Below are 72,089 nucleotides of genomic sequence, written 5' to 3' on the forward strand. Positions count from 1 at the left end.
CGGTCCATCGGTCTTCATACAGGTACCACCGAAAAGAGGTTCCCTGTCAGGGACAGGAAACCAACTGATGTGAGGGAGAGGTACCGCCCTTTTATCTGTAGGTTTCCTGTCCCTGAAGGGCGGATCCCCTCTCTCCGTAGTGCTGTCATGGGAGACCGAGAAACCTAACTGTCTTGCTTGGAGTGAACACTGTCTACAGAGAAAGCTCAGGAAAGTTAGTGCTATCACTAGTTAGGGAGGCAAAGACATGCAAAACCAGTGGGCAGAACAATGCACTGAGCTTCTGGGCAACACCTGACCAGAGCTTGACAGATTCATGTTGTTCTATGCAGCGATCACCCTCAGGTCCAGAGAGCAACTGGCCAGTCTGTGCACTGCATTCCCATTTATACGGCCATTTGACTGCCCTAAAAGGTATGATTCTTCTACGGGCAACATTCCCTACAAGGCCATAGTCATAGGCCATAGATCTAGTCCGGTTTTCCAACCGACAGCTTACCGAGTACACAGCCTCCAAAGTTTACAAGCCAATTACCGTACTTAAAATTGTAGATAATCACTATACTGGCTAAAAGTGTTCAGGTATGAAAGCTAGGTACTAGATTACTGATTCATAACTATGAGGGGTAGCCTAATCAGTCACTATCCAAATGTGCTCAACATTCTCACGGCAACATGCCGTTACATTACAAGGCACTGTCATATGAACAGATGTGTAGAGTAAGTGCAATTAGCATACCTAAAAGGTATGATTCTTCTACGGGCAACATTCCCTACAAGGCCATAGTCTTAACTTATACCAGTGTTCCCCAAGTCCGGTCCTCAAGAGCCACCAACAGGTCATGTTTTCAGGATTTCCTTAGTATTGCCCAGGTGATAATTGCATCACTTTGACAGGCAAGCATTTAATGACCTGTGCAATACTAAAGAAATCCTCAAAACATGACCTGTTGGTGGCTCTTGCGGACCGGAGTTGGGGAACACTGACTTATACTATCAATTTGGGTCCACAGACTCCATTTAAGCCCTTGGCACCACATCTACTTTTGCCCTTTGTGATGGAACTTTTTGTTTTCTATTGTTTCATACAAGTATCCATAGCTTTCTTTTTGTTTGTTTTCAGCAAACTAGTCCTAAGTTGCGTTTGTCAGTGGCATCATTTTCAGGAAAATATTACTTATTAACTAACTTTTGTTAACTTTTTATAGGAAGAAATAAAACACCACATTAATTCTGCCACAGTTTATTTGCACAGTGTGACGAATAGCACAAAATTTAAAACGTAGAAAAATATTAAACTTTATTCTTTGGGTCAGTATGAATATGGCAGTACCAACTACTCATTCAGTGTGACAAATATGCAAGAAAAATCAAGTACAAAAGTGAGTAAATCATTTAATTACAATAGAAAATAAATAAAGCATCATTGAAGACAAAATATAAAAGAGGTCTAGGAATTTGATTACAAAAAAGTAAATCTGTAAACCAATTCAAATGAAAGAAAAGCAATTGCCACTTATTCTTTCCGACTGTTAATGTCCAAAAGATTAAAGTGTGTCCATCTATCACACAAGGCTGCATCCACATAAACCAGTTTGCATCAGAAAAATTGTTTTCTTTTCCGCTAAATAGATCTAGTCCGGTTTTCCAACCGACAGCTTACCGAGTACACAGCCTCCAAAGTTTACAAGCCAATTACCGTACTTAAAATTGTAGATAATCACTATACTGGCTAAAAGTGTTCAGGTATGAAAGCTAGGTACTAGATTACTGATTCATAACTATGAGGGGTAGCCTAATCAGTCACTATCCAAATGTGCTCAACATTCTCACGGCAACATGCCGTTACATTACAAGGCACTGTCATATGAACAGATGTGTAGAGTAAGTGCAATTAGCAATAAAAGATAGAAAATATAAACTGGTTGTATAGTGCAATTCACATTTGGTCTGAAATTCTGACAGCCTAAACCAGATTAATGCATATATGATACGTACAGTAGGTGGCTCCAGTCAAAAACCAGATCCTGCTTAGAAGGCAGGGCCCTCAAGCATTTTAGACTTAATCACCTGACAGATGAAAAGAGAACCCCTAGATATGAAGACACCAACATTATAAAAACTCACAGAAGTGTGAAGTGCCAACCCTGACCTATTCAACATATCCTCAGATCAGCACATACAGCAAGATCTTCACCAATGGGACAATTTCATCAAATTGAATGAAATTAACTTTAAAACAGATATTTTTTTTCTTGGCCCTTTCTCCAACTTCTTATCGACTTTAGTTTACACCTTCTAATTTCAGACTCCAGCCATATTCCACAGGGAAGACTCCAGGAGGGATGGTTGGTAGCTGCACAAGTAGACCAAGTTCTGGATCATTTTTCCAGGGCAGTGTCCCAGTGAGACCTAACATTGTCACCTGCAGGCGGAGAAATCTATCAATATATTACATTTAAAAAAAAAAAAAAAATAGGGCCACACACACATGAAAGGTAACTTGTCACATTATTGTGCACATGAAATCTACAGACAGTGTCAGGTTAGTGCTATGAGGTTATGTGCCCACATTGCGGAAATGTCCGCAGCATTTCCGCAAATCCCTGCCGCATGTAAAACACATGCGGAATTCGTATGCATTTTCCCGCAAAACACAAGCGTTTTTAGCTTGCAGAATGCTTGCGCTTTACAAGCGATTTGAAGCATCGCTTGGAAAAGTGATTGACAGGTTGGTCACACTTGTTAAAAATAATTAAAATAATAAAAAATATGGTTATTCTCACCTTCCGATGGCCCCCGATCTTCTCAGCGGCGCTCCCGGTTCGTTCCGTTCTCAGGGATGCTTTGGGCGCAGGACCTTTGAGACGTTGCGTGACCCCCACATCATCTCAGGTGATTCGCGCAATGCATCCCTGGGAACGGAAGCCGCCATGTGCACCGCTGAGGAGATCGGGGGCAGTCGGAAGTCAGAATAACCATATTTTTAATTTTTTTTTTTACAAGAATATTGTACCCAGGACCTGGAGGAAAGTCTCCTCTCGTCCAGATCCTGGGTACCAACTGCACATGAAGCGCTCACTTTACGCAAGGTGGGCATAGCCACATGCGTAAAGTGAGCGTTTCAATGCAATCCTATGACCGTGGAATCGCTGCGATTCCGCAGAAATAATGAATATGCTGCAAATTTTACCGCTACACGATTCTGCAGCGGGACAATCCGCAGCATGGGCGTAGCAACTGCGGAATCCCATAGGATTGCATGGGAATACGGTTTTAAGCGCTTTTTAAGCATTTCCGCTGAGGCAAAAAACACAGCGGAAACACATAAAAACCACAACTTGGGCACACAGCTTGATACGCATTAAAATGATACCTTGGTTGATGAAATCCGTCTTGTGGTTGTTTAATCTTTATTTTCAGTTTTGAGTTAATGATATGTTTGTGCTTTGGGACGGGCTTGCGGGGGGTGAGGGGGTCTTCATGTGGTGCTCTGATTTGGTATTCATCAGTATGGCTCCTGACAGGTCACTAATCCCACAATGACCTGCCCTCTATTTTGCATAATGAACTAATTATATATATATATATATATATATATATATATATATATATATATATATATATATATATATATATATATATATATATATATATATACACATATATATATATACACATACATACTGGAGCAACGACGCCTTCCTGAAGAACGTGATTTTTTTGTTTCCCCAATGCATTATAATTCTATATAATTCATTAAGTAAACTAGGGGGCAGCAGATCACTGAGGGATCAGTGACCTGTCAGAAGCCATACACATGAATACATAAGCAGGGCACCACATGAAGACCCCCCACACACACACAGGCCACCCCGAAGCAAGAGCATAGCATTATCTCAAACCGGAAAATAAAGATTAAAACAACCACAAGACATGATTTTATTCAGTATAACGGCTCCAACCTGACATTGTCTGTAGGTTACTGTGCACAATTCTGCTGACAGGTTCCCTTTAAGTATTAAACTAATGTACAGGTACACAAATACATTATGTGACCAATATACAAACATGGGGATGCCAGCGCTGATTGGGCACCAACGTCACAACACCGCAAGAGAGCCCCGAGGAGAGCAACTGCCAACAACACGGGAACGGAACTATCATAGGAGGAGAGTACAGGATTTATTATTTTATGGGATCTAAGTGTGATGTTTGACAAGAAGTTGGCTAAGTAGTGGAAAACTTCTTTAACCCCTTCATGACCAGGGGATTTTTCGTTTTTCCGTGTTCGTTTTTCGCTCCCCTCCTTCCCAGAGCCATAACTTTTTTATTTTTCCGTCAATTTGGCCATGTGAGGGCTTATTTTTTGCGGGACGAGTTGTACTTTTGAACGACATCATTGGTTTTAGCATGTCGTGTACTAGAAAACGGGAAAAAAATTCCAAGTGCGGTGAAATTGCAAAAAAAGTGCAATCCCACATTGGTTTTTTGTTTGGCTTTTTTGCTAGGTTCACTAAATGCTAAAAATGACCTGCCATTATGATTCTCCAGGTCATTACGAGTTCATAGACACCAAACATGACTAGGTTATTTTTTATCTAAGTGGTGAAAAAAAATTCCAAACTTTGCTAAAAAAAAAAAAAAAAAAATTGCGCCATTTTCCGATACTCGTAGCGTCTCCATTTTTCGTGATCTGGGGTCGGTTGAGGGCTTATTTTTTGCGTGCCGAGATGACGTTTTTAATGATAGCATTTCGGTGCAGATACGTTCTTTTGATCGCCCGTTATTGCATTTTAATGCAATGTCGCGGCGACCAAAAAAACGTAATTCTGGCGTTTCGAGTTTTTTTCCCGCTACGCTGTTTAGCGATCAGGTTAATACTTTTTTTTATTTGATAGATCGGGCAATTCTGAGCGCGGCGATACCAAATATGCGTAGATTTGATATTTTTTTTATTGATTTATTTTGATTGGGGCGAAAGGGGGGTGATTTAAACTTTTATGTTTTTTTTATTTTTTTCACATTTTTTTAAACTTTTTTTTTTAACTTTTGCCATGCTTCAATAGCCTCCATGGGAGGCTAGAAGCAGGGACAGCACGATCGGCTCTGCTACATAGCAGCGATCTGCTGATTGCTGCTATGTAGCAGAATTGCACGTGTGCTGTGAGCGCCGACCACAGGGTGGCGCTCACAGCGACGGGCAATCAGTAACCATAGAGGTCTCAAGGACCTCTATGGCTACAATGGAGACGCATCGCCGACCCCCGGACATGTGACGGGGGTCGGCGATGACGTCATTTCCGGCCGCCCGGCCGGAAGCGGTAGTTAAATGCCGCTGTCTGCGTTTGACAGCGGCATTTAACTAGTTAATAGGTGCGGGCAGATCGCGATTCTGCCCGCGCCTATTACGGGCACATGTCAGCTGTTCAAAACAGCTGACATGTCCCGGCTTTGGTGCGGGCTCACCGCGGAGCCCTGCATCAAAGCAGGGGAGCCGGCATCGGACGGTATAGTACGTCCGATGCCGGTAAGGGGTTAAATAATTGTTCTCAGTTGTGCATCTTACTGTGTAAAACAGAACTCGCACTGCTGAGAAGCATGGCAGCCCATGGGCACTGAGCGGTCTACTACAGATCGCTCAGTGCAAATCGTTTACTTTATATGTAAAGACTATTAAATGACTGCTGATCGGTAAAGGTTTACCGACTGGCATCTTTTAGAGCTGTGAGTTGATCTTTGTAAACGATCATTTAGGCCCTATTTACATCATATTAAAGGGGTTGTCTGGTCCAAATCGATGTCTGCAGTCACACAGAGGGACTGAAGACTTCTGAATCCCTCCACTACACACATTTACACGGTTTCTAACCCGGCACCAGTGGATATGTATGAGTTATACATACCAACGGGCAGAGGGTGCGGCCTCACTTCACACACTTGAATTGAGCGAGGTTGTGCTTCGACTAGTGTCGCATCCGACCAGTGGGTGCGGCAGACTAGAGGGCGCAGCCTCGCCCCTTACAACGGTAACTTATACACACAGACTCAGAAACCGGCGAATGTCCACAGCGCATTCGGTTCATAAGTCTGCAGTCACACAGTGACTGCAGACGTATCAATTTGGACTGGACAACCCTTTTAATGCCAGAAACACTTCAAAAGGTATAACATGTCTGTTAGGACTCTATTGCCAGACAGAGCAATGTATGTAATTATACTGAAAACAAAAAAAAATATATAATAATAAAAAAAAGGTTAACAAATAGCCAGAGCTGATTCTAGCTTTTCTGCTGTCTGAAGGGAAAATTAAACTGAAATAGGACCCTCTATATTTATCTCTATGTCTGATTAACACTCACATCTAATGCCATTCAGATTTTGTCTACAAAATAGTTGGAAAGATTGGTGCTATAGGATTTTATCAATATTTCAAATTTCCTTTTAAAAGATACTCACATTAGTACTTGGGGTGGATTTAGGAGACTGTAGTTTTAGAATATTACTCTCAGGCCATTTTAAGAAAGTGGCATAAACAAATGACTCTTTAGCAGTAAACCTGAAAAGAACAGGAACAATAAGTGTTACATATATGTCACGTTTGGAATCACGCACTCACAATCCTCTTCTTCTACTTTTAAGAATGACAGAACTTACCAGACATTGGAAGTAATGTTTTCTTTCTGCACTCTCCAGGGTTTAGTAGCATAAATTGCCTCTCCATTGATGCTCAGCCATTTCCCAACATTTCGAAGTCTCTCTTGGAAAATTGGCATGATCAAGCCCTCTTTGCTGGGTCCCACATTTAAAAGATAATTTCCTCCAAAGCTCACAGTCTCCACTAATTCCTGAAGGATATTTAAAAGAAACAGCAGACAAATAAAGAGCCATCACTGATATTAGAAATCAATGATGTCAGTTTTTACAACAGGGTCAGATTTCAATTACAGTCATGTCACTTCAGAGTCACATTTACTAAAATGCCAAACAGAAACAAATCCAGAACACCGGACCAGAGTTTTCTCTTTTACAATAACTCCATGGTACAAATTCCACAAACTAGCCTACTCATTGTGAAAGGCTATGTTCACATGTCCATGTCAGTTAGAACGGATCCTGCAGCAATGGATCCAGTAAGCAAAAATGGGATCCGTTACAAATGAACATATATATCCGTTATATATGTATATATATATACAGCAGAGATCAGTTATTTAAAAACACACTACAAAGTTGTATCTGCCAACAGATTACTGCTGGATTCGTCCTAAGTGATCACTGCTAGACGTGGGAACATACCGTAAGAGGGATTTAATTGGTGAACAACAGACATAAGGACAGTGTCACAAATTTTGACCAGTGACGTAGTTTAGTCACAAAATTAGTGTCCCTCCACCCTTCTTCAGACGCCCCGTGAAGTGTGGACGAAACGCACGTCGGGGGTGGAGGGACACGGCACCAGCCCCACACATTGTAAGTATAATTGGGATCGTTTAGTCTACATATCTATATTTAGAAAGTTCTAATTTTGCAGTGGCATGTGAGGATTATGAGCACTTTGATACTTTAGCATGAGAAACTATGGATATTGCCAGGTCATGCACATCGGTATTGGTTAGTTGTTAAATACTCCTCTATTTTTGCCAGGTCACTTTTTTTGTCTCCCATATTGGGCTGCCGTCACACTAGCAGTATTTTGTCAGTATTTTACTTCAGTATTTGTAAGCCAAAACCAGGAGTGGAACAATTAGAGGGAAAGTATAATAGAAACATATGCACCACTTCTGTATTTATCACCCACTGCTGGTTTTAGCTTACAAATACTGATGTAAAATACTGACCAAATACTGATAGTGTGAACGTGGCCTTAGTGTTTGTAGACTATTCCCAGTAACTTTGATAATTTGTTAATAGTGTGTCTAAACAGGCTTGTAGCCCATTGTGTCCCTCACATCTGAGGTTATTTGGTTTAAGGTGTTCTTGTAATTTATCAATTATTTTGGTGTTTTAGAGAATTTAATAAAATACAATTTTATGATAGTTTTGGAATTGTGTATTTCTGTTTCACTATCTTTTGGCTAGCACAGTGTAAACGGACGGATTTTGGCGTTTCCTATATTGTAGAATAAAGTCACAATCTGCGAATTTGAGCAGCATGATGTGGACCTGTCCTGACCTACAGAGGTTTTGGGATGTATGTACTGTAAATATTCCCATCACGCCATTAGAGTGTAGTCTGGGGTATGTGGAGGACTTAGAAATGAACGAACCGTGAAAGACTGCAGTGACAAGGATGCTTTCTATGGCAAGAAAGCGGTTCGCACAACACTGGATAGAGGAGAAGGGTCTGACCATACAAGAATTTAGTAATAAGAAACCGGAGATTAACTCTGGAGAAGGGAGTGTGTGCTATATTGGTGCCATTGCAAAATTCTAGAAACTGTGTGCTTTATGGATTGAGGCATCCAGTATGGCTTTCAGAGAGTTAGTTAGGTTCTGAATGGGATTGTTGTAGCTGATGGACAGGGATAGCTGGTCCGCTGATAGCACATGTTGACCTCCCACTCAGGGGAGGAAGCTAAAAGGCACTATACTGTCCTCTGTCCCTTTAGGGGTTTATTCAATTTGTTCTGTATTCTAGGGGGTGGTGTAGCTTTGCTACAGGTGTATTATTTGACTCATTGCTCTCCCTGGTTAGCATTACACAATCTTCTTTCTGCTTCATGTATGACTATTTCCACTGCAGCGGCGCACTTTAAGAAATCTATTCCAGATGTGGCGATTTTTTTTTTCTTTTACAGAGTGGTAGGGGTTTATGTTGTCTATTTTTATAAAATGTTTTGAAGAGACTTTCAAGGGGTTGTCCCATGAACACAGTACATATTAATAGATATTCCCGCAAAAACATGTATTGTACAAAAAAAAAAAATGTTCCTGTGCCGAGATAATCTTATAAATGTGCCCTGCTGTGTACTGTGTAATGGCCATGTCTGACCGTGCAGGAACATGGTCTGATCATATCACATCTCCTGGGCAGAGGAGGAACCAAGTGAAGTATAGGCCTACTGATTGCAGCAGGGTGTCTGCTATAATATACAGCAGACAGCCACTGCTAATAGTATCTATTCTTCTTCAAAGATGGCTTATGTAATGGCAAACTAATTTCCTGGTGTGCCGTAAATGTATTGTGGCCGTCAGGATGGAGTTAAAGGAAATCTGTCATCAGGTTTTTCCCATATAAAAAATGGCCAGCAACTGCAAGCCCTTATATACAGCATTCTAGTCCACAATACTTTCTGCACAACACAAAAAAATAGCTTTTACTATACTCACTTACGGTGCAGTAGAGTCCGAGGCCATCACTGAACTTGTTCTGGCACTTCCTGTCTTCTTACAGTGCTGTCCTCCTTCCCAAGGGCAGAGAAAAAGGAGCACGATGGGGGACACTGTGTGGATGACGGTAGGATGTATCATCCACATGAAGCAAGAAGGAGGACGGCACTTATAAGAAAAGCGGAGGCTCAAAGTCAAGATCAGCAACACTCATCAGACTGGACCATGGCGTAGAAGAGTATAGAAAATCACCAACTCATTATTTGTGTAGGTGGTTAAATTATCACCTGTGCAGTACAAGGAAATCCTGAAAACATGGCCTGTTTGCAGCCCTCGAGGAATGCAGTTTGACACCCCTGATGCAGAGTGCATTGGGGACTTGTATACAGTATTCTAGAATGCTATATATAAGGGTGTACAGGTGCTGGCTGTAGTTTAAATGGGAAAAACCTGCTGGCAGTTTCCCTAGAATTAAATCTTCAGACTTTAGAAACAGCAAAGTAACTCTATTGTTCACAAAACTTGCTAAAGCAAGCCATCTAGAAAAATGTGTCTTTAATGTTGTGAACAATCGACCCCCTTCCCGAACCCCCGATATGCTGCTGGGTACGGCTCCTTCTCTCGTCTGTAAGGAAAAGTAAACATCATTTCCATCACATTTTATAAATCTGCCTTGTGCAATTAATCACAATTATCAACAGAGCACCTTCACAGTCACAGTGTAAGATCAGTAAGAAGTGCCCCAGACACTTGTTTTCACTCACCGAAATTATATTTCCTTCATCCATCAGTTGATTCAATTGCATATTGCGTCTGTAGCCCCAAGAGTTGTGATCTACGGAAGTACATTTCTCCCACTTATGGTCTGGTAGCGTAGAAGGAGTGTATTTATCAGCACAGTTATAGTAACCGCCATGACGACAAGAACAGTCACTTCCCCAACGATCATTGACCAAAACCTTGTCCTAAAATTAATTTTAAACAAAATGTATTAAAAAAATTATTTGCTCTGATCTCTACTAACAGATGACAAAATAAAAAAATCAAGCAATGTTATTTGGGGTTTGTAAGATGAACAAGGCAAAACAAAGGGGTTTCCCACTACTAGGACAACCTCTTCTTGATCTAAATGTTTAGCCCAGATATGAATAAAAAAGCCTATACTCGCCTTCCATGCAGACGGCATTCCAGCGGTGTCGGCACACGCTCTCGCGGAGCTACCGTGCAGTTGTTACAATCAGGACTAACATCTCTGGCCCTGCCTTGGACAAATTTAACAAAGAGGAAGTCAGATCAGCTGCCGCCCTGATTTCCTCTTCATGTTCAATTCATCCAAATGAGGGAACAGTGACGCCTGCGCTGATTGGGCATCGGGTTTAAATGTCACAACAACTGCATGAGAGCAATGGGAACGCGAGTGTCGATACCACTGGAATGGCGCCGGCACGGGAGGGGAGTATAAGCATTTTTATTTTATCGGGGTCAAACATTTTAGATCAAGAAGGGGTTGTCCTAGTAGTGGACAACCCCCTTAAAAATTGTTATTTCCATCTTCATTGATGGGCATAATTGGATTATGCTTATGAAAACAAGCACCTTTTCTTTTGCTCTCATTGCTGAAGATGAGACAATCCTTTTAAATGCGTTTTCCCATTTTAGACATCTATTGCATATTTCAGAACTTGTATTTATCTTATTTTTATTTTCAGCCAGTGGCTGCATAATCCCTTGCACTTTGTTTTTTTTTACCTCTTTACTGTTTCCTCCTTTTCTTGTTCTGGCATAACACCCCATTTTATATATTCTATTACATTATCAATAATTCTATTATGGGATACTCTTGGGGAGGCGATATATGGTCTGTTTTGCAAGCCCATCTATATATATAATTGCCTAAGGGTTTTTCCGTCTGTCTGTCTTTCTGTCTGTCTTTCTGTCCTGGAAATCTCGGCTCTCTGATTGGTCGAGGCCGCCAGGCCTCGACCAATCAGCAACGGGCACAGCGACGATGATGTCATAAAGGACGTAGAAATCCTGTGTCTGATTGGTCGAGACCGCCAGGCCTCGACCAATCAGCAACGGGCACAGCGACGATGATGTCATAATGGTTGCCATGGCGACGTTGATGTCATAAAGGTTGCCTCGACCAATCAGCGACGGGCACAGTCTGCCGCGAATTCTGGAATCATCAGTGTCCATATACTACGGGGACATGCATATTCTAGAATACCCGATGCGTTAGAATCGGGCCACAATCTAGTCTCTCTTATATGTCTCCATCTCCTCGGTTTGTCACCGCAGTACACCTTGTCCTCTTTTATATAGCCTTTGATTGCTTCCTTGGATTCTCCTATCTGGTCAGAGAAGCCACCTACAGTTGAGTGCATGTGCGCCAGACAGGTCCCTTCTGACTTACAGGAGTGCAAAATCAGGTGATCGCGATGTGTTCCAGCCGCGGTTCACCGCGTACTATCCCGGAAGTCCCTTTTGCTTCAAGAAACAGAGCAAGAGCACTATGCGCCACTGATAACGAAGGTATGGCTAACTGAGAAGAAAATGTCCAGCTTCACCGAATCCGTGAAAAAAGTTTTCTATATTCACAAACTTAAACATGGAGGATACAAACTTCAGCACAAACCATATGGTTAAGAATCATGGTCATGATTAAGGGAGCTTAGTCTCCAGAAACGCGTTGAGATTCTTACCCATATGGTTCGTGCTGAAGTTTGTATCCTCAATGTTTAAGTTTGTGAATAAAGAAAACTTTTTTCACGGATTCGGTGAAGCTGAACATTTTCTTCTCTTGGATTCTACATGTCTGGACACAGCGGGTCCGTGCTCCCGAAACTCAGCTTATGCATCATGGGTGAGCTGGTTTATATTCCTTCTCTTCATGGCTAATCACTGCATGACATGGTGGTACGCTATTGGTGACTTGATGGTATACGTGTCATATAGAAACGCCCCCGGATGAAGCAGTGGTAAAACTGCGTTGAGTGTGGAGAGGACACAGCATTCATTCCATCACGGCATCTAAGATTAGGTATTATACCTGCTATCTTTAATCCATTGCTATGTTCCACAGGTGGTCTCTTTCATCCAGGGCATAATTTTCTTTAGGTATTAAAGGGAACCTGTCACCCCAAAATCGAAGATGAGCTAAGCCCACCAGCATCAGGGACCTTATCTACAACATTCTGTAATGCTGTAGATAAGCCCCCGATGTATCCTGAATAATGAGAGAAAGAGGTTAGAGTATACTCACCTGGGGGGGGGACGGTCCAATCCGATGGGCGTCGCGGTCCGGTCCTGGGCCTCCCATCTTCATAGGATGACATACTCTTCTTGTCTTCACGCTGCGGGTCCGGCGCAAGCATGCTTTGTCTACCCTGTTGAGGGCAGAGCAAAGTACTGCAGTTCGCAGACCTTGGGCCTCTGACTTTTCCCGGCGCCTGCGCACTGCAGTACTTTGCTGTGTCAACAGGGCAGCCAAAATACGTCTGCGCCGGAGCCGCAGCGTGAAGACAAGAGGACCCCATCCTATGAAGATGGGAGGCCCCGGACCGGAGCGCGACGCCCATCGTACCGGACCGCAGCGGGACCGCCCCTGTCTAACCTCTTTTTCTCATCATTCAGGATACATCGGGGGCTTATCTACAGAATTCCAGAATGCTGTAGATAAGCCCCTGATGATTGTGCTTAACTCATCTTCGATTTTGGGGGTGACAGGTTCCCTTTAAGCATGTGCCCATTCTTATTACAACTAAGTTAATTAGCTAAGCGGAGATGGCACCTTAACCCCTTGGTGGCTGAGCCAATTTTGACCAGACCAAATTTTAAAATTCTGACCAGCGTAATTTTACATATGGTAATAACTATGGAACGCTTCAACGGCTCCCACTGATTCTGAGATGTTTTTTTGTCACATATTGCACTTCATGTTCATGGTAAAATTTATTCAATATGACTTGTGTTTATATATGAAAAAAAAAAAAAAATTGGTAAAAATTTAGAAAATTTAGCAATTTTCAAACTTTTATTTTTTCTGCCCTTAAATCATGTCACACAAAATAGTTAATAAATTACATTTTACACATTTCGACCTTATATTAGTTCAATTTTGGAAACAATTTTTTTTTTCGTTAGGAAATTAGAAGAGTTAAAAGTTGATCCTCAATTATAATTTTTTTCAACAAAATTTACAAACCTTTTTTTCTTTCTTTTTTAGGGACCACAACACATTTGAACTGACTTTGAGGGGCCTACATAGCAGGAAATACCCAACATTTACAGCATTCTAAAAACTGCACCCTTCAAGGTGCTTAAAATTACATTCAAGAAGTTTATAAACCCTTACTGTGTGTCACAGGAACTAAGCAATCTGGAAAGAAAAAAAAAAAATGAACATTGAACTTTTTTCACAAAAGTTTCACTTTAGCTCCAAATTTGTAATTTTCACAAGGGTAACAGGAGAAAATGGACCCCAAAGTTTGTTGTGCAATTTCTCTCGAGTATGCCGATACCCCATATGTGGGGAAAAACTACTGTTTGTGTGCACGGCAGGGCTCGGAAAGGAAGAAGTGACGTTTTGGAAAGCAGACTTTGATGGAATTGTCTGTGGGCGTCATGTTGCGTTCGGAGAGCCCCTTATGTCCCTAAACAATGAAAACCCCCCCCACAAGTTACCCCATTTTGGAGACTACAACCCTCAAGGATTTTATCCAGGGATATAGTGAGAATTTTGAGCCCAGAGCTACTAAACAGAATTTGATATTAGATCGTCATATTAAACATCTTCATTTTTTTCACATAAAATGTTGTTTTAGCCACAAATTTGTAATTTTCATAATAGATAATTTGGGAAAAAGGACCCATAATTGGCTGTGCAATTTGTCCCGAGTGCAACTATACCCCATATGTTGTCAAAACCTTCTGCTTGGGCACATGACAGAGGTAGGAAAGAATGCCATTTGCCTCGGATAGATTGTGAATGCCATCTCGCATTTGAAGAGCCCCTGACATGTGAAAACAGCAGAAACCTCCTACAAGTGACCCCATTTTGGAAAATAGATCCCCCAAGGAAGTCATCTATGGGTATAGTGATTATATTGAACCTACAGGTGCCTCACAGAATTTTATAACATTGAGACGTGAAAATATGACATTTTAGTGGTAAAATGTAATTTTTGTTTTGTGCAAATTTGTCAAGTACACAAGAGTTAGTAGGTGAAACTGAACCCCACAATTTAATGCGCAATTTCTCCTGAACGCAGTTCTGCCCCATATGTTGTCAGAAATTACTGTTAGGCCATACGTTAGGGCCTAGCAGTAAAAAAAAAAAAAATGGAAAGAGGGTAGAGCGCAGATTCTAAGTGCAGCAGCTAGATTCGAATGTATGTTAAACAAGTGCTATTTTGCACTCATCTTTTTTGACGTCTTTATAAACTTGAATATAATTCCACTGTGTGTTTCAATAGGAAGCCGCATATGTAGTTTTTCTCCAGGTGGTGTGCTATTATATATACCCGAAGAAGCCTCATAAGAGTGGAAACTTGGTTGCCCCTAAGGTGCCAGAATATTGTAGCACTCCCCCAATACACTGCCTAGCTTGTGCTTCTGGTGATATGCACCCATAAATTAAGTACCTTCTCTCCATAATGCAAAACATGCAGCTGCTTACTGTGGTTTAGGCATAGAGAGGCTCAGAAGGAGAGGGGTGACATTTGGATTTGGGAGTGCAAAATTCACAGTAATTTATTTTTGGGGGTGCGGGAGAAATGTCGCTTTTCCAGAATCTGTTCTAGGAGTAACGTGGGAACCCCTATAGAGCCAGTGACAAATGACAGACCTGAGTGGGGGCTGGTGTTGTGCAGGATAAATTAAAGTTTTATTGGTAACATTTTGGGATACATTATGTTTTTCAATCACTTTCAGAATAAGGCTGGGATCACTGGGATCACATTTTTGTGTTCAACGCTGAGCACTTACCTCGGGGTTTCCTTGTAAATCTCACAAAAAATGCGATTCAGATGAAACCCCCAACAGAACCATCCACCATAATGAGGCAGATAGAGACCCTTCGTACTCAATTTGGAGTCTGCTCCTGTGGTATTCTCTTTTTAGACGTGCACAAATCTGTGCTCTAAAAAGACACCTAAAATGATGGGACACAGCTGGAACACAGGCCAGTCCAAAATGACTCCATCTGCCTCATCAGCGAGTGGCTCCGTCCAGGGTTTGTCGGCATTGCAGTTTGGGGGAAATTTACAAGTAAATGCTCAGCAGAGAACGCAACTTAAAATGTGAGCCAAGCCTTATTCCGATTTTTGGGAGGTTGAAGGAACAAATAGACAGCAGTACAAGAATAGTTCTTATTTTTATTTCTGCACAGTTCACAGTGTGGTATAACTGATATATTCTTCGGGTTGGTGTGAGTACAGCCATACCAGATTTATATAGGTTTTTTTTTCTCTCCATTATTTTTTTAGTCCTGCTGCTATCACACAGTAAAAATGCTTTTTTATAAAAAAAAAAAAAAAAAAAAGTGGATTTTTTGTCATTTTAAGAGCTGAAACTTTTTTTGTGGGCAAGCAGAGCTGTAGGAGGGCTTATGTTTTGCAGGACGAGTTGCAGATCTTTTGGTACCATTTTGGGAGACAATTTTTTTTAAAAATTGCATTTTATTCAGATTTTTCAGACATAAAATGAACACAACCCAGCAGCAATTCAGTTATTGTTTTTATTTAATTTTTTTATGCAGTTCACTGCGGTAAAAGTGAGACGACCGTTTTATCGGGTCAGTACGATTACAGTAATATCAGATTTATATTGTTTTCGAATCTTTGTTCTTTTTACACTAAACAATATTTTTTAAAAATGAATTTGTTTTTGCATTGTAAGTTTCTGAGAGCTGAAACTTATTTTTTTTCCTGAATGAGCCATATTAGGGCTTGTTTTTTGTAGGACGGTTTGGCGTTTTCATTTCTAGCATTTTTTTTTTTTTTTTTTACATATGACTTTTTGATCATTTTTATTCACTTTTTTGTGAGTCAGTAGGATGTAAAAAAAAAAAAAATTAGTCTTACCAGTAATTTGGTTTCCAGGAACCTTCCATGACAGCAAAGGAGGTTGTCTCCACACCCTAATGGAGGACAGGAATCAAAAAGAGGTTAAAAGCCCCTCCCACCTCCTAATTGCCAGTGACTTGCAACTAACACCGGTCACCTTTAGGATTCCCAGGAATTATCCAAGGAACATAGGGAGGGAAATAATGCTGTCGTGGAAGGTTCCTAGAAACCAAATTACCGGTAAGGCACTCTATTTTCTCTAGTCACCTTCCACGACAGCATAACAGGAATACCAACCAGTTCTCCACTAGGGGGTGGGGGGGGGGGTTGGTTGGGCTTACAACGGCCTGAAGAACTTTCCAGCTGAAGGTTAAATCCCCATTGGACAGCAAGTCCAATCTATAGTGTTTGACAAAAGTATGAAGTGAAGACCATGTAGCGGCCCTGCAAATTTGCTCGGCGAATGCACCTGCTCTTTCAGCCCTGGAGGCTGAGGTAGACCTTGTAAAATGAGCCCTGACCCCGGAGGGGGGGGGGGAGGGGTAGGGATTTGTCATATTCTGGGCTAGATATGCTTCAGATATGGCCCTCTTTATCCAATTTGCAATGGTATTCTCCGCGCCACCTTCTTTCCTTTAATTTGACCCGATGAACGAACAAATAAATTCTGGTAACCCCTCCATAATTTGGTTTGCTGTAAGTAGTGCAAAATCATGCGTCGAATGTCAAGAGTATGGAATTCCTCCTCCTTTGCATTTGTTGGATTTCTGGCAAAAAGAGGGGAGGACGATGTCTTGTGAACGGTGGAAATCGGACACCACATTGGGCAGAAAAGACGGATCAAGATGAAGAACTATACTATCATCTCTGATTATTAAGTAAGGTTCTTTTATAGACAATGCCTGTAATTCCCCTATTTGTCTTGCCATAGTTATAGCGACTAGGAAGGCTGCTTTGAATGAAAGAAGCTGAGGGGTATAGGAGGATAGAGGTTCAAATGGAGGTTGTGTGAGGCCTTTGAGGACTAAATTTAGATCCCAAGAGGGGATAACTGTTTGAATCCTGGGACGCAGTCTGACGCCGACACCATGAACCTTTTAATCCAACAATGGTTGGCTAGGTCCTGATTGAATACAGCGCTCAGGGCCGAGATCTGAACCTTCAAGGTACTAGGCTTGAGGCCTAACTAATCCTTTGTGTAAGAAGTCCAATAATTGCAAAATATTAGGGTGGAACGGATCTGATATATTAGGAATGCACCAGGATGAAAATTTTTTCCATACTTTGCTATAAATGGCATTGGTGACTGGTTTCCTGGACTTTTGTAAGGTGGAAATTACTTGGTCCGAAAGGCCCTTTGTACTCAATACCTGGGCTTCAATAACCAAGCAGCTAATTTCAGCTTTTGAGGATCCGGATGATGCAGAGGTCCCTGCGAGAGAAGGTCGGTTCCCAGTGATAACTGAACTGGACCATCTATGATAAGGTTGAACCAGCTCCTTCTTGGCCACATTGGAGGCACTAGGATGGCTGGTACCTGATCTTCTGAAGAGCCCTTGCCAGCATCGGAAAGGGAGGAAAAGCAAAGGCTGGGTGGAAACGCATAGGCTAACTGTAAGCTCCACTGCTGAGCAAAGGCATCTTCTCCCCTGGACCTGTTCCTGGGGTTCAGGGAGAAATACTGTAGGTTTCAGCCTGTGTATTTTGGGATGAGGCGAATAAATCGATCTCTGGCAGACCCCATCTTGCTACCAGCATCTGGAAGATTCCCTGGTTCAGGCTCCAATCTCCCGGCTGTATGTCCTGGCGGCTCAGAAAATCTGCCTGGAGTTTGAAGGACCCTTTTAGGTGGACTGCAGTCAGGGAGGGAAGATGTTTTTCAGCCCAACAAAATATTCAGCTTGATACATTCTTCAAGCTGTCGAACTTTGCACTCCCCTGATGTCTGAGGTGGGCTACGATGGGGATGTTGTCTGAATATACCCTGACGTGACAGCCAGTGACTAGGTTGTCTGCTGCAAGAAGGGCCTCCTCCACTGCCCTCAGCTCTCTAAAGTTGGAGGACCCGCCACTTGTCTCTGGACTCCAGAGTCCCTGGAAAGGAGTATGGGATACTACAGCACCCTAGCCTCTCTTGCTGGCATCCGTTGTTACCATGACTAGACGCTTTTGAGACAAGGCTATACCCCTGTGTAGATTTTCGGAGCTCAAACAAGCCAGGGTAGCCTTTACTCGGCCTGAGGTCTGAATTCTCCTGTTCAGCGAGCTGGGATTCCTGTTACAGCTTCTGAGAATATGAGACTCTAGGACCCTGGAGTGAGCCTGAGCCCAAAGCACTGACTGAATGCAAGAAGTCATGGAGCCTAGGAAAGACATGGCTGCCTGAAAAGTAGGGGACCTCTGCTTTCTGAATCCTGATATCTTGGTTATCACAGTCAGGCGATGACATCTTTTCTCCCGAATTCAGTAAAACTCCCAGGAACCTTCTTATTGTGGAGGGTGGAGTTCTGATTTTTTCGGATTTGAGAGCCACCTTAGCGATTGTAAAATGTCTAGAGACCTCACTACATAACTCCTGACAGTCTGAGCACATTGGGCTATGATTAGGAGATCGTCCACATAAGGAACAATGCAGATGCCCTGCCCCTGGATGTAGGTCACTGCATCTGACATTATCCTGGAGAAAGCCCATGGTGCTGAGGAAATTGTATTGATAGTGATTCACCTGCTGGTTTTGTAAGCCTGCAAATCTCAGGTACTTTCTGTGGCGAGGATGGATTGGCACATGAAAGTAAGCATCATTCAGGTCGATGGTTGCCATAAAGTAATGAAGTCCTATCAGGGGAATTTCCGATTTCACTGATTCCATCTTGAATCTCCGATACGTGATGTGACGGTTGAGAGTTTTCAAATTTATTATGATACGTGCATCTCCTGAAGGTTTTTTCACTAGAAAGAGGCGGGAGTAGTGACCTCTTTCCCACTCGTCCACTGGTACTGGGGAGATTGCCTTTGATTTTAACAGATCCTGAAGACCTGAGATCAGAAGGTCTTGGGCTCCTTGAGATGGTAGGGAGGCGACTTAGACCCTGAGGAGGGGAGGATTTGAATTCTATAAGGAGGCCCTCCTTGACAACATTGAGGACCCACTGGCAATTGGAAATGACCTGCCATTGATGGAAAAACATTTGAGAGCCTCCCTCCTACGGAGTCATTGCTTGTCTTGTCTGTTGGGGTTGCTGCTGGGGGACAAGGATGTTTTTGCCCTTCCCCTTAGCACAGCTCCATCTCCCTGTTTTCCTTTACCCTTGGTTAGAGGGGTCCGAGGTAGAGAGGCACAAAAAAGGCGTTTCTTGGCGGTCTACTGCTCGGGAAGAGTTTTCTTTGTGTCTGTGGCCTGCTCATGTATTTCATCAAAAGCTGCCCCAAAGACATTCACCTTTAAAGGGGATGGAGCACAATTTGATCTTGGAAGCGACATCCCCACTCCACATTTTAAGCCAAGGAGTACTTCTAGCAGAGCTGGACTGAACCAGGGACCTAGCAGCGATATGGACAGATTCTACTGAGGCGCTAGTTAGGAACCCGGTCGCCCTTTGAGCAACGGAGGAGAATCTAACAACTCCCCTCTTGTGGTTCCCTGAGAGATAAAGTTCTCCAATTGATCCAGCCACCGGAAAAGGAATCTGGCAACACAGGTAGAAGCTATGTTGGTCTTAAGTGTAGAGGTGGAAGTCTCCCAGGGTTTTTTCAGAAGGCTTTCTGCCTTTCTATCCATTGGATTCCTAAGCTGAGATTGAATCCTCAAAGTCCTCTTGCCACCTGCACATTCACTTTAGTAATATACCATCTAACCGATTCACCCTCCAGAGGGAACCTATGTTTAAGCTCCGAGGGGCTGCTTTTCTGGAGACTCCAACTCCTGAGAGATCATGTTCAGGATGTTTTCATGGATCGGGAAACCAATCTGTTTTCCTGCTTTTAATCTTCCAAACATTTTGTCCAGAATGGTTTGGGGAACCTGCTCCTCTTCCAAACTCATAGTGCTACGGACTGCACCAACTAACTCCTCCATATATTCTGCAGAGAAAAGATTTCTTAGCCTCCGATATCCTATGAGATGAAGATTCCTCTCAATTTTTCTGAAGCCGAGTTATAAGAACCTTCAGAATCAGAATCTTCAATTTGGATCTTTCTCTTCTTAGGGTGAGATAGTCCCGGAGAAGGGGGGGTAGTGTAAAAGCAGCCAACGAGGACTGAACTTCCTGCTTGACAAGGGTATACATTTCATTCAGGAGTGAGGGATGCTCAGCCCCGCCCACCTTATCCGTACACTCTTGACATAGCTTCTTCTCTCAGATAGAGGGAAGCTTCATCTTGCAGATTGCACATCTAGGAACCTTCCTGGTAGGGTTTTTGTGGGCAGACTTGTCTCCCTAAAAAAAAAAAAAGCGGACAAGTATAACTAAAAGGACCCCACTACAGTACTGTGCCCAGGACTCCAGGCTAGGACCCATTCCTCTCCTCAGACTTACTGAGGCAGCACTGGGCTCTGACACCATCCATACTGCAGGGATTAGCCTTACCTGGAGGTGTCTTCCAGCAGGTTTATATGGTAATAACCCCTGCCAACAGTGTCAAAAGATTTTCCCTCCTCCCCCTCCGGGTCCTGAGCAGGCGTCACAAGATCAGCGTGCTCTGCTCGGAAGCCAGAAAGCTGCAGAGAGCTGAAACCGGAAGCACTTGTGCTCCATTGTGGAACGCAAACCACGGAAGTGACTCGCGTGTGGTATGATGTCACTTTCAGGTCACGCTAAATGGCGTGCACACAGGGAAAGGAAGACGGAGAGCTCAGGGAGGCCTCCGGCTATGGGGATCACTGGCCCGCTTTACCCTCAGCGGGAGCACAGGAGGGCCAGAATCCTCTGTGAAGCAGCATGGAGGAGGAGAGCGGAGCCCACGACCACCACTGCCCGGCTTCTGTACAAGAGACAGGTATACTGCGGCGCCAGCCACACAGCATACAAAGAGAAAAAAAAAATAAAAAAAAAAAAATCGCCACATGTCCCATGGGGGATAGGAAAGACACTGGCGAGTAGGAGGTGGGAGGGGCTTTTAACCTCTTTGTGCTTCCTGTCCCCCGTTAGGGCGTGGAGACAACCGCCTATGCTGTCGTGGACGGTGACTAGAGAAAGCAACATTTTTGTTGTGTTTTGTTATTATGATGTTCATACGGAATAAATGTTCCAGTTTTACAGAGCGGGTCATTTCGTACGCAGCGATACCATTTGTGTATTTTTTTATTTTTGCTATATCAGAAATGCTGTGTTTTGAGTGGCGAAACGGATTTCAGCAATTTGTGTGCACTTTTTACTTAACTTTTTTTTTTTTTATACATAGTCCCACTTTGAGACATGTATAATTTTCAGTTTGAACACTTGTCTCATACACTGCTGTACTCACGTACAGCAGTGTTTGAGACTGTCAGTGTCTCACTGATTGTGCCTGTGAGACTCAGCCTATTTCTGGATCTCACAGGCCACCGCACCCGGAGGACAACACGTCCTCAGCGTACCATAGTAACCATCGGGACCCGGGATTCACATCGCGGAGGTCGGATGGTTACTAAGGGGGTCTTGTGACCCCCTTGCATGAACTTAAAAGGTTTTACAATGGCCCTCACAGTCCCCTGATCCGAACATCATTGAAAATATGTGGCTAGACCTCAAAATAGCAGTGCATGCCAGGAATCTCACAGAACTGGGAGAATTTTCCAAGGAAGAATGGATGAAAATCCTCAAACAATTTAAAGACTCTTGCCTGGCTACAAAAAGAGCTTACAACCTGTGATACTTTCAAAAGGGGGTGCTACTTGATACTAACCATGCAGGGTGCTGTAACTTTTTCAACTGCCTATTTTCCTTTTTGTAATTTTTAAAAATGTAAAAGATTGAAATATACATATTTGCCTAAAATACAAAGGAAATAAATGAGTCATGTTTAACTTTAGGCCTTTTAGATATTATTTCACCATAAACTTGCTTAACTGTTCACAACAACAGTAATTTGGGTCGCTGTGACCAGTGGGGTACCGCAGGGGTCGGTATTGGGACCTGTTCTCTTCAACATATTCATTAATGATCTGGTAGAAGGTTTACACAGTAAAACATCGATATTTGCAGATGATACAAAACTATGTAAAGCAGTTAATACAAGAGAAGATAGTATTCTTCTACAGATGGATCTGGATACGTTGGAAACGGGCTGAAAGGTGGCAGATGAGGTTTAACAATGATAAATGTAAGGTTATACACATGGGAAGAAGGAATCAATACCACCATTACACACTGAATGGGAAACCACTGGGTAAATCTGACAGGGAGAAGGACTTGGGGATCCTAGTTAATGATAAACTTACCTGGAGCAGCCAGTGCCAGGCAGCAGCTGCCAAGGCAAACAGGATCATGGGGTGCATTAAGAGAGGTCTGGATACACATGATGAGAGCATTATACTGCCTCTGTACAAATCCCTAGTTAGACCGCACATGGAGTACCGTGTCCAGTTTTGGGCACCGGTGCTCAGGAAGGATATAATGGAACTAGAGAGAGTACAAAGGAGGGCAACAAAATTAATAAAGGGGATGGGAGAACTACAATACCTAGATAGATTAGCGAAATTAGGATTATTTACTCTAGAAAAAAAGACGACTGAGGGGCGATCTAATAACCATGTATAAGTATATAAGGGGACAATACAAATATCTCGCTGAGGATCTGTTTATACCAAGGAAGGTGACGGGCACAAGGGGGCATTCTTTGCGTCTGGAGGAGAGAAGGTTTTTCCACCAACATAGAAGAGGATTCTTTACTGTTAGGGCAGTGAGAATCTGGAATTGCTTGCCTGAGGAGGTGGTGATGGCGAACTCAGTCGAGGGGTTCAAGAGAGGCCTGGATGTCTTCCTGGAGCAGAACAATATTGTATCATACAATTATTAGGTTCTGTAGAAGGACGTAGATCTGGGGATTTATTATGATGGAATATAGGCTGAACTGGATGGACAAATGTCTTTTTTCGGCCTTACCAACTATGTTACTATGTTACTAATTTTGACCAGGGGTGCCCAAACTTGCAAACCACTGTACCCCAAAACACTGGCTGCAGTAACTGAACCAAAAGGTTAATACTTGCCACTTTGTGTTGTTATCTACTATATAATTGTCTAAGGGTCACTTCCGTCTTTGTCTGTCTGTCACAGATATTCATTGGTCGCGGCCTCTGTCTGTCATGGAAATCCAAGTCGCTGATTGGTCGTGGCTGTTTTGCCGCGACCAATCAGCGACGGGCATAGTCCGGCGGAAAAATGGCCGCTCCTTACTCCCCGCAGTCAGTGCCCGGCGCCCGCTCCATACTCCCCTCCAGTCACCGCTCACACAGGGTTAATGCCGGCGGTAACGGACCGCTTTATGCCGCGGGTAACGCACTCTGTTACCGCTGCTATTAACCCTGTGTCCCCAACTTCTTACTATTGATGCTGCCTATGCGGAATCAATAGTAAAAAGATCTAATGTAAAAAAAATAATAAAAAAACAGCTATCCTCACCCCCTGTCCGACGATGCGCTCGCGCCTGCCGCCAGCTTCCGGTCCCAGAGATGCATTGCGAAATTACCCAGAAGACTTAGCGGTCTCGCGAGACCACTAAGTCATCTGGGTAATTTCGCAATGCATCCTGGGAACGGAAGATAGCGGCAGCCGCGCCGCGTATCGCTGGATCCTAGGGGGTGAGTATATAACTTTTTTTTTTTTTTTTTTACAGGGATATGGTACCCCCACTGCTAAATACTGCGGGGGCTGTGTTATATACTGTTTGGGCTGTATTAATGCATCGGGTATTCTAGAGTGAGTATGTATGTATGTATGTATGTATGTATGTATGTATGTATGTATGTATGTATATGTATGTATGTATGTACAGTGGGGCAAAAAAGTATTTAGTCAGTCAGCAATAGTGCAAGTTCCACCACTTAAAAAGATGAGAGGCGTCTGTAATTTACATCATAGGTAGACCTCAACTATGGGAGACAAACTGAGAAAAAAAATCCAGAAAATCACATTGTCTGTTTTTTTAACATTTTATTTGCATATTATGGTGGAAAATAAGTATTTGGTCAGAAACAAAATTTCATCTCAATACTTTGTAATATATCCTTTGTTGGCAATGACAGAGGTCAAACGTTTTCTGTAAGTCTTCACAAGGTTGCCACACACTGTTGTTGGTATGTTGGCCCATTCCTCCATGCAGATCTCCTCTAGAGCAGTGATGTTTTTGGTTTTTCGCTTGGCAACACGGACATTCAACTCCCTCCAAAGGTTTTCTATAGGGTTGAGATCTGGAGACTGGCTAGGCCACTCCAGGACCTTGAAATGCTTCTTACGAAGCCACTCCTTCGTTGCCCTGGCGGTGTGCTTTGGATCATTGTCATGTTAAAAGACCCAGCCACGTTTCATCTTCAATGCCCTTGCTGATGGAAGGAGGTTTGCACTCAAAATCTCACGATACATGGCCCCATTCATTCTTTCATGTACCCGGATCAGTCGTCCTGGCCCCTTTGCAGAGAAACAGCCCCAAAGCATGATGTTTCCACCACCATGCTTTACAGTAGGTATGGTGTTTGATGGATGCAACTCAGTATTCTTTTTCCTCCAAACACGACAAGTTGTGTTTCTACCAAACAGTTCCAGTTTGGTTTCATCAGACCATAGGATATTCTCCCAAAACTCCTCTGGATCATCCAAATGTTCTCTAGCAAACTTCAGACGGGCCCGGACATGTACTGGCTTAAGCAGTGGGACACGTCTGGCACTCCAAGATCTGAGTCCATGGTGGCGTAGTGTGTTACTTATGGTAGGCCTTGTTACATTGGTCCCAGCTCTCTGCAGTTCATTCACTAGGTCCCCCCGCGTGGTTCTGGGATTTTTGCTCACCGTTCTTGTGATCATTCTGACCCCACGGGGTGGGATTTTGCGTGGAGCCCCAGATCGAGGGAGATTATCAGTGGTCTTGTATGTCTTCCATTTTCTAATTATTGCTCCCACTGTTGATTTCTTCACTCCAAGCTGGTTGGCTATTGCAGATTCAGTCTTCCCAGCCTGGTGCAGGGCTACAATTTTGTTTCTGGTGTCCTTTGACAGCTCTTTGGTCTTCACCATAGTGGAGTTTGGAGTCAGACTGTTTGAGGGTGTGCACAGGTGTCTTTTTATACTGATAACAAGTTTAAACAGGTGCCATTACTACAGGTAATGAGTGGAGGAAAGAGGAGACTCTTAAAGAAGAAATTACAGGTCTGTGAGAGCCAGAAATCTTGATTGTTTGTTTCTGACCAAATACTTATTTTCCACCATAATATGCAAATAAAATGATAAAAAAACAGACAATGTGATTTTCTGGATTTTTTTTTCTCAGTTTGTCTCCCATAGTTGAGGTCTACCTATGATGTAAATTACAGATGCCTCTCATCTTTTTAAGTGGTGGAACTTGCACTATTGCTGACTGACTAAATACTTTTTTGCCCCACTGTATGTATGTATGTATGTATGTATGTATGTATGTATGTATGTATGTATGTATGTATGTATGTATGTACCACGTAGTATTTGCTATATACTACATGGCTCCTATATACTACGTGGCCTGTGCTATATACACTATGTGGCTGCTATATACATACACATTCTAGAATACCCGATGTGTTAGAATCGGGCCACCATCTAGTATCACAAAGTCCCAATAAAATAAATCTAAGTTTGTGGGAAAAAAAAAAAGTGTAAAACTTCACGAGGCATGAATACTTTTTCAAGGCACTGTAAACGCCATCTAGTGCTCTTGGTTTGTGGAGGCTCCTTATAGGTAGCAGGTCCCCAGATAGCCTTAATAGCACAGAATTATCTAATACTTAGGACACAATTGTTAGTATCCATAAGAAATACACTTACAGTTATATGAAAAAGTTTGGGCACCCCTATTAACCCCTTTACCCCCAAGGGTGGTTTGCACGTCAATGACCGGGCCAATTTTTACAATTCTGACCACTGTCCCTTTATGAGGTTTATAACTCTGGAACGCTTCAACGGATCCTGATGATTCTGACATTGTTTTCTCGTGACATATTGTACTTCATGATAGTGGTAAAATTTCTTTGATAGTACCTGCGTTTATTTGTGAAAAAAACGGAAATTTGGCGAAAATTTTGCAATTTTCAAACTTTGAATTTTTATGCAATTAAATCACAGAGATGTGTCACAAAATACTTAATAAGTAACATTTCCCACATGTCTACTTTACATCAGCATAATTTTGGAACCAAAATTTTTTTTTTGTTAGGGAGTTATAAGGGTTAAAAGTTGACCAGCAATTTCTCATTTTTACAACACCATTTTTTTTTTTTAGTGACCACATCTCATTTGAAGTCATTTTGAGGGGTCTATATGATAGAAAATACCCAAGTGTGACACCATTCTAAAACCTACACCCCTCAAGGTGCTCAAAACCACATTCAAGAAGTTTATTAACCCATCAGGTGTTTCATAGGAATTTTTGGAATGTTTAAATAAAAATGAACATTTAACTTTTTTTCACAAAAAATTTACTTCAGCTCCAATTTGTTTTATTTTACCAAGGGTAACAGGAGAAAATGGACCCCAAAAGTTGTTGTACAATTTGTCCTGAGTACGCCGATACCCCATATGTGGGGGTAAACCACTGTTTGGGTGCATGACAGAGCTTGGAAGCGAAGGAGGGAAATTTGACTTTTCAATGCAAAATTGACAGGAATTGAGATGGGACACCATGTTGCGTTTGGAGAGCCACTGATGTGCCTAAACATTGAAACCCCCCACAAGTGACACCATTTTGGAAAGTAGACCCCCTAAGGAACTCATCTAGATGTGTTGTGACAGCTTTGAACCCCCAAGTATTTCACTACAGTTTATAACGCAGAGCCGTGCAAATAAACAATATTTTTTTCCACAAAAATTATATTTTAGCCCCGAGTTTTGTATTTTTCCAAGGGTAGCAGGAGAAATTGGACCCTAAATGTTGTTGTCCAATTTGTCCTGAGTACGCCGATACCCGATATGTGGGGGGGAACCACCGTTTGGGCGCATGGGAGGGCTCGGAAGGGAAGGAGCATCATTTGGAATGCAGACTTAGATGGATTGGTCTGCAGGCGTCACATTGCGTTTGCAGACCCCCCATATGTACCTAAACAGTAGAAACCCCCCACAAGTGACCCCATATTGGAAACTAGACCCCCCAGGGAACTTATCTAGATGTGTTCTGAGAACTTTGAACTCCCAAGTGTTTCACTACAGTTTATAACGCAGAGCCGTGAAAATAAAAAATCTTTGTTTTCCCACAAAAGTTATTTTTTAGCCCCCAGTTTTGTATTTTCCCAAGGGTAACAGGAGAAAGTGGACCCCAAAAGTTGTTGTCCTTTTATCCCGAGTACGCTGATACCCGATATATTGTAGTAAACCCCTGTTTGAGCACACGGGAGAGCTCGAAAGGGAAGGAGCACTGTTTTACTTTTTCAACGCAGAATTGGCTGGAATTGAGATCGGACGCCATGTCGTGTTTGGAGAGCCCCTGATGTGCCTAAACAGTGGAAACCCCCCCCAATTATAACTGAAACCCTAATAAAAACACACCCCTAACCCTAATCCCAACTGTAAATGTAATCTAAACCCTAACCCTAACTTTAGCCCCAACCCTAACTGTAGCCCCAACCCTAGCCCTAACCCTAACCCTAGCCCTAGCCCTAATGGGAAAATGGAAATAAATACATTTTTTTTAATTTTTCCCTAACTAAGGGGGTGATGAAGGGGGGGTTTGATTTACTTTTATAGCAAGTTTTTTAGCGGATTTTTATGATTGGCAGCCGTCACACACTGAAAGACGCTTTTTATTGCAAAAAATATTTTTTGCGCTACCACATTTTGAGAGCTATAATTTTTCCATATTTTGGTCCACAGAGTCATGTGAGGTCTTGTTTTCTGCGGGACGAGTTGACGTTTTTATTGGTAACATTTTCGGGCACGTGACATTTTTTGATCGCTTTTTACTCCGATTTTTGTGAGGAAAAATGACCAAAAACCAGCTTTTCATGAATTTCTTTTGGGGGAGGCGTTTATACCGTTCCGCGTTTGGTAAAATTGATAAATCAGTTTTATTCTTCGGGTCAGTACGATTACATTGACACCTCATTTATATCATTTTTTTATGTTTTGGCGCTTTTATACGATAAAAACGATTTTACAGAAAAAATAATTATTTTTGCATCGCTTTATTCTCAGGACTATAACTTTTTTATTTTTTTGCTGATGATGCTGTATGGCGGTTCATTTTTTGCGGGACAAGATGACGTTTTCAGCGGTACCATGGTTATTTATATCTGTCTTTTTGATCGCGTTATTCCACTTTTTGTTCGGCGGTATGATAATAAAGCGTTGTTTTTTGCCTCTTTTTTTTTCTTACGGTGTTTACTGAAGGGGTTAACTAGTGGGCCAGTTTTATAGGTCGGGTCGTTACGGACGCGGTGATACTAAATATGTGCACTTTTGTTTTTTATTGTTTTTTTTTTATTTAGATGAAGAAATGTATTTATGGGAATAATATTTTTTTTTTTTTTTTCATTATTCAGGAATATATATATTTTTTTTTTTTTACACATTTCGCGTTGCTGCGGGGGGCTCAGGGAAGCTCGCAGGGAGCCCCCTCCCTGCGCGGTGCTTCCCTGCACCGCCGGCACATCGCGATCATCTTTGATCGCGGTGTGCCGGGGGTTAATGTGCCGGGGGCGGTCCGTGACCGCTCCTGGCACATAGTGCTGGATGTCAGCTGCGATAAGCAGCTGACACCCGGCCGCGATCGGCGGCGCTCCCCTCGTGAGCGCTGCCGATCGCTATGACGTACTATCCCGTCCAGGGTCAGATAGGCCCAGGGCACCTCGACGGGATAGTACGTCTAAGGTCACAGAGGGGTTAATCTTAAACTTAATGTTTTATAAAAATTGTTTTTTTTTGCAACAGCCATTTCAGTTTCATATATCTAATAACTGTTGGACACAGCAATGTTTCTGCCTTGAAATGAGGTTTATTGTACTAACAGAAAATGTGCAATCTGCATTCAAACAAAATTTGACAGGTACATAAGTATGGGCACCCTTATTTTCTTGTTTTAAATACTCCTACCTACTTTTTACTGACTTACTAAAGCACTTTTTTTGGTTTTCTAACCTCATTGAGCTTTGAACTTCATAGCCAGGTGTATGCAATCATGAGAAAAGCTACTTAAAGTGGTCACTTGCAAGTTGTTCTCCTGTTTGAATCTCCTCTGAAGAGTAGCATCATGGGCTCCTCAAAGCAACTGTCTAATGATCTGAAAACAAAGATTATTCAACATCGTTGTTCAGGGGAAGGATACAAAAAGCTGTCTCAGAGATTTAACCTGTCAATTTCCACTGTGAGGAACATAGTAAGGAAATGGAAGAACACAGGTACAGTTCTTGTTAAGGCCAGAAGTGGCAGGCCAAGAAAAACATCAGAAAGGCAGAGAAGAAGAATGGTGAGATCAGTCAAGGACAATCCTCAGACCACCTCCAGAGAGCTGCAGCATTAACTTGTTGCAGATGGTGTCACTGTGCTTTGGTCAACTATACAACGCACTTTGCACAAGGAGAAGCTATGGGAGAGTGATGCCAAAGAAGCAGTTTCTGCAAGCACGCCACAAACAGTCGGCTGAGGTATGCAAAAGCACATTTGGAGAAGCCAATTTCTTTTTGGAAGAAGGTCCTGTGGACTGATGAAACCAAGGTTGAGTTGTTTGGTCATACAAAAACACGGCATTCCAAGAAAAACACTTGCTGCCCACAGTAAAATTTGGTGGAGCTTCCATCATGCTTTGGCGCTGTGTGGCCAATGCCGGCACCTGGAATCTTGTTAAGGTTGAGGGACGCATGGATTCCTCTCAGTATCAGCAGATTCTTGACAATAATGTTCATGAATCAGTGACAAAGTTGAAGTTACGCAGGGGATGGATCTTTCTGCAAGACAATGATCCAAAACACAGCTCCAAATCTACTCAGGCGTTCATGCAGAGGAACAATTACACTGTTCTGGAATGGCCATCCCAGTCCCCAGACCTGAATATCATTGAACATCCTTCTTACTGCTGGTGATATCTCTCCAAATCCTGGTCCTCCTCACCATATTCCCACAATCATTTCTACCTCCCATCCACGCTCTAGCACAAACTTCCGTAACCTCTCTAACCTAATACCCATTCACCCAGCCCCCGCTTCCCCAGTCCCACTAACGGGAGCTCTGTGGAACGCTCGCTCTGTCTGCAACAAGCTCTCCTACATCCATGATCTCTTTGTTACTACCAAACTTTCCTTCCTCGCCATCACCGAAACCTGGCTCACCCCCTCTGACTCAGTCTCCCCTGCTGCACTCTCTTACGGTGGCTTCCACCTTTCCCACACACCCCGCCCCAGCAGCAAACATGGCGGAGGAGTTGGTTTTCTCCTGTCAGATAACTGCTCCTTCACCCCAATCCCACTGCCACCCTCTGTTACCCTCCCTTCCTTTGAGGTGCACTCTATGCGCATCTATTCCCCCACCAACCTCCAACTGGCTGTCATTTACCGCCCCCCAGGGCCAGCCACTATCTTCTTTGATGACTTCACCACCTGGCTACTTCATTTCCTTTCTGCGGACATCCCCACTATCATCATGGGCGACTTCAACATACCCATTGACACTTCCCTCTCAGCTGCCACTAAACTTCTATCTCTCACTTCCTCCTTCGGCCTCACTCAATGGTCTTCTGCAGCCACTCACAAAGACGGTCACACACTGGACCTCATCTTCACCCGCCTCTGCTCTCTATCTAACCTCTCTAACTCACCTCTTCCACTCTCTGACCACAACTTTCTCACATTCTCATCTCTCTCCACTCCATGTCTACAATCCCCACCCCACAAACTTTCACACCCTCGCAGAAATATTAAACATCTTGACCTACATTCATTCTCTGAATCCCTCCTCCCCCTCACAGGCATAAGTTCCATACACAATGCGGATGACGCTACTGCTCTATATAATACCACAATAGCTGTAGCTTTGGAATCTGCTGCCCCACTTACACATACCAAAGCTCGCAAAATCAACAGACAGCCCTGGCACACCAGCCTGACCAAAGAACTTAGGCGAGCTTCCAGGGCTGCTGAGCGCAGATGGAAAAGATCCCACTCTAACGAGCACTTCATCGCATTCAAACAGTCCCTCACTACTTTCAAGACCACACTTGCCACAGCTAAACAAACCTACTTCTCATCTCTCATATCCTCCCTCTCTCACAACCCTAAACAGTTATTCAACACCTTCAATTCTCTCCTCCATCCCCCAGCACCTCCTCCCTCCCCACTTATCTCTGCTGAAGACTTTGCCTCATTTTTCAAGCAGAAGATTGATAGCATTAGAGACAGTTTTGGTCAACAACCCCCAGAGCTCTTCCTCCCGATTTCCCAGCCCTCCACCTCCAAAACCAACTTCTCCACCATTACAGAAGATCAACTCTTCACTCTACTCTCAAGATCACATCTCACCACCTGTGCACTTGACCCGCTCCCATCCCACCTCATCCCAAACCTCACCACAATCTTCATCCCAACCCTAACCCATCTATTCAACTTATCTCTAACAACTGGTGTTTTCCCCTCAAGCTTTAAACATGCCTCCATCACACCTATCCTCAAAAAGCCCTCTCTTGACCCATCCTCTGTATCTAGCTATCGCCCTATATCACTTCTCCCCTATGCCTCCAAACTACTGGAACAACACGTCTACCTTGAACTGTCCTCCCATCTCTCTTCCTGCTCCCTCTTTGACCGCCTACAATCTGGCTTCCGGTCACACCATTCCACCAAAACTGCCCTAACTAAAGTCACCAATGACCTCTTAACCGCCAAGAGCAAGCGACACTACTCTGTCCTCCTCCTCCTCGACCTGTCGGCTGCCTTTGACACAGTGGACCATTCCCTATTATTACAAACCCTCTCATCCCTTGGCATCGCAGACTTGGCCCTATCTTGGATCTCATCATACCTAACAGACCGGACATTCAGCGTCTCCCACTCACACACCACCTCCTCACCTCGCCCTCTATCTGTCGGAGTCCCACAAGGTTCAGTCCTTGGGCCCTTGCTCTTCTCCATTTACACCTTTGGCCTGGGACAGCTCATAGAATCTCATGGCTTTCAGTATCACCTCTATGCTGACGACACACAGATCTACATCTCTGGACCAGATATCACCTCCCTTCTAACCAGAATCCCTCAATGTCTGTCCACTATTTCATCCTTCTTCTCCACTAGATTTCTAAAACTTAACATGGACAAAACAGAATTCATCATCTTTCCCCCATCTCACGCGACCCCCCCAACGAACCTATACATTACAGTAAATGGCTGCCCACTCTCCCCAGTCCCACAAGCTCGCTGCCTCGGGGTAATCCTTGACGCTGATCTCTCCTTCAAACCACATATCCAAGCCCTTTCCACTTCCTGCCGACTGCAACTCAAAAATATTTCACGAATCCGTTCATTCCTCAACCATGAATCTGCAAAAACCCTAGTCCATACCCTCATCATCTCTCGCCTTGACTACTGCAACCTCCTGCTCTGTGGCCTCCCCGCTAACACTCTCGCACCCCTCCAATCTATTCTAAACTCTGCTGCCCGACTAATCCACCTGTCCCCCCGCTATTCCCCGGCCTCTCCCCTCTGTCCATCCCTTCACTGGCTCCCCATTGCCCAGAGACTCCACTACAAAACCCTAACCATGACGTACAAAGCCATCCACAACCTGTCTCCTCCATACATCTGTGACCTCGTCTCCCGGTACTTACCTACCCGCAACCTCCGATCCTCACAAGATCTCCTACTCTACTCCCCTCTTATCTCCTCTTCCCACAATCGTATACAAGATTTCTCTCGCGTATCACCCCTACTCTGGAACCCTCTACCACAACACATCAGACTCTCGCCTACCATCGAAACCTTCAAAAAGAACCTGAAGACCCACCTCTTCAGACAAGCCTACAACCTGCAGCTACCACCGATCGACCAAACCGCTGCATGACCATCTCTACCCTCACCTACTGTATTCTCACCCATCCCTTGTAGATTGTGAGCCCTCGCGGGCAGGGTCCTCATTCCTCCTGTACCAGTTATGACTTGTATTGTTTAAGATTATTGTACTTGTTTTCATTATGTATACCCCTCCTCACATGTAAAGCGCCATGGAATAAATGGCGCTATAACAATAAATAATAATAATAATAATAATAATAATAATCTGTGGGATCATTTGAAGAGGGCTGTTTATGCTCGGCGACCATCAAACTTCACTGAACTGGAATTGTTTTGTGAAGAGGAATGGTCAAAAATACCTTCATTCAGGATCCAGGAACTCATTAAAAGCTAAAGGAAGTGACTAGAGGCTTATTTTTGCAAAAGGAGGATCTACTAAATATTAATGCCACTTTTCTGGTGGGGTGCCCATACTTATGCACTTGTCAAATTTTGTTTGAATGCAGATTGCACTTTTTCTGTTAGTACAATAAACCTCATTTCAAGGCAGAAACATTACTGTGTCCAACAGTTATTAGATATATGAAACTGAAATAGTTGTTGCAAAAAAAAAAAACAATTTTTATAAAACATTAAGCTTAAGATTAATAGGGGTGCCCAAACTTTTTCATATAACTGTATGTCCATTTTGCAAGCCGGCAAGAAAATCTTGCCACACGTATGTCACACGGATGCTTACATGCGAGAAAATCACATTCTCGCATTGCACACGGATGACATACGGATCACTGTTCAAGGAACATTTCTGTGATTCTCATCTGTGTAAAATGGACCGATTTTTTTTTTATACGTTGTGTGTGACTCCAGCCTTAGAAAGGAAAAAAGGTGATAGGAGGGCTTGTTGAAAGTGTCTGACAAGAGGCTGGACAACCACTTTAAAAAGGAAATCTAAGGAAAGTCTACACTGTTGGTGACTGAAGTGCGGATGCGGACATGATTTCCCGGTAGTTCCTGTGTATGCAATCTGGATATTTGTGGTCACATGCTGACTGAAATCAGCTAGATTCTCTCAATAGAAGAGAATTGAGAGACATTTACTGAGTATAGTTGCTAGAACCGCAAGTATGCAGATTTCAGGTTCTCTGGCTTCAAACTTTTGCTCAGCTTAGGCTACTTTCACACTAGCGTCGGAATCTGCCCGTCGCAGTGCGTCGTACCGAGATTCCGACGCTAGCGTTTGATGCGCCGCACAACGGGTGCAGCGGATGCATTTCTCAGGCGCATCCGCTGCCCCATTGTGAGGTGCGGGGGAGGTGGGGGCAGTGTTCCGGCCGCGCATGCGCGGTCAGAAAAAGCGGTCCGTCGGCAGCAAAAAACGTTACATTTAACGTTTTTTGCTCCTGGCGGTCCGCCACAACACGGCGCAACCGACGTGTGTCAATACGTCGCAATGCGTCGGTAATGTTACTCTATGGGGCAAAAACGCATTCTGCAAACAACTTTGCAGGATGCGTTTTTTCCCCTAAACGATGCATTGCGACGTATTCAAAAAAACGCCAGTGTGAAAGTAGCCTAATCTTTCATTTGTCTTTTGAGCCAATAACACTAAAATTAGGAAATTAGATTTCTAATGTAGTTTGGTTCATCCTGAGAAATTACTACACAATGTATGATTTCTGTCAAAACTGTCTCACCCAGCTGTTGCAAAAAAAACAATTTTTATAAAACATTAAGCTTAAGATTAATAGGGGTGCCAAAACTTTTTCATATAACTGTATACATACAGTACAAAACAAATCATTTAAAGATTTTTCTGTATTTTCATGACTATGAAAATTGTACATTCACACTGAAGGCATCAAAACTATGAATTAACACATGTAGAATTATATACTTAACAAGAAAGCGTGAAACAACTGAAAAAGCATAGTTACTTACCGATAACGGTATTTCTCAGAGGCCATGACAGCACTACCAGAGAGAGGGGATCCGCCCTTCAGGGACAGGAAACCTACGGGATAAAAGGGCAGTACCTCTCCCCTGCATCAGTTGTTTACAGAGCATCGGAGGTCCTCCAGGTTAGTGACAAGAAAAATATACACTTTTAAACATATTGCTTATCAGGTATACACCATGTCTATATTAATAAAACACACTTAACAGTGCTCACCGCACACGTGATTTGGGGGGGGGGGGGGGGGCAGAAATAAGCAGGTGCTGTCATGGGCTCTGAGAAATACCGTTATCGGTAAGTAGCTATGCTTTTCTCAGTCGCCCATGACAGCACTACCAGAGAGAATTTCAGAGATTGTTGCCTAGGGAGGGACCACAGCCTGCAAGATCCTTCTTCCGAAGGTTAAGTCAGAGGAAGAGGCTAGGTCTAAACGGTAGTGTCTAAAGAAGGTTGAAGGTGATGACCAGGTGGCCGCCGTACAGATTTTGTCTATTGATACCTCCGACCTTTCGGTCCAGGAGGTCGCCATAGCTCTTGTAGAGTGGGCTTTCAGCCCCTCGGGAACTGTGTTTCCTGTGGACGAGTACGCCAAGTCTATCGCATCTGTTATCCAGCGTGTTATAGTGCCTTTGGCAGCTTTGAGTCCTTTCCTGGGTCCCTGAAAACAGATAAAGAGAGACCCTTCTTTCCTATGCCGCTGGGTGGATTCTAAGTATTGAGCTAGACACCTTCTCACATCTAATATGTGGAATTTTTCCTCTTTTATTTTTAGGGTCTGGGCAGAAGGAAGGATTATCTCCTGGGACCTGTGAAATTTGGACGCAACCTTGGGTAGATAGGCAGGGTCTGTTCTCAGGATAACCCTATCATCCAGGATTTGTGTAAAGGGAGACCTTGCAGATAGGGCCTGGAGATCACTTATTCTACGGGCAGATATTAAGGCTGTTAGAAGGGCTGTTTTAAGTGAAAGGTTTAAAGGGATATTGAATCTATAGGCTCAAACGGGGGTTCTGTTAGAGCTGACAAGACCAGGTTTAAGTCCCAAGTTGGTAGTCTTTTTAGGTTTATGAGTTTCGATCTTATAGCAGCTTTAATAAAACATGTTACCCATGGGTTAGCAGCTATATTATCACTGTATAATGCCCCCAAAGCCGCTATTTGCACTTTCAGGGTGCTTACTTAGAGGCCCAGATCTTAACCTTTTTGTAGAAATTCTAACACCTTAGGAATTTGCACCCCATCTTGTAATTTTACCCCAGAGGTGGACAGAAACTTTTTCCATGTTTTGCCGTATATTTTAGTGGTTACCGTTTTCCTACTTTTTAACACTGGAAATTAATTTATCCGAAAAGCCCCTTCCTTTTAGTAGTGACCTCTCAAGTTCCACACTGTCAAGTGGAGACTCTCTGACTGAGGGTGGGGCACCGGTCCCTGTGATAGGAGGTCCGGAAGAACCCAGGGATCGGTGACCGATAGCATCCTCAGCCAGGAAAGCCAGGTCCTTTTGGCCCAGAAGGGGGCTAATAGAATGAGTCTCGCCCTGTCCGGTCTGATTTTCCGCAGAATTGCCGGAATAAGCATAGGAGGGGGAAAAGCATATGCGAGACCCTGAGTACAGGGAATCGTGAATGCATCCAGCGCCTGAGGACCCCCCCGGGGTCTAGAGAACAAAATTGGTCTATTACAGGGACCCCCCAAAGCTTTGTGATCTGATCGAAGATGCTTTGATTTAGAGTCCATTCCCCCTGTTTTAAATGGGTATGGCTTAAGAAGTCTGCTTTCTGATTTTCTACTCCTCTTATATGTAGTGCAGAAAGGGATAGGAAGCTGTTATCCGCTAAACTGAAGATTTCGGAAGTGGCCTTCATAAGGGTGTGAGATCTGGTCCCCCCTGGCGATTCAGGTAGGCTACCACTACCAGATTGTCCGAAAACACCCGGAAGGCGAACTCTGGTTGGTTCTACTTTTGATTTCTGAAGGTTTATAAGCCACCCTAACTCTGTTAGAGTTTCTATCACTCGGTCGCATTGTTGCCGGCAGTGTTGGGCTGAATTGCTTACAATCAGAAAGTCGTCCAAGAATGGAATTATCAAAATGTCTTTCTCTCACGTGGGCCATCATTTCTGCAATCAATTTGGTAAATATGCGGGGTGCCACTGATATGCCAAAGGGAAGAGCTTTGTATTGATATTCCCTTCCTTCCCCTACCATGACTACTGCTAGTCTGAGGTATTTCTGGGAGTTCTTGTGGATGGGGACGTGATAATACGCGTCACTGAGATCCAACACCATCATGAAACAGTCCGGAAACAGGTTTTTTATTGTTTATTTTATTGACTCGATTTTGAAACTTTGGTTCTTTACATAACTGTTCAGCTTCCTCAAGTTTATTATCGTGCGAAAGGATCCGTCCGGTTTTGGAACTAGGAATAACGGGGAATAAAAACCTGTTCCTTTTTCCCCTGTGGGAACTTCCTGGATGACTGATTTGTTTATGAGCTTCATAATCTCATGTTCTAACGCTTGTTGTTGTTGTTGTGGTGAGGATTTTAGCGGGGTGACCACATAATTTTGGGGAGGAAGGGAAGTAAAGTCTATTTGAAGTCCCGATTTTATCAGATTCAATATCCAGACACTGGTTGAGATTTTTTCCCAGGCCGGGAGGAATTGAGAATCTCCCTCCCACCCTGGGGGAGGTGTCACTTAGTGGACTTATCTCTTGAGGAATTACCAAAAAGGAAGCCCCCATCCCAACTTTTCCCATCATCCCATCTGTTCTGCTCTCTTGGTGGCAGTCTACAGAAAAATGTCCTATTCCGAAAGGGCCGTTTAGCAAATGGTGCGGCCAGGATGGGGAACCCTTTTTTATTGTCACCTGTTTTTTGTAAAATATCATCCCCAGGGTCTCCCCAAACAAAAATTTTACTTCACATGGGATTGAGCAAAGTTTCTGTTTGGTTTGTAGGTCGCCTGGCCAGCTTTTTAACCATAAAGTCCTACGGGCTACATTTGATAGGGCTGCTGATTTAGAAGTGAGTTTAATGGAGTCAGCTGATGAGTCTGCCAGAAAGTCAGCTGATGAGTCTGCCAGAAAGGCTGCCGCCCCTCTAATCATGGGAATAGATTCTATTAGTTGTTTTTCCAAATTATCAATCCAAATCATTAGGGATCTAGAAGTGCATGCGGCTGCTATTGCTGGCCTTAAGCATCCACCTGCCGACTCCCATGCCCCTTTAAGGAAGGTATCCGCTCTTGTCAAGGGGATCCTTCAGAGTTCCCATGTCCTCAAAGGGCAAAGCAAATTTTTTTGAGGCCTTGGCTACTGTTACGTCAAGTTTAGAGGCCTTATCCCATGAAGTAGAAGCCTCTTCCTCGAAGGGATATTTCCTTTTAAGGGATGGTACCGACGAGTTTTTTCTCTCTGGCTTTTCCCACTCCCTTTTAATTAAGGCTTGGATGTTTTCATTAATAGGAAATACTCTGCGCTTTTTTTTACCTAATCCTCCAAACATTATGTCCTGTACTGTCTTGTCAGCCCGGGGATCTAGGACCCCCATGGTCGATCTTACTGCTTTTACAAGTGCATCGACTTCATCTAAAAAGGAAAGCAGTGGCGACCTCTGCTCTCGTTATCCGAGGAAGAGGAGGAGGAATCCCGTCTGAGTCTCCAATGTCAGAACTAGAGGAATCGGAGTAGGAATCGGGTATGGGTGTTTTCTCCTTAACCCTTTCTCCTTTAAGGGATTTAAATACTGTCTCTACCTCTGATTTTATTACGGATCGTAATTCAGAGGCGAAGTTTGGGGTTTCCTCATAGAGGACTCATCCTATACAGGAATCACACAACTTCTTATCCCAGGACTGCGGTAAGAGTTTCTCACACAGTGGGCAGGTTCTGTGTTTAGTTTTCCCCGTTCTTTTCCTTGGCTAAAATAAACGGAGAAGAGGGGAGCACATTACACTAGTGAACTTTCACGAAGATCACTCACCCATCTTGCGCAGCCACCGGTACCGGTTCTTGAGGAGGTGTAGGATCCTGTATCAGATCCGTAGGTGGTGGTGTCGGCTGGTTTACAACACTGGAGCCTTTGTTACGCTGTGTGGAATGGCTGCTGGAGCGGGTGTTGCGAGGACCTCTTCCTTTGCACATCCGGCTTGCGCTGATGGTGGCGCTGCTGCTGCAATGGCTGCGGCGGCTGGAGCTGCTGATCGCTGTCCTCCATGGTGTTGGACGGCATGCAGCAATGAACTGCGCATGACTCCTCGTTTTTATAACATGGCTCCAATACCAGACCCCTCCTCCATGGCTGCGTCATCGGGAAAGCGCTGATTCTCCATTTTATTTTCCTCTGCGCATGCGCGAACTGCGTGGGACCCAGAAATGAATAGGCACTATATCCAGGGTGGCGGCCATTTTGGTGTACCCTAAGCACACCACGCGCCTGCGCCGCCCCGAATCTGGAAGTGCCCATTCTGGCGCGGTCTTCCTGGCTTCCGGGTCCCTGAAGCCCCTACCTCCTATCCGGAGTGGCGGCTGCGCTTCCCCCCGCGCACTCCGCAGACCCATCGGTCCCAGCAGTGGCGGCATCGGACACTGCACCTAGCCATGACGGGGGCCTCCCCGCTGCCATAACCTGACTGGCCGGCTCCGGTTCTTCAGTCAGGTACCGATCCTAGAAGGTTCCCCGTCAGGGAAAGGAAACCAAACTGATGCAGGAGAGAGGTACCGCCCTTTTATCCTATAGGTTTCCTGTCCCTGAAGGGCGGATCCCCTCTCTGGTAGATGGGAGACTGAGAAATATGTCTTATATTCTAGGTTCTTCAAAGTAGCCACCTTTTGCTTTGATGAATGCTTTGCACACTCTTGGCATTCTCTTGATGAGCTTCAAGAGGTAGTCACACCGGGAATGGTCTTCCAACAATCTTGAAGAAGGAGTTCCCAGAGATGCTTAGCACTTGTTGGCCCTTTTGCCTTCACTCTGCAGTCCAGCTCACCCCAAACCATCTTGTTTGGGTTCAGGTCTATTGACTGTGGAGGCCAGGTCATCTGGCGTAGCACCCCATCACTCTCCTTCTTGGTCAAATAGCCCTTACACAGTCTGGAGGTGTGTTTGGGGTCATTGTCCTGTTGAAAAATAAATGATAGTCCAACTAAACGTAAACCGGATGGAAAAGCATGCCGCTGCAAGATGCTGTGGTAGCCATGCTGGTTCAGAATGCCTTCAATTTTGAATAAATTCCCAACAGTGTCACCAGCAAAGCACCCCCACACCTCCTCCGCCATGCTTCACGGTGGGAACCAGGCATGTAGAGTTCATCCGTTCACCTTTTCTGCGTCGCATAAAGACACGGTGGTTGGAACCAAAGATCTCAAATTTGGACTCATCAGACCAAAGCACAGATTTCCTCTGGTCTAATGTCCATTCCTTGTGTTCTTTAGCCCAAAAAAGTCTCTTCTGCTTGTGGCCTGTCCTTAGCAGTGGTTTCCTAGCAGCTATTTTACTATGAAGGCCTGCTGCACAAAGTCTCCTCTTAACAATTGTTGTAGAGGCGTCTGCTGCTAGAACTCTCTGTGGCATTGACCTGGTCTCTATTCTGAGCTGCTGTTAACCTGCGATTTCTGAGGCTGGTGACTCGGATAAACTTATCCTCAGAAGCAGAGGTGACTCTTGGTCTTCCTTTCCTGGGGCGGTCCTCATGTGAGCCAGTTTCTTTGTAGTGCTTGATGATTTTTGCAACTGCACTTGGGGACACTTGCAAAGTTTTCCCAATTTTTCGGACTGACTGACCTTCATTTCTTAAAGTAATGATGGCCACTCGTTTTCTTTAATTAGAATTTGTATTATGGCAAGAAAAAAGCAGCTAACAGTCTATTCAGTAGGACTATCAGCTGTGTATCCACCAGACTTCTGCACAACACAACTGATGGTCCCAACGCCATTTATAAGGCAAGAAATCCCACTTATTAAACCTGACAGGGCACACGTGTGAAGTGAAAACCATTCCCGGTGACTACCTCTTGAAGCTCATCAAGAGAATGCCAAGAGTGTGCAAAGCAGTCATCAAAGCAAAAGGTGGTTACTTTGAAGATCCTAGAATATAAGACATAATTTCAGTTGTTTCACACTTTTTTGTTATATAATTCCACATGTGTTAATTAATAGTTTTGATGCCTTCAGTGTGAATGTACAATTTTCATAGTCATGAAAATACAGAAAAATCTTTAAATGAGAAGGTGTGTCCAAACGATAGATAGATAGATAGATAGATAGATAGATAGATAGATAGATAGATAGATAGATAGATATATTGGGTATTTATATAAACAGAACATCAGTAAAAGTTATCTATCCAAATAAATAATGGCGACTCAAATCATAATCAAATATCCAAGGAGAACCAAGAGTCAAATACACTGCCGAGACTAATATAACCAATTAGAATAATATTTATTGAAAATTATACAAAATATGTTAAAATTTGTACCACATATGTAATAACAAGTGATAAATCCGTAAGTACATAAATACAACAGATCCCAGATCGGACCACCATCAAATATATGACAAGCAGTCGCCTTTGAACACGGGGCTGAAAATCAGGTGCGTATAAAGTGACTAGTGCCAATAAAAAGTGACAAGTGCTATCGTTCTCAGTGGTCGGTCAAATAAGATAGCCGGCTACCACAATATAATAGGCCAAATTCTCTACTGGGGGTACAATCCGCCTAACTCCATGGGCAGAAGTCCCCTCCAAAATAGAAAAATGATACGGTTCACGTGCCATAAGGCACAGTGAATTAAATAGTGCCAGAACAGCCTATGTAAAACAAAAAGTGAGAGTGACAAAGTGAGCCATTACATAATGTGGAATTACATAACCTATATTAAAATCATCAATCCCACTGTCTATTCCGAGATACAGGGGCAACCCATGAAAAGGAACAGGCGACTGCTTGTCACGTGATGTGGGCGTAGCGCTAGCCCGCTCACGTGATAGTGGAGAGCCGACGGAGCATGAGGGCTGGAACGCAGGGATGCGGTTCACGCATGCGCACTAGAATCGGCACTATCGTCGCCTGATTGGCGACGACCTGTATATAAACCGGATGGAGATCCGAATTAGGCTACGCCCCCTGAGGAAGCGGTAATCACCAGACGCGAAACGCGCGTTGGGGTAACCTACAGCAGACCAGGACGGGACTTGCCACGCCAACTATGGGTAAATAAAACCATTGGACCTTACTCCATTGTGCATCACTATTGATTTATGTCTGACCGGCTTGGCGGTGTGACAGCTGTTACATACCACTGGTACTTTACATATGAACTACAATGGGCAATCTAAATGCCATGGTTTGTCAGCAGGGCTACATTTATTAGCAAAGCACATTGGTTGTATGTTGTATATTTGATGGTGGTCCGATCTGGGATCTGTTGTATTTATGTACTTACGGATTTATCACTTGTTATTACATATGTGGTACAAATTTTAACATATTTTGTATAATTTTCAATAAATATTATTCTAATTGGTTACATTAGTCTCGGCAGTGTATTTGACTCTTGGTTCTCCTTGGATATTTGATATATTGGGTATTGCTGAATTCGTAAAGGTCCAATCTATCAAAATATAAAAGTTAATTCAATCAGTAAATGGTGTAATAAGGGGAAAAAAAATAAATCCAAACTAGGGCTGTAAAATTGCAATAAAAGGCATATATTATATCTCACACCGTAAATACTCGAGTATAAGCTGACCCGAGTATAAGTCGTGGCACCTAATTTTGCCATGGAAAACTTGATAAGCTTATTGACTCGAGTATAAGACAGATATGCATTGTCCCCTTATCCCTGTCCTGCATCTCTGTTGTCCAGGCGCCGGCAGCTCTTCCTGGGCTCAGCGGTCACATGGTACCGCTCATTAAGGTAATGAATATGCGCTCCACGCCTATGGGATTGGAGACGCGTGAAGATTCATTACCTAATGAGCGGTACGACGTGACCGCTGAGCACAGGAAGAGCTGCCGGCGCCGGAATGGAAAAGCAGCAGCGGCGGCGTGAGGAGGGTGAGTATGATGTCTTCCGTTAGCCGGCGGCTGCAGCTGTCACTGTGCCACAGCCGCCGGCTCCTGCCGCTGCTCCGTCATTCCCCCTCCCCTGCCGACTTTCTGGATAAAAAAACAAGCCCTCATTAAGGCTACTTTGATGGAAAAATGAAGTTATGGCTTTTGGAAGAAGGGGAGGAAAAACAAACAAAGGAATGGAAAAGTCGCCATGTCATGAAGCGATTAAGTACATGACTATCACTGTAGCTGAAATGAGTTTTTCACAGAATATGCCAGAGTTGCCTCTAAAACTTTACTCAACATAACAAGTATACCTTAATTGGGCTGTCATTGTACAACCAGGCTAAGAAATCCGTGGAGTTCCAGTAAGAAGCTGGTGATTCCCAGTCCCCATCAGACCAAAGCAAATCAGGCTCATACCTGAAAATTAATAAGCGTACAAACAAAATAATTAGGTTAATGGCAAACAGATCAAGCAGGAAAAAAACTGCTGAGATGCACAGGGGAACAAAGTCCATACACACAGGGCACTGGGAGGTTATGTTTTGCCATATTTCTTAAAAATGTTGCTTTACCCCATCAAGACTGGATGTTAGGAAGGAGCTCTTTTGTTCCCACCTCTATACTGTTGAAAGCCAGGACTGCTACTTTATTTGCTGACATGGCCACATGAGAGCTCGCTTTTTTTGGAGGGATGAGTTGTAATAGTCAGTGGCACCATTTTAGGCTACATATGACATATTACCAGACTTCTATTAATTCTTATTGGGAAGAAATAGAAAATTTAAAAAACACCACAAACCAGCAATACTGCCATTGTGTTGAAGGAAGGTAGGTTCAGATTATCTATTTCTCAGGGTAAGGGTTAGAACTATAAGGGTACGTGCCCACGATCAGGAATTGATGCGGTTTTGACGCTGGTATCAGACCCACAGCGGCCAGATGTTACAGCATAGTGGATGAGCGCCTGGGGATCGCGGCGCAAGTTTCAGGATCGCAGCAGGTCAATTTCTATTCCGGAGACACTAGTCTCCCCAACAGTAATTTCTTCAATAGAACTGTATTGGACGCGGTAAATCCACATGGTGTAGTGAACACAGGGTTTACCTGCGAAATAGGCTGCAGCCATAGCGCTGCTACTTCCAGATCATGGGAACATAGCCTAAGCTTTGGCTATGGACCCCATGATTTCTATGCCCTTCTGGACTGTGAGGCTTGCGGCCATGTAGCATCAGCATGATTACATTATGGGGATGGCGGACTTGCATTGCTTACTCTTCTTACTTTGAGGTGGGCACTCAGCTACACATTACAGCACAGTAAGACAACATGTACCTCATTACCAGATCATACAGTTCTGGCATAGTCTTTGCTAGCACAAAATACTGGGTTTTGAAGCCGGTTTTCTTGTCCGCTAAATAAAGAGGATGAAACCACTCCAGTAACGAATGATATAGTCCATAGCGCAACTTTCTGCAAAACAAAGACGCCATCAGTACTGGGCATTCTAGCGCTACAGGACAATGGTGATGCACCTGCACATTGGACACAAACCTTTTTTTCAGTGCTTTTCCAAGATCACCTACAAGATCTCGATGGGGTCCAGTGTCCACAGCATTCCAGTTCCAGGATACAGGAGAGCCCCAGTTGGTGAAGCCTTCATGATGTTTTGTGGTGAGGACGACATACCTAACGAGAGACGACACGTGGATGCCAGGACATGCCAATTAAAGAAAACCTCAGCTAATCAGAAGAAAACGTGCTAACCATTACCTAGCCAATCGGCAGCATTGGCATGCATGGCACATGACCAGTGAGGCCAGCGATTGGCTATTGTGGTCACATGGATGTAGAACATGGTCATTGCAGGAAAGCTAACCATTTTTTTTTTTTATTCCAAATAACCCTTTAAGATAAAGTTGGTACACTTGTTTATAGAACCAGTTTTATTATTTGCGTCTTCATAAAGAATGTGGGTGTTTTGGGCAATAAACTTCCCGCTGATGTCGGCACTAGGGAGAAGGTAACAATCCCGGGGGCGTCATCTGTATAGTAAAGCGCCCTACATCAACAATAGGCTGGAGCCCACACAGCAAGGCAGGACTCATTCCAGGGGCAGGAACTTCTCCCCATAGGGGGCGTCACACTAATGTGAGGCACTTTATTCTCCGTCTGCCTGCTCCTTCCAATGTAATAGCTCTCATTCTATTGTGGAACCCTGGGCATAATCACGACGGCCGCGCTGATTTCCCCTGGACCCCACTGACAGGTGAAGGGTGACCCCAGACTGATTAGCTTTAGTTTTCCTTCTATATTAATAGTTTGATCACTTTGTTACATAGGAGATCAGTGGAGTGGTGCACACAGATCCTCCCTTATAGTCTATGGGAGTCCAGGGCCTGACACCAGGCAGCGAAGGAGTTAAGAGGCTTTCTGGAAGGCGAGCCTGATCACGTGACTCTTTGCCATGTGACCTGGGTAACACACACGGGGGGCACCGCTGACAGGACATGCTGGGAGTTGTAGTGGCAGCACACACACACTTAATTACCGAGCCCCGGCCGCCTCGAACAGCTCAGCCCACGCATCCGGATCGAAGAACTCGGCGGTGAATTGTGGGGCGAAGTCGGCGTAGGAGAAGCCGGGCGGGTAGTTGTTACTCATGAACTGCACATAGGCGGCGCTCTGCTCGTGCTGCCAGTTCCACCAGAACCACTCACTGCCGAACGAGGGCACCGAGAACACTCCCCAGTGCAGGAAGATGCCGAACTTGGCCTCGTCAAACCAGCACGGCAGGGGGCGCTTATCCAGCGAGTCCCAGGTGGGCGCATATCGGGTGGAAGCCCCCGTGCGGACGGCTACTATGCACAGGAGGACAGAGGCCAAACACCGGACAGCCGCCATGACACCGGCACTATTCCGTCTGCATGACAGCGGAAGCGACACCCCGTACTTATCCTGCTCTAGTCAGCCCCGCCCTGTGCTGTGTCGCCACCCAATGAAACATCTCGTGCTTTTGTAGGGGGCGGGGTTGGATTTCATGCTCCGCCCATCCACCGTATGCAGGAAGCTGCGCTCAGTCTCAGGCCGGCGCCGCGTTAACTCAGCGTATGAAAATACGGTCCGTTATTACGGCCGTAAGGCTATGTGCACACGTTCAGGAATTCATGCAGAAAATTCCTGAGAATTCCGGACATTTTCTACATGAAATCCACAAGAAAACCGCATGCGTTTTTGCCGCGGTTTTGACGCGTTTTTGTCGCGTTTTTTTCCGGACACTTCCCAATGCATTTTGGAGTGGGAAATCCGCAAAAAAAACGCAAAAAGATAGAGCATGTCTGGATTTTGTGCGGTATGCGTTTTTTTTGCGGGAAAAAAACGCATCATGTGCACAAAACATGCGGAATTCATTCTAAATGATGGGATGCTTATTGTATGCGGTTTTTTTGTGGTTTTATAGCGTTTTTATCGGGAAAAAACGCGAAAAAAACGCAACGTGTGAACACAGCCTAAGGCTATGTGCACACGTTCAGGATTCCTGAGAATTCCGGACATTTTCTGCAAGAAATCCGCAAGAAAACTGCATGCGGTTTTGACGCGTTTTTGCCGCGGTTTTGCCGCGTTTTTGCCGCGTTTTTTTCCGGACACTTCCCAATCCATTTTGGAGTGGGAAATCCGCAAAAAAAAACGGAAAATTAATGAATATGCTGCGTTTTTTGCCGCGATGCATTTTTTTTTTTTTCACCGTTCCACTATATTATATATTTTAATAAATATTGTTATTTATACTTTATTTTGGACTTTGTCTAGGTTTTTTCTTCATTATATGTGAAGTAGTATAGGCAGACCCAGTGGAAAACAGTAGGGAGCAGGGCTGCCACTAGGGATTTCAGAGCCCCCTTGAGACTCCGCCCAGGCTCCACCCCTCGAACTGTCTACAGTCCCACCTCTCTCGTAAAAACTCCACTTCTCACCGATCATACATTAAATGTCACCCCCAAAATTCGCCTATAAGCTAAGGCCACCAGCGTCAGGGGCTTATCTACAGCATTCTGTAATGCTGTAGATAAGCCCCCGATGTCACCTGTAAGGTAAGAAAAACCGGTTATATTATACTCGGCCAGGTGCGGTCCAGTCCGATGGGCGTCGTGGTTCGGGGCCTCCTATCTTCATAGGATGACGTCCTCTTCTTTTCTTCCTGCCGCGGCTCCAGCGCAGGCGTACTTTGTCTGCCCTGTTGAGGGCAGCGTAAAGTACTGCAGTGCGCAGGCGCCGGGAAAGGTCAGAGAGGCCCAAGTTGCACATTTGATTGCAGATCTGCTGCGTTTTTTGCCGCACAGAATTGCATCAAATCCGCAGTGTAGTACACAACCAATGTAAGTCTATTGGAGCCGCAGACTTGTTCTGCACATGCTGCGGAAAAAGCCGCACCGAAAGACAGCTTTTTTTTTCCACGGCATGTCACTTCTTTTGTGCGCATCTGCAGCGTTTCTGCACCCATTGACTTGCATTGAGTCGGGCACATCCGCAGCAACACCACAGACGTAAAAAAGATCTGCAGTTTTGCTGCGGATGTGGGTCTGAGAAACGCCGCAGTTCGGGAGGAGGGAAGTGTTTGGACGTGACTGTGTGCGTCAGTAGTGTACAGCTCACCGGATTGATGAGGGAAGGAGCGCTGCGCTACGCTCCTCCCATCATCCCCCACATCGTCTGACAGCGGGCGCGATGACGTAACCACCCGGCGTCCGCTGTAAGGAGTTGAGCGGGAGTGCCGCTGGAACAAGGAGGAAGAGAGGTGAGTATTTATTGTGTTTTTTATGGGGGTGCTGCCTTATATACAGGATCTGCCTATGGGGGGAGGGTGCTGTCTAGCATACAGGATCTGCCAATGGGGGGGTGCTGTCTTATATATAGGAGCTGCTTTACATGCAGGATCTGCTTATCGGGGATGCTGCCTTATATACAGGATCTTCCTATGGGGGGTGCTGCCTTATATACAGGATCTGCTTATGGGGGGGTGCTGCCTTATATACAGGATCTGCCTATTGGGGGGTGTGCTGCCTTATATACAGGATCTGCCTATGGGGGTGTGTTGCATTACATATAGGCTCTGCCTATGGGGGGCTGCCTTATAAACAGGATCTGCCTATGGGGGTGCTGCCTTATATATAGGATCTGCCTATGGGTGTGCTGCCTTATACTAAAGGATCTGCCTATGGTGGGGGTGCTGCCTTATATACAGGATCTGCCTATGGGCGGGTGTTCTGCCTTATATACAGGATCTGCCTATGGGGGTGCTGCCTTATATACAGGATCTGCCTATGGGGGGTGCTGTCTTAAATATAGGATCTGCCTTTGGGGGGTGCTCCCTTATGTACAGGATCTGCCTATGGAGGGGTGCTGCCTTATATACAGGATCTGCCTATGGGGGGTGTGCTGCCTTACATATAGGATCTGCCTATGGGGGGCTGCCTTATATACAGGATTGCCTATGGGGGGCTGCCATATATACAGGATCTGCCTATGGGGGGTGCTGCCTTATATATAGCATCTGCCTATGGGGGGGTGCTGCCTCATACTACAGGATCTGCCTATGGGGGGTGCTGCCTTATATATAGCATCTGCCTATGGGGGGTGCTGTTTTACACTAAAGGATCTGCCTATGGGGGGGTGCTGCCTTATACTACAGGATCTGCCTATGGGGGGTGCTGCCTTATATATAGCATCTGCCTATGGGGGGGTGCTGCCTTATACTACAGGATCTGCCTATGGGGGGGTGCTGCCTTATACTACAGGATCTGCCTATGGGGGGTGCTGCCTTATACTACAGGATCTGCCTATGGGGGCGTGCTGCCTTATATATAGGATCTGCCTATGGGGGGCTGCCTTATATACACGATCTGCCTATGGAGGGGTGCTGCCTTATATATAGTATCTGCCTATGGGCGGGGGTGCTGCCTTATACTACAGGATCTGCCTATGGTGGGTGCTGCCTTATACTACAGTATCTTCCTATGTGGGGGCGCTGCCTTATATGAGGAAATAGTAGAAAAATCCAGCTCCAGGAAGTAAAATATCAAAAATTATTTATTCAAACATTTTAAAATTAGAACAAGGGCTTGCAAATGACCAGCAAAATAGTTAGGGAGCAGCCATAGATGACTGAACGCGTTTCGAACAACTTCTGTGTTCTTAGTCTTCAGTAGGGTTGAGCGAAACGGGTCGTTCATTTTCAAAAGTCGCCGACTTTTGGCAAAGTCGGGTTTCATGAAACCCGATCCGACCCCTGTGCGGGGTCGGCCATGCGGTACGCGACTTTCGCGCCAAAGTCACGTTTCAATGACGCGAAAAGCGCCATTTCTCAGCCAATGAAGGTAAACGCAGAGTGTGGGCAGCGTGATGACATAGGTCCTGGTCCCCACCATCTTAGAGAAGGGCATTGCAGTGATTGGCTTGCTGTCTGCGGCGTCACAGGGGCTATAAAGGGGCGTTCCCGCCGACCGCCATGTTACTGCTGCTGATCTGAGCTTAGGGAGAGGTTTCTGCCGCTTCGTCAGAAGCAGGGATAGCGTTAGGCAGGGTCCATTAACCACCAAACCGCTTGTGCTGTAGCGATTTCTACTGCCCAACACCACCTTCGGTGTGCAGGGACAGTGGAAGCTACATTTTTTTTTTTTTTTCCCCTCAGCGCTGTAGCTCATTGGGCTGCCCTAGAAGGCTCCCTGATAGCTGCATTGCTGTGTGTACGCCGCTGTGCAAACCAACTGCTTTTTTCAAAGCACAAATCCTCTTGTTCCTTCCTTTCTGCACAGCTATCTTTTTTGTTTGTACACACTTTTTATTTAATTTGTGCATCAGTCCACTCCGTATTGCTGCCTGCCATACCTGGCTGAGATTACTGCAGGGAGATAGTAATTGTTGGACATTCCCTGTTGTTTTTTTTTTGTTTTTTTTTGTGGGAGATTAAGATTGACATTTCTGCTAGAGTTCCATCCCTGTGTGTGCCATCTCTCACTCAGTGGGCCATAGAAAGCCTATTTATTTTTTTGCTTGATTTGGGTTATAAAATCTACCTGAAAAAATCACTACATCAATCAGTGGGAGAAAAATATTGGCCTCAGGGCTTGTGTGCCACTCCTTACTCCTGTGTGTGCCATCTCTCAGTCAGTGGGCCATAGAAAGCCTATTTATTTTTTTGCTTGATTTTGGTTCTAAAATCTACCTGAAAAAATCACTACATCAATCAGTGGGAGAAAAATATTGGCCTCAGGGCTTGTGTGCCACTCCTGACTCCTGTGTGCATCATCACTCACTCAGTGGGCCATAGAAAGCCCTTTTTTTTTTTTTTTGCTTTATTTGGGTTCTAAATTCTACCTGAAAAAATCAATAAATCAATCAGTGGGAGATTAATATTGGCCTTTGGGCTTGTGTGCCAGTCCTAAGCGTGCCATCTCTCTCTCTCAGATAGTGGGCCATAGAAAGCCTATTTATTATTTTTTTTATTGGGTTTATAAATTTTCCCTGGAACAAAAAAAAAAAAAAGTGGGAGATTAATATTGGCCTCTGGGCTTGTGTGCCAGTCCTGAGCGTGCCATCTCTCTCACAAATAGTGGGCCATAGAAAGCCTATTTATTTATTTTTTTTTGGTTTTATAAATTCTCCCTGAAAAAAAAAGGGAGATTAATATTGGCCTTTGGGCTTGTGTGCCAGTCCTAAGCGTGCCATCTCTCTCTCTCTCTCAGATAGTGGGCCATAGAAAGCCTATTTATTATTTTTTTTATTGGGTTTATAAATTTTCCCTGGAACAAAAAAAAAAAAGTGGGAGATAAATATTGGCCCCTGGGCTTGTGTGCCACTCCTGACTCCTGTGTGCGTCATCTCTCACTCAGTGGGCCATAGAAAGCCTTTTTTTGTTTTATGTGTTTTCTAAATTCTCCCTGAAAAAATCATTTTATTTTCTTTGGTTTCTAAATTCTTCCTGAAAAAATCATTTTATTCTATTTTTTTTTTCCTAAAGTCTCCCTGAAAAACAAAAACAAATCAGTGGGAGATTAATATTGCCCTTTCTGCTTGTGTGCCAGTCTTGACTCCTGGGTGTGCCATCTCTCTCTCTCTCTCCAATTGTGGGCCATAGAAAGCCTATTATTTTTTTAGCTTGATTTGGGTTCCAAAATCTACCTGAAAAAATCACTACATCAATCAGTGGGAGATAAATATTGGCCTCTGGGCTTGTGTGCCACTCCTGACTCCTGTGTGCGTCATCTCTCACTCAGTGGGCCATAGAAAGCCTTTTTTTGTTTTATTTGTATTCTAAATTCTCCCTGAAAAAATCATTTTATTTTATTTGGTTTCTAAATTCTTCCTGAAAAAATCATTTTATTCTATTATTTTTTTTTCCTAAAGTCTCCCTGAAAAAAAAAAAAAAAAACAAATCAGTGGGAGATTAATATTGCCCTTTCTGCTTGTGTGCCAGTCTTGACTCCTGGGTGTGCCATCTCTCTCTCTCTCTCCAATTGTGGGCCATAGAAAGCCTATTATTTTTTTAGCTTGATTTGGGTTCCAAAATCTACCTGAAAAAATCACTACATCAATCAGTGGGAGATAAATATTGGCCTCTGGGCTTGTGTGCCACTCCTGACTCCTGTGTGCGTCATCTCTCACTCAGTGGGCCATAGAAAGCCTTTTTTTGTTTTATTTGTTTTCTAAATTCTCCCTGAAAAAATCATTTTATTGTATTTGGTTTCTAAATTCTTCCTGAAAAAATCATTTTATTCTATTATTTTTTTTTCCTAAAGTCTCCCTGAAAAAAAAAAAAAATCAAATCAGTGGGAGATTAATATTTACATTTGTGCTTCAGTGACAGTCCTGCGTGTGTGGCATCTCTCTCATTTGTTGCCACCAACAACAGAGTGTGTAACATTGTGCCTGATTTTCGTTGTGGTCTCACTCACCTGTAAAGGGGTAGCTAAATCATACTGAAGTTATAGCTCACCGTGTAATTTGTGTGACAGCAACAAATACCGTTAGTTTGTTTACGTTTTTTAAAACAATGAGGAAGTCTGGTGGAAGAGGTCGTGGCCGGGGGCGTTCATTGTCAGCTGGTAATGAGGGTAGTGGTAGTGGTGGAGCATCAGGTGGTCGTGGGAAAAAAAATATTGCACCTAAGTCTGGAGCTGTGGAGCCAGGTTCGTCGTCTGGCTACACAAGGCCTCGAACGCTCCCTTTTCTGGGAGTAGGAAAACCGCTTTTAAAGCCGGAGCAGCAAGAGCAAGTTTTGGCTTATCTTGCTGACTCAGCCTCTAGCTCTTTTGCCTCCTCTCGTGAAACTGGTAAATGTCAAAGCAGCGCGTCGTTAGTGGATGTTCACGGTCAGGGACAAGTCGCTTCCTTGTCCTCTTCAGCAAAAACAACAACAGAGAAGAATGCAGCAGGCGACACAACGGGTTACTCCATGGAGCTCTTTACACATACCGTCCCTGGCTTAGAAAGTGAAGCAGTTAACAGTCCATGCCCATTACAAGTTGAATCTGACATGGAGTGCACTGATGCACAGCCACAGCCAGACTACTATGCTGGTCCTTTGACTCAGACCACAACATTGCCCTCGCAGGGTAATGATCAAGAATCAGACCCTGATGAGACTATGTTGCCCCATCACGAACGCTATACCACCGACCGACACGGTGACACAGACGAAGTTGCACACGAGCTACAAGAAGAGGTAATAGATGACCCAGTTCTTGACCCCGATTGGCAGGCATCAACATCGCAACAGGTTCCATCTGCCGGGCCCGTATCTTGCCCAAAACGCGTGGCAAAGCCAAAACCTGTTGGAGGACAGCGTGGCCATCCGGTTAAAGCTCAGTCTGCAATGCCTGAAAAGGTATCCGATGCTAGAAAGAGTGCAGTCTGGCATTTTTTTAAACAACATCCAATTGATCAGCGCAAAGTCATCTGTCAAAAATGTTCAACTACCTTAAGCAGAGGACAGAATCTGAAAAGTCTCAATACAAGTTGCATGCATAGACATTTAACCACCATGCATTTGCAAGCCTGGACTAACTACCAAACGTCCCTTAAGGTTGTAGCACCCTCGGCCAATGAAGCTAGTCAGCAACGCAACATCCCTTCCGGCAGTGTAGGGCCACCATTTTCCGCACCACCTGCAGTATCTGTGCAGGTTTCTTTGCCAGGCCAAAGCAGTCAGGGTCAGGGAATCACCAGTTTCGTAGTAGGAAACACTGCATCTAGGACACCGGCGGCAACAATACCATCTCCCACCGTCTCTCAGTCTGCCATGTCCACCGGCACCCCCGCTAGTTCCACGATCTCCAGCTCTCCAGTCCAGCTCACCCTACATGAGACTATGGTTAGAAAAAGGAAGTACTTAGCCTCGCATCCGCGTACACAGGGTTTGAACGCCCACATAGCTAGACTAATCTCGTTAGAGATGATGCCCTACCGGTTAGTTGAAAGCGAAGCTTTCAAAGCCCTGATGGACTACGCTGTACCACGCTACGAGCTACCCAGTCGACACTTTTTTTCCAGAAAAGCCATCCCAGCCCTCCACCAGCATGTTAAAGAGCGCATCGTCCATGCACTCAGGCAATCTGTGAGCACAAAGGTGCACCTGACAACAGATGCATGGACCAGTAGGCATGGCCAGGGACGTTACGTGTCCATCACGGCACACTGGGTAAATGTGGTGGATGCAGGGTCCACAGGGGACAGCAAGTTTGGGACAGTTCTGCCTAGCCCACGGTCTAGGAAACAGTTGGCTGTAGCCGTTCGCACCCCCTCCTCCTCCTCTTCGTCCTCCTGCAGAAGCGAGTGCTCGTCCACAGACCGCAGTCGCACAACCACTCCATCCGCAGCTGCCACTGTTGCACACCAGGTCTCCCATTATGAGGCAGCTACTGGCAAACGTCAGCAGGCTGTATTGGCTATGAAGTGTTTGGGCGACAACAGACACACCGCGGAAGTTCTGTCCGAGTTCTTGCAGAAAGAAACGCAGTCGTGGCTGGGCACTGTAGATCTTGAGGCAGGCAAGGTAGTGAGTGATAATGGAAGGAATTTCATGGCTGCCATCTCCCTTTCCCAACTGAAACACATTCCTTGCCTGGCTCACACCTTAAACCTGGTGGTGCAGTGCTTCCTGAAAAGTTATCCGGGGTTATCCGACCTGCTCCTCAAAGTGCGTGGACTTTGCTCACATATCCGCCGTTCGCCCGTACACTCCAGCCGTATGCAGACCTATCAGCGTTCTTTGAACCTTCCCCAGCATCGCCTAATCATAGACGTTGCAACAAGGTGGAACTCAACACTGCACATGCTTCAGAGACTGTGCGAACAGAAGCAGGCTGTTATGTTTTTGTGGGAGGATACACATACACGGGCAGGCAGTAGGATGGCAGACATGGAGTTGTCAGGTGTGCAGTAGTCGAAGATTCAAGACATGTGTCAAGTCCTTCAGTGTTTTGAGGAATGCACACGGCTGGTTAGTGCAGACAACGCCATAATAAGCATGAGCATCCCCCTAATGCGTCTGCTGATGCAAAGTTTGACGCACATAAAGGATCAGGCGTCTGCAGCTGAGGAAGAGGAAAGCCTTGATGACAGTCAGCCATTGTCTGGCCAGGGCAGTGTACAGGACGAGTTAGCGGGCGAAGAGGAGGAGGAGGACGAGGAGGATGATGGGGATGATTATATTTGTAATGAGGAAGCTTTTCCGGGGCCACTGGAAATTGGTGGCGCGGCAAGGCCGGGTTCTGGTTTTTGGAGGGACACAAGTGACGTGGATTTGCCTGAAACTGCCCCTCAACCAAGCACAACCGGAGATTTGAGAACTGGAACTTTGGCCCACATGGCGGATTATGCCTTACGTATCCTCAAAAGGGACACACGCATAACTAAAATGATGAACGATGACGATTACTGGTTGGCCTGCCTCCTTGATCCTCGCTATAAAGGCAAATTGCAAAATATAATGCCACATGAGAACTTGGAACTAATATTAGCAACCAAACAATCAACTCTTGTTGACCGTTTGCTTCTGGCATTCCCTGCACACAGCGCCCGTGATCGTTCTCACACGAGCTGCAGGGGCCAGCAGACCAGAGGAGTTAGAGGGGCAGAAATCAGAAGTGGCGTTGGCCAGAGGGGTTTTCTGACCAGGTTGTGGAGTGATTTTGCTATAACCGCAGACAGGACAGGTACTGCAGCATCAATTCAAAGTGACAGGAGACAACATTTGTCCAGTATGGTTACAAACTATTTTTCATCCCTTATCGATGTTCTCCCTCAACCGTCATTCCCATTTGATTACTGGGCATCAAAATTAGACACCTGGCCAGAATTGGCAGAATATGCATTGCAGGAGCTTGCTTGCCCGGCAGCTAGTGTCCTATCAGAAAGAGTATTCAGTGCTGCAGGTTCAATACTAACAGAAAAAAGGACTCGTCTGGCTACCCAAAATGTAGATGATCTAACCTTCATTAAAATGAACCACAACTGGATTTCGAAATCTTTTGCCCCACCTTGCCCGGCTGACACCTAGCTTTCCTATGTAAAGGTCTTGCCTGTGGACTATTCTGAACGACTTTTCCAATCTCGTAATTTGCAGCACCTGATTGTCCAGCATCCGACATGTTAACACCTCCCTAAATGGCCAAAGTCCCCACACGGGGCCGTGGTATCGCCACTTGGCGCCAGCACCCGTGAGAGTACTGTTTGTCTGAAGAGGTGGGTGTGCCCGCTTTTGGTCGACGGCACTGCCACTAGGTCCCTCATAGTACAATAAAGTGTCTGGCGGTGGTGGTGCGCACCCAACGTCAGACACACCGTTGTAATATGAGGGGCCCTGGGCCTGTACCGCCGGCCACAAGACAGTCCCCCCCCCAGGTCAAACAGTGATCTACGACTTGCAAAATTTTCTCTCACAGCTCCACCAATGTTTAGTCTATGCGCTGACATCCTTCAATGCCTGGCACTGTCAATACCATTGTATTGACATTTTTCTTATGTTAGGCCTTCGAAGCCTGTCTGCGGTCCCTCCTTCCACTAGGCCTCCACTGACCTGTCTACTGCCGCCCGTGTTCCCCTGGAACCAATTTTAAATTGCCTACAGGCAGCCCAATTTATTATGTTAGGGCTTCGAAGCCTGTCTGCGGTCCCTCCTTCCACTAGGCCTCCACTGACCTGTCTACTGCCGCCCGTGTTCCCCTGGAACCAATTTTAAATTGCCTACAGCCAGCCCAATTTATTATGTTAGGGCTTCGAAGCCTGTGTGCGGTCCCTCCTTCCACTAGGCCTCCACTGACCTGTCTACTGCCGCCCGTGTTCCCCTGGAACCAATTTTAAATTGCCTACAGCCAGCCCAATTTATTATGTTAGGGCTTCGAAGCCTGTCTGCGGTCCCTCCTTCCACTAGGCCTCCACTGACCTGTCTACTGCTGCCCGTGTTCCCCTGGAACCAATTTTAAATTGCCTACAGCCAGCCCAATTTATTATGTTAGGGCTTCGAAGCCTGTCTGCGGTCCCTCCTTCCACTAGGCCTCCACTGACCTGTCTACTGCCGCCCGTGTTCCCCTGGAACCAATTTTAAATTGCCTACAGCCAGCCCAATTTATTATGTTAGGGCTTCGAAGCCTGTCTGCGGTCCCTCCTTCCACTAGGCCTCCACTGACCTGTCTACTGCTGCCCGTGTTCCCCTGGAACCAATTTTAAATTGCCTACAGCCAGCCCAATTTATTATGTTAGGGCTTCGAAGCCTGTCTGCGGTCCCTCCTTCCACTAGGCCTCCACTGACCTGTCTACTGCTGCCCGTGTTCCCCTGGAACCAATTTTAAATTGCCTACAGCCAGCCCAATTTATTATGTTAGGGCTTCGAAGCCTGTCTGCGGTCCCTCCTTCCACTAGGCCTCCACTGACCTGTCTACTGCTGCCCGTGTTCCCCTGGAACCAATTTTAAATTGCCTACAGCCAGCCCAATTTATTATGTTAGGGCTTCGAAGCCTGTCTGCGGTCCCTCCTTCCACTAGGCCTCCACTGACCTGTCTACTGCTGCCCGTGTACCCCTTGAACCAACATCAGAAAATATAAAAATAAGTATTTTGCTTATAAAAAAGAAAATACTGGAGAGATATCAAATGCAGACATTTTAACATTAAAAACAAACACATACAACAAAAATCTGGTACAGTACTAAAAATGGCCACCAGCTACAATAACTTTCTCCTGCAAGTAGTTAACTGAAAGTTTTTTTCAATTTAAAACACAGATATGGCATCCACCGAGTGTTGTCCTGTCGCGTCTTCTTTATATTATTGCCAAGAAGATGCAAAACAATGAAAATAATAAAATCATTATTTACCAAAAAAATAGAGTAAGTCAAAACCACATTGCAAATAAACATTCATTACAAATAAAGAAGCAGGGCGCGTCCGAGGGTGAGTATATACCTAATAAGAATATAATCACCCTCGGACGCGCCCTGCTTCTTTCCAACAGCCTTCCTTCTGAAGAATCAGCCCTTCCGTGGTGTAGAGAGAGGGTTTGTTACACTCCAAGGTGTTCCCCAGGTTGCCTTTCCTGAGCTTCGATCTTCATGCTCTCGTTTAGTAGTTGTCGGAAAGTAGGCTGCATTAGGCCTACAAATTGGGTATGGGGTGTAGAGAGATGGTGTGTTACACTCCAAGGTGTTCCCCAGGTTTCCTTGCCATTGCTTCGGTCTTCCGACTCTCGTTTAGTAGTTGTAGAAAACTACACTGCATTAGGCCTACAAAATGGGTATCGGGTGGAGAGAGATGGTGTGTTACACTCCAAGGTGTTCCCCAGGTTGCCTTTCCTGAGCTTCGATCTTCCGGCTCTCGTTTAGTAGTTGTTGGAAACTACACTGCATTAGGCCTACAAATTGGGTATGGGGTGTAGAGAGATGGTGTGTTCCACTCCAAGGTGTTCTCCAGGTTGCCTTTCCTGAGCTTCGATCTTCCGGCTCTCGTTTAGTAGTTGTTGGAAACTACGCTGCATTAGGCCTACAAATTGGGTATGGGGTGTAGAGAGATGGTGTGTTCCACTCCAAGGTGTTCCCCAGGTTTCCTCGCCAATGCTTCGATCTTCATGCTCTCGTTTAGTAGTTGTTGGAAACTACGCTGCATTAGGCCTACAAATTGGGTATGGGGTGTAGAGAGATGGTGTGTTCCACTCCAAGGTGTTCTCCAGGTTGCCTTTCCTGAGCTTCGATCTTCCGGCTCTCGTTTAGTAGTTCTTGGAAACTACACTGCATTAGGCCTACAAATTGGGTATGGGGTGTAGAGAGATGGTGTGTTCCACTCCAAGGTGTTCTCCAGGTTGCCTTTCCTGAGCTTCGATCTTCCGGCTCTCGTTTAGTAGTTGTTGGAAACTACGCTGCATTAGGCCTACAAATTGGGTATGGGGTGTAGAGAGATGGTGTGTTCCACTCCAAGGTGTTCTCCAGGTTGCCTTTCCTGAGCTTCGATCTTCCGGCTCTCGTTTAGTAGTTCTTGGAAACTACACTGCATTAGGCCTACAAATTGGGTATGGGGTGTAGAGAGATGGTGTGTTCCACTCCAAGGTGTTCTCCAGGTTGCCTTTCCTGAGCTTCGATCTTCCGGCTCTCGTTTAGTAGTTGTTGGAAACTACGCTGCATTAGGCCTACAAATTGGGTATGGGGTGTAGAGAGATGGTGTGTTCCACTCCAAGGTGTTCCCCAGGTTTCCTCGCCAATGCTTCGATCTTCATGCTCTCGTTTAGTAGTTGTTGGAAACTACGCTGCATTAGGCCTACAAATTGGGTATGGGGTGTAGAGAGATGGTGTGTTCCACTCCAAGGTGTTCTCCAGGTTGCCTTTCCTGAGCTTCGATCTTCCGGCTCTCGTTTAGTAGTTCTTGGAAACTACACTGCATTAGGCCTACAAATTGGGTATGGGGTGTAGAGAGATGGTGTGTTCCACTCCAAGGTGTTCTCCAGGTTGCCTTTCCTGAGCTTCGATCTTCCGGCTCTCGTTTAGTAGTTGTTGGAAACTACGCTGCATTAGGCCTACAAATTGGGTATGGGGTGTAGAGAGATGGTGTGTTCCACTCCAAGGTGTTCTCCAGGTTGCCTTTCCTGAGCTTCGATCTTCCGGCTCTCGTTTAGTAGTCCTTGGAAACTACACTGCATTAGGCCTACAAATTGGGTATGGGGTGTAGAGAGATGGTGTGTTCCACTCCAAGGTGTTCTCCAGGTTGCCTTTCCTGAGCTTCGATCTTCCGGCTCTCGTTTAGTAGTTGTTGGAAACTACGCTGCATTAGGCCTACAAATTGGGTATGGGGTGTAGAGAGATGGTGTGTTCCACTCCAAGGTGTTCTCCAGGTTGCCTTTCCTGAGCTTCGATCTTCCGGCTCTCGTTTAGTAGTTGTTGGAAACTACGCTGCATTAGGCCTACAAATTGGGTATGGGGTGTAGAGAGATGGTGTGTTCCACTCCAAGGTGTTCTCCAGGTTGCCTTTCCTGAGCTTCGATCTTCCGGCTCTCGTTTAGTAGTTGTTGGAAACTACACTGCATTAGGCCTACAAATTGGGTATGGGGTGTAGAGAGATGGTGTGTTCCACTCCAAGGTGTTCTCCAGGTTGCCTTTCCTGAGCTTTGATCTTCCGGCTCTCGTTTAGTAGTTCTTGGAAACTACACTGCATTAGGCCTACAAATTGGGTATGGGGTGTAGAGAGATGGTGTGTTCCACTCCAAGGTGTTCTCCAGGTTGCCTTTCCTGAACTTCTATCTTCAGGCTCTCATTAAATTGTGGTTAAACGGAACAACTGCATTTGGCGTACTAGTTGGTTTGGGGCCTACTATCGGTGTCTGCCACTCCTTGCTGTTCTCCTGGTTTCCTGTCCTGAAATTCCGTTTTCAGGCGCTCGTTAAGTAGTTGTTAATGTTAGACTGCATTTGGCCTACTAGTTGGGTTGGGGCCTACTATCGGTGTCTGCCACTCCTTGCTGTTCTCCTCCACTGAACAAAGCTGTGCCGCCTGTTTACTACGGTTGCCAATTTTGAACTGCATTTCGACTACTTACTGATTTGGGCCTACTCTCTGTGTCAGCCTCTCATTCCAGTTGTCCTCCACTGCAATGCCCCCTGGTTATTCCTGTGTTACCAATTTTGAACTGCATTTAGCCAACTTTATTCTTTGGGCCTATATCTGTGTTTCCTCCTCATCCTGCCCATTGCCCAGCCAGTGATAGATGAGTCTGCTGGTACATTGACCCATAACGCAACATTCCCCGTGCACGCTACACAACAACATTGTGACCCTGCTGAAAGTCAGGTTGCTCTTCCCGCATACCATACCATACCATACCATACCACCTTACACGGGGACAAAGAGGAAGGTGCAGATGAAAGTGCAGGTTCCTTCATCAGGTGGGGGGAGGAATACTAGTTGGCGACGTCACTGGCACAGGGCCTCTCATAGTACGCAAAAGTGTTGCTGCCGGTGGGAGGCGCCCCCGCCGTGCAAACACACCGCTGTACTTTGAGGGGCCCTGTGCCAGTGCCAATGCCAACGAGTGGGCCCCCCCTGCTTGCTCAGGTTCACAGCACTTGCAAAGTTGAAATACTTACCTCTCCCTGCTCCACTGCCGTGACGTGGTCCAGATTTCCTGGGCCCACTAATTACTTGAACCAGCCCTACCCACCACAACTTTAGCCAAATGACCCCCAATTTCAAATGCCTTACAATTATTATAAGGTAAATTACGCTTGACAAGCTTCATTAAGAAGAATGGATGGTTTTGACATTAAAATGGGCACTCTAGGTGTTTTCCTGGCCCCCACTCACTGCCGACTATGCTGCCCCATTGACTTGCATTGGGTTTCGTGTTTCGGTCGATCCCGACTTTACGTCATAATCGGCCGATTTCACTCGACCCGACTTTTGAGATAGTCGGGTTTCGCGAAACCCGGCTCGACTCTAAAAAGGTCAAGGTCGCTCAACTCTAGTCTTCAGTACAAAGGTAAGAGATCCACGCCTTCTTTAAAGCTGTACCCAGCAGGTGGAAAATAATTAGCAAACCACATGTGAGAATTGCTAAAAAACAACTAATCAGATAAACAAAAAAAATGTGAAAGAAACAAAACAAACACAGATGGAATAAACCTACACATGAAGAAGAGAAATAGAAACAACAATATGATTATCTATATATATAATTGTCTAAGGGGTACTTCCGTCTGTCTGTCTTTCTGTCTGTAACGGAAATCCCACGTTGCCGATTGGTCGCGGCCGCTAGGCCGTAACCAATCAGCGACGGGCACAGTCCGGCAGAGAATTAGTCCCTCCCTACTTCCGTCCAGTCCGTGCCCGGCGCACGCTCCATACTCCCCTCCAGTCAGCGCTGACACAGGGTTAATGGCAGCGTTAACGGACAGCGTTATGCCACGGGTAACGCACTCCGTTAACGCTGCTATTACCCCTGTGTGACCAACTTTTTACTATTGATGCTGCCTATGCAGCATCAATAGTAAAAAGATCTAATGTTAAAAATAATAAAAAAACAAAAAACCTGCTATTCTCACCTTCCGTCGTCCGCCGATGCGCGCGTGGCTGCCGCCAGCTTCCGTTCCCAGAGATGCATTGCGAAATTACCCAGAAGACTTAGCTGTCTCGCGAGACCGCTACATCATCTGGGTAATTTCACAATGCATCGCTGGAAACGAAAGCTGGCGGCAGCAGCTTCCACATCGGGACAGCTTTGCTGGACGCCGGTGGGTGAGTATATAACTATTTTTTATTTTAATTATTTTTTTAAACAGGGATAGAGTGCCCACACTGCTGTATACTACGTGGGCTGTGTTATATACCGCGTGGCTGCTATATACTACGTGGCCAGTGTTAACTGCGTGGGCTGTTATATACTAAGGGCTGTGTTATATACTGCGTGTGCTGTGTTATATACTGCGTGCCCTGTATTACAGTCATGGCCAAAAGTATTGACACCCCTGCAATTCTGTCAGATAATACTCATTTTCTTCCTGAAAATGATTGCAAACACAAATTATTTGGTATTATTATCTTCATTTAATTTGTCTTAAATGAAAAAACACAAAAAGAATGGTCCTAAACCCAAATTGGATATAATTCCACACCAAACATAAAAAGGGGGTGGACAAAAGTATTGGCACTGTTAGAAAAATCATGTGCTGCTTCTCTAATTTGTGTAATTAACACACCTGTAACTTACCTGTGGCACCTAACAGGTGTTGGCAATAACTAAATCACACTTGCAGTCAGTTGACATGGATTAAAGTTGTCTCAACCTCTGTCCTGTGTCCTTGTGTGTACCACATTGAGCATGGAGAAAAGAAAGAAGACCAAAGAACTGTCTGAGGACTTGAGAAACCAAATTGTGAGGAAGTATGAGCAATCTCAAGGCTACAAGTCCATCTCCAGAGACCTGAATGTTCCTGTGTCTACCGTGCGCAGTGTCATCAAGAATTTTAAAGCCCATGACACTGTGGCTAACCTCCCTAGATGTGGACGGAAAAAAAAAATTGACAAGAGATTTCAACGCAAGATTGTGCGGATGTTGGATAAAGAACCTCGACTAACATCCAAACAAGTTCAAGGTGCCCTGCAGTGCAAAGGTACAACAGTGTCAACCCGTACTATCCGTCGGTGTCTGAATGAAAAGGGACTGTATGGTAGGAGACTCAGGAAGACCCCACTTCTTACCCCGAGACATAAAAAAGCCAGGCTGGAGTTTGGCAAAACTTACCTTAAAAAGCCTAAAACGTTTTGGAAGAATGTTCTCTGGTCAGATGAGACAAAAATAGAGCTTTTTAGGGGCAAAGGCATCAACATAGAGTTTACAGGAGAAAAAAGAGGCATTCAAAGAAAAGAACACGTCCCTACAGTCAAACATGACGGAGGTTCCCTGATGTTTTGGGGTTGCTTTGCTGCCTCTGGCACTGGACTGCTTGACTGTGTGCATGGCTTTATGAAGTCTGAAGACTACCAACAAATTTTGCAGCATAATGTAGGGCCCAGTGTGAGAAAGCTGGGTCTCCCTCAGAGGTCATGGGTCTTCCAGCAGGACAATGACCCAAAACACACTTCAAAAACCACTAGAAAATGGTTTGAGAGAAAGCACTGGAGACTTCTAAGGTGGCCAGCAATGAGTCCAGACCTGAATCCCATAGAACACCTGTGGAGAGATCTAAAAATGGCAGTTTGGAGAAGGCGCCCTTCAAATATCAGAGACCTGGAGCAGTTTGCCAAAGAAGAATGGTCTAAAATTCCAGCAGAGCATTGTAAGAAACTCATTGATGGTTACCGGAAGCGGTTGGTCGCAGTTATTTTGGCTAAAGGTTGTGTAACCAAGTATTAGGCTGAGGGTGCCAATACTTTTGTCTGGCCCATTTTTGGAGTTTTGTGTGAAATGATAAATGTTTTGCTTTTTGCTTCATTCTCTTTTATGTTTTTTTTCATTTAAGACAAATTAAATGAAGATAATGATACCCAAGAATTTGTGATTGCAATCATTTTCAGAAAGAAACTGAGTATTATCTGACAGAATTGCAGGGGTATCAATACTTTTGACCACAACTGTATCTATCTAACAATTGCAAAAAATAAGAGCAGCGCAGAAAAAACAAATTTACGGTGCAGGGCCCCTCAGGCATGTACCAAACCTTATTCTAGAAGTTCTTGAGAAAGGCTCTCTATGAGCTGAAACATAGCCATGATGGGCTACTAAATTTGAACACCTTCAAAACTTTATCCATATTGGTGTGCTGCCTCTGATTTTTTAGACTTCTATCTATCTATCTATCTATCTATCTATCTATCTATCTATCTATCTATCTATCTATCTATCTATCTATCTATCTATCTATCTATCCCATATCTATATATCTATCCCATATCTCTCCCTCTCTCTCTCTCTATATATATATATATTATGAATTTATGTATTTATCAATCTATCATTTTTGTATAACAGGAAGCTGCAGCAGCAGAAGAGGTGCTTCCAGAAGAAGACCGAAGGGGTGGAGAGTAGAGTTGAGCGACTTTTCCTTTTTTCGGATCGGGTCGGGTTTCACGAAACCCGACTTTGTCAAAAGTCGGGTCGGGTGAAATCGGCCGATTATTACGAAAAGTCGGGGGCCGACCGAAACACGAAACCCAATGCAAGTCAATGGCGAATCAAAGTCGGCAGTGAGTGGAGGACAGGAAAACACCTACAGTGCCCATTTTAATGCCAAAAACATCAATTCTTATAACTTAAGCTTGTCAGTCTTAATTTACTTTATAATAATAGTTAGGAATTGAAAACTGGGGGTCATTTGGCTACAGTTGTGGGGGGGTAGGGCTGGCTCAAGATTTTCGTGGGCCCAGGAAACGCGGAATACGTCACAGCGGTGGAGCAGGGAGAGGTAAGTATTTCAACTTTGCAAGTGCTGTGATCCTGAGCAAGCAGGGGGGCCCACTCATTGGCACTTGGCACTGGCACAGGGCCCCTCATAGTATGGCGGTGTGTTTGACGGTGGGTGGCGCCTCCCACTGCCAGAGACACTTTTGGGTACTATGAGGGGCCCTGTGCCAGTGATGTCGCCAACGAGTATGCCCCCCCACCTGATGAAGGAACCTGCACTTTCATCTGCACCTTCCTCTTTGTCCCCGTGTAAGGTGGTATAGTATGCGGGAAAGGGAACCTGACTTTCAGCAGGGTCAGATTCTGGCTGTGTAGAGTGCAAGGGGAATGTAGTGGTCTGGGTTAATGTACCAGCAGACTCATGTAGCAGTGGCTGGCCAATGGGCAGGATGAAGAGGAAACACAGATATAGTCCCAAAGAATAAAGTAGGCTAATGCAGTTAAAAATTTGTAACAGGACTAAACAGGCGGCATAGCTTTGTTTAGTGGAGAAAAACTGTAATGAGTGGCAGACACAGTTAGTAGGCCCAAGTAAAAAAGTGGGACAAATGAAGTTCAAAATTGGTAACAGGAGTAAACAGGCGGCACAGCTTTGTTCAGTGGAGAACAACAAGCAGCGGCAGACACCGTTAGTATGCCCAGCCAAATCAGTAGCCCAAATGAAGTGTAATATGTGATGTAGGCCGAAAGCCTGAAGATTGAAGCTCAGCTTTGTAAAGTGGAGGAGAACACCAAGCAGCTGCAGACACCATTAGTATGCCCAACCAAACCAGTAGCCCAAATGCAGTGTAATATGTGATGTAGGCCGAAAGCCTGAAAATTCAAGCTCAGCTTTGTAAAGTGGAGGAGAACACCAAGCAGCGGCAGACAACTATAGTACGCCCAAACAAACCAGTAGCCCAAATGCAGTGTGATATGTGATGTAGGCCGAAAGCCTGAAGATTGAAGCTCAGCTTTGTAAAGTGGAGGAGAACACCAAGCAGCAGCAGACAACGTTAGTACGCCCAACCAAACCAGTAACCAAATGCAGTGTAATATGTGATGTAGGCCGAAAGCCTGAAGATTGAAGCTCAGCTTTGTAAAGTGGAGGACACCAAGCAGTGGCAGACAACGTTAGTACGCCCAACCAAACCAGTAGCCCAATTCAGTGTAATATGTGATGTAGGCCAAAAGCCTGAAGATTGAAGCTCAGCTTTGTAAAGTGGAGGAGAACACCAAGCAGCGGCAGACAACATTAGTACGCCCAACCAAACCAGTAGCCAAATGCAGTGTAATATGTGATGTAGGCTGAAAGCCTGAAGATTGAAGCCCAGCTTTGTAAAGTGGAGGAGAACACCAAGCAGCGGCAGACAACGTTAGTATGCCCAACCAAACCAGTAGCCAAATGAAGTGTAATATGTGATGTAGGCCGAAAGCCTGAAGATTGAAGCTCAGCTTTGTAAAGTGGAGGACACCAAGCAGCGGCAGACAACGTTAGTACGCCCAACCAAACCAGTAGCCCAATTCAGTGTAATATGTGATGTAGGCCGAAAGCCTGAAGATTGAAGCTCAGCTTTGTAAAGTGGAGGAGAACACCAAGCAGCGGCAGACAACGTTAGTACGCCCAACCAAACCAGAAGCCCAAATGCAGTGTAATATGTGATGTAGGCCGAAAGCCTGAAGATTGAAGCTCAGCTTTGTAAAGTGGAGGAGAACACCAAACAGCGGCAGACAACGTTAGTACGCCCAACCAAACCAGTAGCTCAAATGCAGTGTAATATGTGATGTAGGCCGAAAGCCTGAAGATTGAAGCTCAGCTTTGTAAAGTGGAGGAGAACACCAAGCAGTGGCAGACACCGCTAGTAGGCCCAACCAAACAAGTAGGCCAAATGCAGTTTAATATTTGATATAGGCTGAAAGCCTGTAAATTTAAGATCACCTTTATTCTGTGGAGAACACCAAGCTGCGGCACACACCATTTGTAGGCCCAACCAAAGAAGTAGGCCAAATGCAGTTAAATATCTGACACCGGATGAAAATTGAGGCTCAGCTTTGTTCAGTGGAGGACTACAGTAATGGGAGGCAGACACAGTTAGTAGGCCTTAATAAGTAAGTAGGCAAAATGCAGTTCAAAATAGGTAAGTGGAGTACACAGGCGGCATAGCTTTGTTCAGCGGAGGACAACTGTAATAAGTGGCTCAGAGAGACAGAGTAGGCCCACAATTAAAAAACGATATAAGCAAGAGAATGAGGGCACTCACCGGTCTTCTTGAAATGCAAAAACTTTTATTAACAATACATCCAGATAAAATTCATGGCCGGGAACGACGGAGCCGAAGCTCTGGTGAGCAGGGGAGAACAGGGACGACGGCCGTTTCGCGCTGTGGCTAATTGCATTTCAGAGATGGTACGAGGAGTACACAGGCAGCATAGCGTGGTTAAGCGGAGGAGGACAAGTGTAATTAGTGGCTTTGACACACTGAGTAGGCCTAAAATAAAAAATAAGGCTATATTCTGTTCACAATTGCTAAGAGGACTACAGAGGCGGCATTGCTGGGTTCAGTGGTGGAGGACAACTGTTGTGAGAGTCTGACACAGTTACTAGGACATAATAAGTAAGTAGGCTAAATGCTGTTCTAAATTGGTCAGAGGAGTACACAGGTGGCATAGCTTGGTTGAGCGGAGGAGGACAACTGTAATAAGTGGCTCAGACAGACAGAGTAGGCCTAAAAATAAAAAAAAAGTAGGCTAATGTTTGTTCAAAATTAGTTTGAGTAGTACACAGGCGGCATAGCTTTGTAAAGCGGAGGACAGTTGTAATGTGTGGCACAGACAGACAGACATACAGACAGACAGAGGCCTAAAATTAAAAAAGGTGGCAAAATGCAGTTCAAAACTGCTACCAGGACTTACCCGGCGGCCTAGCTTGTTTCAGGGGGGGAGAGTTGTAATGTGTGGCGCAGACAGACAGACAGAGGCCTAAAATAAAAAAGGGGTAAAATGCAGTTCAAAACTGCAACCAGGACTAACCAGGCGGCCTAGCTTGTTTCAGGGGGGGAGAGTTGTAATGTGTGGCGCAGACAGACAGACAGACAGAAAGAGGCCTAAAATAAAAAAAGGTGGCTAATGTCTGTTCAAAATTAGTTTGAGTAGTACACAGGCGGCATAGCTTTGTAAAGTGGAGGACAGTTGTAATGTGTGGCACAGACAGACAGACATACAGACACACAGAGGCCTAAAATTAAAAACGGTGGATTCATGCAGTTCAAAACTGCTACCAGGACTAACCAGGCGGCCTTGCTTGTTTCAGGGGGGGGAAGAGTTGTAATGTGTGGCGCAGACAGACAGACAGGCAGAGGCCTAAAATAAAAAAGGTGGCAAAATGCAGTTTATAACTGCTACCAGGACTAACCAGGCGGCCTAGCTTGTTTCAGGGGGGGAGAGTTGGAATGTGTGGCGCAGACAGATCGACAGACAGAGGCCTAAAATAAAAAAAGGTGGCAAAATGCAGTTCAAAACTGCTAGCAGGACTAATCAGGCGGCCTAGCTTGTTTCGGGGGGGGGAGTTGTAATGTGTGGCGCAGACAGACAGAGGCCTAAAATAAAAAAAGGTGGCAAAATGCAGTTCATAACTGCTACCAGGACTAACCAGGCGGCCTAGCTTGTTTCAGGGGGGGAGAGTTGGAATGTGTGGCGCAGACAGACAGACAGACAGACAGAGGCCTAAAATAAAAAATGTGGCAAAATGCAGTTCAAAACTGCTAGCAGGACTAACCAGGCGGCCTAGCTTGTTTCAGGGGGGAGAGTTGTAATGTGTGGCGCAGACAGACAGACAGACAGAGGCCTAAAATAAAAAAAGGTGGCAAAATGCAGTTCATAACTGCTACCAGGACTAACCAGGCAGCCTAGCTTGTTTCAGGGGGGGAGAGTTGGAATGTGTGGCGCAGACAGACAGACAGAGGCCTAAAATAAAAAAGGTGGCAAAATGCAGTTCAAAACTGCTAGCAGGACTAACCAGGTGGCCTAGCTTGTTTCAGGGGGGGAGAGTAGTAATGTGTGGCGCAGACAGACAGACAGACAGAGGCCTAAAATAAAAAAAGGTGGCTAATGTCTGTTCAAAATTAGTATGAGTAGTACACAGGCGGCATAGCTTTGTAAAGCGGAGGACAGTTGTAATGTGTGGCACAGACAGACAGACATACAGACAGACAGAGGCCTAAAATTAAAAACGGTGGCTTCATGCAGTTCAAAACTGCTACCAGCACTAACCAGGCGGCCTAGCTTGTTTCAGGGGGGGAGAGTTGTAATGTGTGGCGCAGACAGACAGACAGGCAGAGGCCTAAAATAAAAAAGGTGGCAATATGCAGTTCATAACTGCTACCAGGACTAACCAGGCGGCCTAGCTTGTTTCGGGGGGGGGGAGAGTTGGAATGTGTGGCGCAGACAGACGCCTAAAATAAAAAAGGTGGCATCATGCAGTTCAAAACTGCTACCAGGACTAACCAGGCGGCCTAGCTTGTTTCAGGGGGGGACAGTTGTAATGTGTAGCACAGACAGACAGACAGACAGACAGACAGACAGACAGAGGCCTAAAATAAAAAAAGGTGGCAAAATGCAGTTCAAAACTGCAACCAGGACTAACCAGGCGGCCTAGCTTGTTTCAGAGGGGGAGAGTTGTAATGTGTGGCGCAGACAGACAGAGGCCTAAAATAAAAAAGAGGTGGCTAAATGCAGTTCACAATTGGTAACAGGATTACTCAGGTGGCATAGCTTTGTTCAGCGGAGGACAACTGTTATAAGTGGCTGACACAGTAGGCCAAAATACTAAAGTTGGCTAAATGTCAGCCAATGAATTGGTCATAAATAAACTGGTGGCATAGCGAGGTACAGGGGTGGGCTCCTCTGCAGAGTTGCAGACAGTGGTAGTTGGCGCAAAGCATTAAGGGGTCTAAATGGAGGCCAGGGCCCCTGTATATTTAACTATCATCTATCATTGCAACAAATTTGTAATGGCAGTGCCATTTAAGGATTTAACAGCACAGACTACACAGTGGTGGGGCAGGTAAGTTTTGCAAGTGATAGAGCACAGTTCGAGCTGGGGGGAACACTCTCTCGTTGGCGGCGGTACTGGCACAAGGCACCTCATATTACGACGGTGTGTCTGACGTTGGTTGTGCACCACCACCGTCAGAGACACTTCATTGTACTATGTGGGACCCTGTGCCAGTGCCGTCGTCCAGGCAAACGGCAGTAGCACGGGTGCTTGCGCCAAGTTGTGACCACGGACCTGTGGGGGGAGTCAGCCCATTTTGGGAGGTATAAAAATGGCCTATGGTGGACATTCGGCACCTGCAAATGGCGGAATTGGAGCAGTCAGTAAGAGGAGGCCAAATACAAGCAATTTTTCAGGCAAGCTACGTGTCTGCAGGTGAAGGTGGGGCAAAATAATTTGAAATCCATGATTGGTTCATTTTAATGAAGGTTAGATCATCAACATTTCGGGGAGCCAGATGTGTCCTTTCTTCGGTCAGTATTGAACCAGCAGCACTGAAGACTCTTTCTGAGAGCACACTAGCAGCTGGGCAAGCGAGCTCCTGTAATGCATATTCTGCCAATTCGGGCCAGGTGTCTAGTTTAGATGCCCAATAATCAAAGGGGAATGGCCTGTGAGGGAGAACATCGATAATGGCGGAAAAATAGTTGGTAACCATACTGGACAAATGCTGTCTCCTGTCACTTTGCTTCGATGCAGCAGTACCTGTCGTGTCTGCGGTCATTGCGAAATCACTCCACAACCTGGTCATAAATCCCCTCTGTCCAACGCCACTTCGGCTTTGTGCACCTCTAACATCTCTGCCATGTTGCCCCCGACAGCTCGTGTGAGAACCATCAGCGCCGCTGTGTGCTGGGAATGCCAGAACCAAACAGTCTACAAGAGTTGCTTGTTTGGTAGCCAATATTTGCTCAAGGTTCTCATGTGGCATGATACTTTGTAATTTGCCTTTGTATCGTGGATCCAGGAGGCATGCTAACCAGTAATCGTCATCGGTCATCATTTTGATAATGCGGGGGTCCCGTTTTAGAATACGCAAGGCATACTCTGCCATGTGGGCCAAAGTTCCAGGTGTCAATTCACTGCTTGTGCTGGGTTGAGGAGCACTTTCTTGAAAATCTACATCACTTGTGGCCCGCAAAAACCCTGTACCTGACCTTGCAATGCCACCAGTTTCTATTGCCCCCTGTGAAGCATCGTCCTCCCATAAATATTCAGCCCCATCATCCTCCTCCTCCTCTTCGTCCGCCACCTCGTCCAGGAGAGTTCCCTGAGAAGACAATGGCTGACTGTCATCAAGGCTTCCCTCCTCCTCGGCCGCAGATGCCTGCTCCTTGATGTGTGTCAAATTTTGCATCAGCAGACGCATTAGTGGGATGCTCATGCTTATGATGGCGTCGTCCGCACTGACCAGCTGTGTGCATTCCTCAAAACACTGAAGGACTTGACAGAGGTCTTGGAGTTTCGACCACTGCACACCAGACAACTCCATGTCTGCCATCCAACTGCCTGCCTGTATATGTGTATCCTCCCACAAATACATGACAGCACGCCTCTGTTCGCACAGCCTCTGAAGCATGTGCAGTGTGGAGTTCCACCTTGTTGCAACGTCTATTATTAGGCGGTGCTGGGGAATATTCAGCGATCGCTGATGGTTAAGCATACGGCTGGAGTGTACGGGCGACCGGCGGATGTGCGAGCAAAGTCTGCGCACCTTCAGGAGCAGGGCTTGTAAATCAGGGTAATTCTTGAGGAAGCACTGCACTACCAGGTTCAAGGTGTGAGCCAGGCAAGGTATGTGTTTCAGTTCTGAAAGGGCTATAGCAGCCATAAAATTCCTTCCGTTATCACTGACTACCTTGCCTGCCTCAAAATGTACACTGCCCAGCCATGACTGAGTTTCTTGCTGCAAGTACTCGGCCAGTACTTCCGCGGTGTGTCTGTTGTCGCCCAAACACTTCATTTGCAGCACATCCTGTTGACGCTTCCCACTAGCTGTTCCATAATGGGACACCACGGGTGCAAGACTGACAGCTGCGGATGGAGTGGTTGTGC

At 45.0% G+C, this 72,089-nt stretch overlaps 1 protein-coding gene across 1 annotated transcript; it reads right to left on the reverse strand.

Annotated features, from left to right (window-relative positions):
• Positions 1-1,227: 1,227 nt before the first annotated feature.
• Positions 1,228-46,519, reverse strand: FUCA1 (alpha-L-fucosidase 1). The gene is made up of 8 exons (XM_069757143.1): positions 46,123-46,519; positions 45,126-45,260; positions 44,907-45,044; positions 43,886-43,991; positions 10,098-10,298; positions 6,658-6,848; positions 6,460-6,559; positions 1,228-2,425 (listed from the first exon to the last, which is right to left on the reverse strand). The coding sequence occupies exons 1-8, from the start codon at positions 46,473-46,475 to the stop codon at positions 2,285-2,287; spliced, it is 1,365 nt and encodes a 454-aa protein (XP_069613244.1). The 5' UTR covers positions 46,476-46,519; the 3' UTR covers positions 1,228-2,284.
• Positions 46,520-72,089: the final 25,570 nt, after the last annotated feature.

This window comes from Ranitomeya imitator, chromosome 3 (assembly GCF_032444005.1).
Source record: "Ranitomeya imitator isolate aRanImi1 chromosome 3, aRanImi1.pri, whole genome shotgun sequence".
Taxonomy (NCBI): domain Eukaryota; kingdom Metazoa; phylum Chordata; class Amphibia; order Anura; family Dendrobatidae; genus Ranitomeya; species Ranitomeya imitator.

Bases quoted from the DNA above. Each gene is read 5' to 3' on its own strand.
- FUCA1 (XM_069757143.1), bottom strand. From the start codon at position 46,475: ATGGCGGCTGTCCGGTGTTTGGCCTCTGTCCTCCTGTGCATAGTAGCC. The intron at 45,045-45,125 runs GTTTGTGTCCAA...TTTGTTTTGCAG, and splicing joins GGAAAAGCACTGAAAAAAAG to AAAGTTGCGCTATGGACTAT. The intron at 6,849-10,097 runs GTGAGTGAAAAC...AATATCCTTCAG, and splicing joins ATGAAGGAAATATAATTTCG to GAATTAGTGGAGACTGTGAG.